Source organism: Rhea pennata, chromosome 18 (assembly GCF_028389875.1).
Source record: "Rhea pennata isolate bPtePen1 chromosome 18, bPtePen1.pri, whole genome shotgun sequence".
Classification (NCBI taxonomy): domain Eukaryota; kingdom Metazoa; phylum Chordata; class Aves; order Rheiformes; family Rheidae; genus Rhea; species Rhea pennata.
The window spans coordinates 12,173,732-12,244,018 of NC_084680.1; the positions used below are offsets into that span (position 1 = coordinate 12,173,732).

At 41.0% G+C, this 70,287-nt stretch overlaps 2 protein-coding genes across 3 annotated transcripts; both read left to right on the forward strand.

Moving 5' to 3' along the window:
• Positions 1 to 3,952: 3,952 nt before the first annotated feature.
• UBAC1 (UBA domain containing 1) lies at positions 3,953 to 28,383 on the forward strand. Of its 2 annotated transcripts, none has more exons than XM_062590892.1 (10): positions 3,953 to 4,186; positions 10,528 to 10,648; positions 12,906 to 12,979; positions 14,281 to 14,388; positions 15,629 to 15,746; positions 16,473 to 16,581; positions 17,736 to 17,967; positions 18,885 to 18,971; positions 19,898 to 20,036; positions 22,426 to 28,383. In XM_062590892.1, exons 1-10 carry the CDS (start codon positions 4,049 to 4,051, stop codon positions 22,539 to 22,541), a joined length of 1,242 nt encoding a protein of 413 aa, XP_062446876.1. In that variant the 5' UTR covers positions 3,953 to 4,048; the 3' UTR covers positions 22,542 to 28,383. The 2 variants fall into 2 exon arrangements, with proteins under 2 accessions (XP_062446876.1, XP_062446877.1); XM_062590893.1 differs by having other exon boundaries at positions 15,644 to 15,746.
• Positions 28,384 to 35,476: 7,093 nt separating this feature from the next.
• Positions 35,477 to 62,794, forward strand: CAMSAP1 (calmodulin regulated spectrin associated protein 1). The gene is made up of 17 exons (XM_062590941.1): positions 35,477 to 35,642; positions 43,653 to 43,915; positions 44,106 to 44,267; positions 44,872 to 44,952; positions 49,556 to 49,697; positions 51,092 to 51,231; positions 51,383 to 51,479; positions 51,891 to 52,068; positions 52,735 to 52,829; positions 53,978 to 54,062; positions 54,443 to 56,876; positions 58,336 to 58,472; positions 58,561 to 58,769; positions 58,852 to 58,954; positions 59,300 to 59,415; positions 60,148 to 60,266; positions 60,687 to 62,794. Exons 1-17 carry the CDS (start codon positions 35,480 to 35,482, stop codon positions 60,987 to 60,989), a joined length of 4,827 nt encoding a protein of 1,608 aa, XP_062446925.1. The 5' UTR covers positions 35,477 to 35,479; the 3' UTR covers positions 60,990 to 62,794.
• Positions 62,795 to 70,287: the final 7,493 nt, after the last annotated feature.

Below are 70,287 nucleotides of genomic sequence, written 5' to 3' on the forward strand. Positions count from 1 at the left end.
GTGCCCAGGCAAAGGCGGGGGGGGGTTAATCTTCCCTCCCTTTCACTCCTCCCACGCTCAGACAGTTTAAGAGATTAGGGGCTTGTTGGAAGGTCCCTGGTGGAGCCTCCCCTCAGCTGGAGGGTCCTTGCTCCTCCAGCGCTAGGTGGGCTGGAAGGAGCTTCTTGAAGGACTTGCAATCGAAGATCCCAGGCCCAGGAGAGGGCAGAGCCACGTGCCGAGGAGTCTTTGGACGCGTGACCTCCCTAGAGGCCCACAGTCTTGGGACGCGTGACCCCAGCTTGCAGGGGTGAGAGCAGCCCCCAAACCGCTCTCATCGGCACCAGGCGTTCGAAGGAGAGCGGAGGAACCACTGCCTGCTCCCCACTGTCCCCTCCTTGCTTCCTCTGCCCCCGCCTACGACCCAGCAAGGCTCGCAGCTGCGAAGGGGCTCCCGACTGAGCCTCGTGCCCCCTCCCGCCCGGCCTGCCCTCCCTGCTGTAAATGCAGAGCAGCCCTCAGGCCAGCGCCTGCAATCATCAAATCGATGGTGGTTTTGCAGCCAAACTTATTCGGGGGGACTTGTATCGCTCTCTACTCCAGGAGAGTCCTGCTGCTAGATGCAATCACATAAAATAATTCAACTGGAGGCATAAAACACTAGAAGCTATTTCTAGGAGAAAAAGAGATGCTGATTTCCACCTTTTCTCACACACTGGGCTCTGGGCATAATGTATCCGTCATAAAAAACGAGTAACGCATTGTGCACTGATTTGGTTTAGGACAATATTAACATAATAAACATGCATTGTTTATTTATTCTGCTATAGTGCAAGTAAAGCAGGTAATGCCCCACGTTTAAATGGGGTATTTTTAAATGCTCACATTTCCGTAGCTGTTATGATGCATTAGCCATCAGTAGTCAAATTGCCTTGTATTTGCAGTTTTATGGGTACATTTTATCAAGCACATAGGAGCAGCACTGAAAGCACAAAATAAAGTATTCCACTTGTGTTGGGCAAGTACTGTTTAGATGCAAGATGTGGCTGGCCAGGAGAAATCTCTCTTTTTTTTTTTTTTCTGCAGCAGTTCCAGATTCATCTCCAAATATTGCTTCTACTCACAGTAAGGACTGCCAAGAGCCCACTTTATGGCTACGTACCATCCATGCATCGTCCGCGCACTAAGAGCTCACATCGGAATTTAGCCTGCCTTGGAAATCACCTGAGTGTTTCTTCGCTGTTTTAAAATATCTCCTAACAAAATGTTTTTGTTATTCGTCTCCACCGAGACGGCGGCTGCCGGGGTCACAGAGCGTTGCCTTCCCGAGTCGGCACGCAGGCTTTTGGCCCCTCCGTAAAGCAGTAAAAGCCCCATGGAACAACTAACGCCAGTGATAAGAATAAAAATGAGGCTGACGGCTGCTTTGGGGAGCTTGGGCTCTTCCAGGCAATCGCAGCGGATCTCGCAAGGACTGCAGGGCAGCCGTGCGCGGGGGTGAGCAGCCAGAGCTCGGCGTCACCGGGAAAGCCACCGCCTGGGACGCGGTGCCCCCGGGCAGCTGCGGGACTGCCCTAATCCGCTGGCAAAGGCCGGCCGCAGGGGCTGCTTCAGCCCCGCCGCGAGGGCACCGTCCTGGCGAGGGGCCATCCCGGGGCACCGTGCCGGCAAGGTCCTTGCCTCCAGCGCGCAAGGGCCACTGCCCGGCTCTCCCAGCACGCATGTGTGGTGGCAGGAGCTTCACGGAGGGGACATTTGCTCCGTCTCGTGGTCCCCCCGTGTGGCGGCCAGGGCTGTGGCACGCCTGCAAGGTTTGCAGGAGGGGACGAGCTGCCTTCCCGCCTGGGAAGCCACGAGTGAGGATCTCCAGGTGGACTGTCAGGAGCTGCCTGCTTTGCGGGGTCTAAGCCAGCATAAAGACACTCAGAGCAGCCAACCTGGATCAGGGCTTGAGGAGCACGTACTTCTTGTGGTGACCGACGCTAAATCGGCTTTTTTTTTTTTTTTTTTTTGATCAAATTTTAATTCTCTAGAGCTCTCAGTTCCTTTTCACATAACACTGTATTGCCACTAATGTCTCTGGGCCTTCTAATTTTGCCTGGATTTATTTCTCCCAGAGAGCTTTATCTGCCTTTCAACCAACTCCAGACTGAGTGTGTAACATGAATATTACAGCACTCACTCTCAGAGATGAAATGATGACACATTCCTCATATTTCCCAGCCAAGTGCAGCCCTGTTTAATACATACATAAATAAACAGCAGCTATATCTGCAATGCCCGTTTTTCGCTTCAAGACCCTTTAACAGTACGTTGAACACAAAAAAATCATAGACTCTCAGGCTGCAGGCAATAATCTGGGAAGACGAAACAAGTCAATATATATATTGACTCAATATATACTGAATGTGTACAAAGCCTGTGATCAGCACTTTATTATCAATTAGTCTTGAACATGAGCATGTATTCCCAGGGAAATGACCTGCCAACATTCTTCTGCGCCCATGGACTTGGGGAAGGGACCAGAGTACAGCAACGAACGGGGCACGGACAGGCTCCAGCGCAGGTGTTCATCATCTGCCTGGAAGCAGAAGACCCTCTTCAATGGCAGCAGGAGTGGACGCAGTCGTGTACGGTCCCAAATGCAGTTTTTGGTTTCTCCATGCACCCCGGGAGCGCCACCCCACCGGAATGGGACTCCTGATGGTGCGGGGAGCAGAGGCAGGAAGGGGAACGGGGGCCAGGAGGCCAGCGAGCCCGGGGAGATGCCAGTTTACTGATGGGAACGGGGAACAAGGCAGCGGCGGCTCTGCCCCTTGCCCTGCCGCAGCCCGAGGGGCTGCACAGCTCTGCGAGTGGCGGAGCAACGACTCTGCTCACGGAGGCTCCTTGAGCAAGGGCAGAGGCGAGGCCTTCCTGCAGCCGGGGCACACAGCGCCGGGCTGCGGCGGGCGCTAACGGGGGCCCGTGTTTTGGCAGGCGCTAATGGGGACCCATGTTGTGGCGGGCGCTAACAGGGATCGTGTTGTGGGGGCGTTGACGCGGGCCCCTGTTGTGGCGGGCGCTAATGGGGACCCGTGTTGTGGCGGGCGCTGACATGGAGCCCTGCTGTGGCGGGCGCTGACGGGGGCCCGTGATGCGGCGGGCGCTAACGGGGACCCATGTTGTGGCGGGCGCTGACATGGAGCCCTGCTGTGGCGGGCGCTAACGGGGGCCCGTGATGCGGCGGGCCCGCCCGGGCAGGCCTCTCCGCACGGCAGCGGCGGGAGCTGCGGGCCGCTCCGCCGCCACGAACGCGGTTCGCTGTCTCCCTCTGAAGGCCGACGGGAGAACTTCGCCCCCAGCCCCTGTCCCGCCGCGCCGGGCCGCCAGGGCGGGCGGCGGCCCCGGGCACGCAGCCGCGCCGGGCCCCTCCGCGCCCCCGGCCCCCGCCGGGCCCGCCCGCCCCCGCCGAGCCGGGCCCCTCCGCGCCCCCGGCCCCCGCCGAGCCGGGCCCCGCCGAGCCGGGCCCGCCCGCGCTGCGTCTCCCGGCGTGCACCGCGGCACGGGGACTACAGCTCCCAGCGTGCTCTGGGGCGGCGGGGCAGCCCGCCCGCCCCACCACGCTCTGGCCGAGATTGATTTGATCCGATCTGATCTGATCTGTAAGGATTACTCCGCACCGGGCCCCCCGGCAGGAATAAATAAATAAACATCAGAAAAAAAAAAAAAAGTTCGTCTCTCTGAAGGCCCCGCCCCCGAGGCCTCTGCGGCCTTCACTTCCGGCGCAGCCCTGCAGGCGGAAAACCACCGCTCCCGGCGTGCCGCGCGGCGCCGCGCCCTTCCGCTTCCGGCCGCCGCGGAGCGCCGCGTCCGCCCCGCTGCCGAGGCGGTGACCGGAGCCGCGGCGGCGCCGGGCCGAGCGCCGCGGGCGGGCGGGCGGGCGGGCGGCGTCGGGGGCGCCCAGCGCGCTCCCCCTCTCCCAGCGGGGCCCGGCCGGGCTCCCCGCCGGCTCCCCGGGGGTCACCTTCATGGGCGGGCGGTAGCGCGGGGCCTGCGAGGCGCCGCGGCGGCGGCGGGGCCCGGGGCCATGTTCGTGCAGGAGGAGAAGATCTTCGCGGGGAAGGTGCTGAGGCTCCACGTGTGCACTGTGGAGGGCGCCGAGTGGCTGGAGGAGGTCTCGGAGGACACCACGGTGGAGAAGCTCAAGGAGCGGTGCCTCAAGCACGTAAGGAGCCGCGGCCCCGCCGGCCCTTGCCTCCCCCGCAGGGCGCCGCCACCCCCGGGGCGCGCAGGGGACGGGGCCTGTGCCTTGGATAACCTGAAACCCCAGCTCGCTGTGGTGCCCGTGTTCCCGGGCTGGGGGAGAAGGTCGGAGTCCTGGGGAGGGGCAAGCAAGCACTGTTTTGTGAAGAAAACAGGCTTTTCTAAAGCTTCATAAATATGCTTTTTTTTAAAAAAAAAAGTGAAAATAAACATATGTTCATGTGTTCCAGCGCCTAGTTTGCCGTATCTGCCACTCTTTCTCTCCCCCTCTCCCTGATTGTGTGAAACTCTTCCATGTAGAAAGTGAATACCCATTTCGAAAGCTGTGTGTGTTGGCAAAAGATGAATTTCCATGGAAATTACCTTGCTACCTTTAGTTAGAGAATTTGGCAAACATTTGACAGTAGCGGAGCCAGTTCCTGCCTGTGTCTTAAGCACTTAATGTGCTGGCAACTGTATATTGCAGGAGATCAGTGGAACTAGCTTCTACTGTTTTCCCAGCAGAGACTAGAGTGTATTTTGTTTCTAGTTTATGTTTTAAGAACAAACAATGAAAGTAATAACTATCGTGGAGAACTTCCCTTTTTGAGAAAAACTCCTAGTATGCCCTCACCCTGTGTTGGCACAGGTAACTAGTGTGGGTTTCAGTGGGGAGTTAGACAGTTCTGATACTCCCCCAGTGTTCTAAGGATTACGGTTTTAATGGACATGTTCAAAGAGTAAATTACTGATCATTGTCTGAAAGAGAAAATATGTAAAAATACACAGCTGCTTTCTGTAGAAGTTGAACTGGAAAACAGAGGGGTTTTGTTTTCACTTATTCAGTTACTTGCTTGTGTGTTTGTGGGTGTTAAACGCTGAAACCAATGGTTACAAAACCATTGGATTGAGTTTTGAAGATATGCTGTAACTGTGATTTATTTTAAAGCGAGATGTGATTGATAACAACAGTGTTGTAAGATAGTGGTCCCTGACCAGGGCTTCTAAAGACTGTCATTCTGAGACCAACGAAATATGGTCTAACAGCTCAGGTCAAAAGCTGCTGAAATTCTTGCTGAGAGACTTAGTGGAACTCATTTAACTTTCAGATGAGGGAGCCCAGGACCTCTGTTCCCACCTCTGCAAAGAACTGCATGTAATCAAAGGGGTTTCATCTCCAAAGTGTTGCAGAGATGTTAAGAAATGTTGTTGCTCTTAATAAAACAGTTTCAATATGAGAACATGCCTGTAATATGTGATCAGTTAAGCACAGCTTGGCGAAACTTCGGTTGTGCTAAGCTATTTAGATTGCTTTGTTCGCTGAAGAGCAGGTGGTAAAGTAAGGATGGACGGCAGCCCGGGTGCCCTCTGCAGTGTGCCCTGTAGTTGTTTGTTTTTTAACTAGAACCTCTTGAAACCACAGGTCACAGCACACATTGCTCTGTCTTGATCCATAGTCTTCATAGGTGCTTTTTGATTTAGAGATAAGAATAGCTACATTTGGGTTTGTTTTATGTGAGGGAGATGTGACCTTTTTTGAGGCAAAATGAGGAGGCCTTGCTGAAGAGAATGGGTGAAGGGCATTCTGTGTTGTTAGCATTCTTGGAAGAGCTCTAATGCTGCTCTCTGGTCTGCCTTCAGTACAGCTGAGTGATCAAGCAGAAGAGAGTGGTGCAAAGACTGCCAAAATAGGGTGGAGTAATGATTGCGTGCATATGTGCAGTGCTGAAAGACCTTTAATTCTCAGGAAGCTTAATTGAATTGACACTTGTGTGCAATGTGAGCCAGGGCAGAAGACAATTGATAACTAGGTGGTGATGTTTGATTTCATCTCTATGGCTTTATGCTAATGACATGGATTTGCATAACCATTATGGATAATATATCGTTTTATGGAGGGGAAAATAACCAACGGAAAAATCATGACTGGTGATCATGGGTATGTTGCAATAAATCTTGATAATGCCTTGAGATAATTTATGCAGCCACCTATCATGCTGATGCTGACTAATATAATCCCTGAAGTTGTTGAAATTGTTCCTTCAGGAGGCAAAGGAAGATGACGTTCATTAGGGTGTCCAATTTCGATTTGGAAGTTCTCTGAAGAGTCATTTCTGATGTCTTTCCCCCCCCCTAAATTTAATTTTTTTTCCTCACAAATCAAGCAAAAAGCTTCCCCGAGTTTTATCTGTTGACCTGTAACAATTCAGTGATGATTACACGCTGTTAAACTGCTACCTTCAGTAATGTTATGTATCTAGTCTGTGGAAAAAATAGCTGTTAATTTGTTATTTCTTTTTCCTAGTTATTTTTAAACTCAGATTTTACTATTAAACTGTTCTTTTAGAACAGTCACTTGTCTCTATGCAAAACTCCATCAGCTCAGCAGGGTTTTCTCCTCCTGCCCAACTGGCAGAATTGGGCCCCAAGATCTCAGGATGTTTCTTTAAAAAGAAACTGCTCACCTGGGAGCCAGAATTGGAAAAAATCAGTTAACTGTAGAAACCAAAGCATAACTTGTGTACTTTCATGATCCCTAAGTCTTTTGCCTTAGACTGACATTTCAAATATAGCACTGCATTGGCTGAAGGTGCTGTAGAAAGTCCTGATTCTATTACTTTAATTACAAGAGGTTGTTGCTTCTTGCTGAGAGTCAACGATATTTCAGAAATACTGATGTAAATTGTAGTTACACATTTAAGATGGACTGAAGTGGGCTGTGTGTGCGTAAGTTGCCCAACACTGTCAAGCAGATTACAGGTAGGAGCTTTCAATGTTTATGTGTATCTGGTCCCCTCTTTCTTAAGTTGCAGCAGTGATACTCACCTGGATTTTAAGGTGGAGGAAGCAGTATCTGTAGAACAGAGGTACAAGGTGCAGCATACAAGGATAAGGTAGGTTCATGCCCCTAGATTTATTTTGTATACTTTGCAAGAGATGAAGGTGGTTTAGCCACCCAAGCTTAGTACTAGGGAGTGTCAGCACTACTTGAAAAAATCTTTCTGTTAATGAAAGAAAACAAAAAAAAATCCATTTTCATGTTTAAAAACAAGCAGTCAGCTTTGCGGTTTATCAAGATTCCAAGTTCTGCAAATAGCATTTAGCATCAGCAGAGTTTGCAAGTTCAGTAGTTGCTCAGGCATCTGTGAACAAAAGCTTGCTGTAAACTCTATTGTTAAAAAGAAACATATATTTATGCTGGAAGCAAAACTATAAAACATACAGCAGATTTCCTCCTTACCCTTTGGACAGAGATGCAAGAGCTTCTCTTCTAGTGTATGCTCTTTCTCTGCTTGCATGTATGTCAATGCTAGTTGACTGCTGGGCTGCAGGTGCACCCTGGTTCTTCAGCTTCCCCTCACTTGTGTGATAGGTTCTCTTCACAGTATAGGGAATTCCTCTCCTCCCCTCTCTCACCAGTCTGCCTGTGGTTACCAGTACTCTTCCTTTCTGTGGGCTGGGAGGTGTTTTCAGTCACTCTGTAAACTTTTAATTGTGTGCCATTTGCATGAAGCAAGATTCCACAGTGAGATCTGATTGTTGCTGATGGTCTGTTGAGAGCTAGTAGAGGCATTGCCTGGTAGGTGGACTTTCTATTTCTCGGGCATGTTAAAATATACCAAGTATTTCACTAAGTGTTCCCTTGAAGCGCTGTCTGTGTTTACCTTAGTTCTATGCAGTTGTCAGAGTGGTAAGAGGAGGAGGAGGTAAGGTGTCCGCAGGACTTTTTCCCACAGTAAAGCTGTTTTAAAGAAAATCTGAAAAGTGATGCCTTGAATCCGTGGGTTACTAAGGATGAATGAGTGCAATTTTTAGTATTTCACTTTTGCTTTCATCTTATTATGATCATATGCATGCAGAACTTGATATGCGTTAAGGAAAAAATAATAGGTAAAAGATTAGAAGCAGTCCTTCACTCCTCCTGCCCCCTCCAGAAGCAGGATAGTGGTGACACTGGCAAGTGCTCAAAGAATAATTATTTGCAACAGGTTCCCTTTCCTTTTGGGTCTGACTCTAGAGATCTGTAAAATTAATATTGAGCTTTTTCAGAGATGAGGTGTTCCACTGATGTACTCTAACGCGTTTTGGATAATTTACTGGATCAATTATAGGAACTGCTCCCAATTGCTTCTAGACTTTAATGCATTCTTTGGCTTTTGTTCAGCAGTTAATATACTGAAGGATTAGTAAGAAATTATACAGAGCAGGAGTGAAACACTCTCATTTCAGTCCTATTGAGGCAACAGAACTGTGCAGAAGTTCAGATGAGGAACTGAAGATACATGATGAAAACAGGTGTTACATTTGAAAAAGGAGCAAGTACTTGGGTTCTCCAGCAGTTGCAGTCAAGACATTAAAAAGTGATGATGGACTTTAAAAGGATTTCTTTGAAGGAGGCTGATAATACATATTAACAGGCTTAAATGCTACATCTAAGGGAAGCAAATAGGAAATACTTTACTGGTTTCAGTGGGGTTTCTGGAAATAGCTCTGTTTCCCAAAAGGTAAATGCACTCTTCTACAGACATGGTGAAAAATGGCTCAATAGAAATGTGTATTGAAAGAAATATCATTGGGGGGGGTTGTGGGCAGAGCAGGTGAGGTCAGTATTAAATGTCTAATTCTGCTGTAATAAGCTGTTAAGATTATAAGAACATCATCATCAATTTATGGTTTTGGTAGTTTATTTTTAATTCTGCCTTTCTGGAATTATAACGATTATGTTTTCTTTTTTCCCCTTAAACAAATTAGAAGCCTCTAGATGCATGGATGTAATGTTCTTGTAGTCTGTGAGCCATTCTTGTATGAAGATGAGTCAGTTCCAGCTTGGGGTGTGTGCTTTTTAATTTTGTGCTGCTGTACTAGAAATACCAGGAGGTTTAAACTCTGACCCTTTTCTAAAAAGACAAACACCATGGGATTCATGCTTATTTATATCTGTTGGGATAAATAGCATTGGATTTTAACTAGCATGGGCTTCCAACTTCTAGTGTTTCAGAAGCCTCAATGAAAAGGATGGTCATGTGCGTTGCTGGTGGGATAGCACTGGTCCGTCAGTCTCAGTGACATTCTCTCAGTTTATGGCGGCAGAACTGAGCCGCAGTCAACTGAAATATCTGGAACTTGGAAACAGTTCTCTATGTTCTAATCAGGCTTTGTATCAAGAAAAACCCTCCTTTGTGTCTCAATACGTAAATACACGAGTGCTCCTTGGTGCGTTTATAAACAAACAATTGATAACGTTATATTGTAAGCCTTCAGGATTCAAAGCTGGTTTCACAGTGAATTAATTGACATGCAATTCTTAGAATTTTAAGATCTTGAACAACACAATCAGCTATGAAAAAAACTAATATGCACTCTCTCTATTTGAGAAGAGTTGTGAATATAACTCTTCTAGCACTTTCAGCAAAAACCAAGGTTAAGACTCTGGCAGCCAAATCTGTTAATTCCATTAAGCAACTTGAAACAAGATGCAGAAACTGCTGCTTTCTTCTGAGTTAGGGTCGAGCATACCACAGTCACAGCTGGTGGTCATTTGTTTAGTCTAATAGTACGTGTGTATAAAAATTACCAGATTAAGCAGGGAGTTCCTCCTCTATTTTGACCCTTGGTTACAAAGGAGAAATGGTGGTGGTGTTACACCTTTTCCTTCTGTAGGAACACTGAATGTTCTTTGTAGATTTTTTTTCTTAGTTTATGATACTAATTGTTACCTCCAGACTTCTCAGAAAGAGTGAGTGACCTTAGCAATCTATTGCAAAATTGGATTAGCTGTGTGTCTTTGAGCATACTTGCTTTGCTTCAAGTTACACTTAATTCTAAGTTTTTTGGACCTACACTCAGGCCTAAAGTGATTTGGAGACAAGCTTTAAATAAGTAAAATTTTTACTTCAAGGGCACCAACCTGTCTGAGTGGATTTATACTGGATTTCAAAAGTATATCTCTATTGCACTTAATTCAGAGTACTTGGTTATCTTCTTGCTAGCTATTAATTTCAAAACATTAATGAAGGAGGGCTAGAATTCTTTTTTTTTTTTTTTTTTTTGTTGATTCTTTTGCCCAGGCAGGAAGCAAGGAGAAACTTATTTCACTACCATGGTTGGAGCATCTTTACAGCACAATTCAAGCCTTGGTTTCTTTAATAAAATGCATTCTATGTTCTGGGCTCGGGCATATTTCACCATTATTTAAGCTGTTAAGATTCTCCACATACAAACTGTGCCATCATTTAGTAGTTTCTGAAGTGCAAAGAGCAGTGATTCACGCAGTAAGCTTATTAGTGCTGTCTTCCGATCTTCTGTATTTGTTATCTTCTGCAGTGTGTACCTGGGAGCTTGGAGGATCCAAAAACTGTGACACATCATAAGTTGATACATGCTACTTCTGAGAAGGTGCTGACTGACACAAAAACAGTGTTAGAAGAGAACATTCAAGATAGAGGTAAGATTCTCTTCCCTCCTGCTCCCTCTTTTTTTTATCCTATCAGCCTGGAAATGTGAAACTATTTTACTATTTGGTCAGTTCCAAGCTGTGACCTTTTAGTATCTAGTCTCGGCTTTGACATGAGGAAGCTAATAAGATGGCAAAAAGGGAAGAGGAAAGACCGTTTCTCTAGGGGGAAAAAAAACACAATGAGCAGTTTGCTTTCTGTAGCTGTTCTTTCTAAGAGTTGAAAATAAATTAGGTGTGTTCATTAAGTTAAGTTAAACAAATGATTTTTTTTAACCACCTTCTTAAAGCAATTCTTTTAAAACCTTCTCCAGTCATACTATCACGAGTGTTTAATAGACAGCATTTATCCTTCAAAAGATCTGAAAAGTATAACCATGGTTAGGAATATTAAGAAAGAAAAAAACACTTTTTTTGAAGGAGTTTCTTGAGGTCTGCCAGTTAAATGGAGCTTTCTGAAGTTAAACGTTGCTTGCTGAAGTTCTTTGAGCATCTGCAGTTTAGATATCATTCTGTGCTCTGCAACTGTGAGTCAAAATTAATCAATTACAGTGTTGTTGACTCCAGTAGAATGAGGCATGTATTTACTCGTATAATCCTTTATGAACTTAATGTGATGCAAAAGAGAATCTGAAAAAGTTGTTGGGTTGGCTGGATTGAGTTCTTACTGAACAGAACTAATGATTACTTTTGGAGATGAAGGGCAGTAGTGCAGAAGGCAAGCGTGGGAAGCTGGACTGCTGTAGACCAAAACGCTGACTGAACCAGCAACACTACTCTTGCTGAAATTTGTTTTTTTTTGTTTTGTTCTTTGTTTTGCTTTTTTCTGGAGTGCTGCTGCCTTGAACACAAGCAATTTGGTCCCTTTTCCTTTGAAGGCAGTGTCACCTATTGTCTTCAAAGTTGAACAGGAATTTGGAACTCATGCCTTGGGCAAAGACAAAGAGCAGCCTTTTTTTGAATAGCAGTTTATTATTTCCTGGTAAGGCACCAATTGCAGGTTACCAAACACTGTTAACTGTTCAGTCATAGCAAGTTGTTGTGCAAAGGCTTCTTTGCTTCTCCTACAACATACTCAAGTACCCTGCTGCTGTCAGGGAGGTGAAATAGCAGCCAACAGCTGACTGCCACCAAGCTGCCCAGTTAAACAGTTTTAACTGACTCCCTTGCTGCTTTGTGGGGCAGCCAAAAGTCAGTGTATTTGCATTCTGGTCAGCTGGACGAGTGAGGGTTAACAGCCTTCACCAGCTGTTGCTTTTGGCTGTTATATTCCTGGGCCTGACTACAGGCCTAGGAAACTTGTTGCGCAAAGCATAATTTGTTTCCTTTTTACTTGCTTAATGTGACTGACTAAAAAGCTGCATGTCAAGCTGTATCTGGCTGAAGGATGCAAATGTTGCACAGGCCTGTTCTGGGCCCTAAGCAGTGTGTCTGCATCTCTGCACCCTTAAGATACCTCTGGTGATAAGTGAGGTGCTGGAAAAAAATGCCTTGTAGAGGGAAAGTATTAGCCTTAAAAGATTGGATCAAGTGTGTGGCATATGATCTGGGATATCTGAAACTGAAGACAGCACTGCCCCTTGAGATTTGCCCCTGTGGTGCCATAGATGCACCGTACTGTAGACAGTGAACTGCTCTACTGCCATTTGTATGCAAAGGTGAGCTTCAGGCTGGTACTAGGAGCTGTTACTGAAGCTTTGAATTTGACTCACTATAGTTGAAGACCCCAAGCAGAAGAGGAAAAAAAAACAACAAAAAAAAACCTATACACAGCCTTTCTCCACTTTCTTCCTCAGTGGAAGCTCAGGAAGCGCCACTGTATTCATACTGTAATGGGCCAATTACTATGTAGTATGGCCACACAAGACATCTGGAGCCTGTATTACTCTAAGGTGTTGTGTGAGGAGAAGAAACCAGTAATGGTGAAAGTGTAACTAATGATGGATCGCATTCTGAACTCTCTTATCATAATAAAATTACATGACTACATCTGTTTTAACTGATGTCAGCCTCTGACTTTTAAGTGTCTAGTCATTTGCCATGTGTTCGTGCAGCATGTTCACCATAGTGCTGTGGCACTACAAACACTAAACGGGAATGTTTAAATCTCTACTGGCTTTTAGTGCGAAAAGTCTGATGTTTTAGTGGAATTAAACAAAACTTGTCTCTAGGAAAAAAGTGAAGCTGTAAGGTATCTTACAGGAACTTTTTTACTTTCTACCATATTTCAGTATCTTTTTCTTTTTAGATGTCTTGCTCTTAATAAAGAAGCGTGCACCACCTCCGCTACCCAAAATGACAGATGTGTCAGCAGAGGAGAAAGTGAGTTTGAAAGAGTTCTTGACTATCCCTTTTTGATTAACAGCCTTGTTAATGAGCTGCAGAAGCACTCCTGGGGTATACTCTTTTAGTTTGTAGAGGCAAATGCACCCAGCTAAATACTACAGAAACTATTTCATCTTTCTTTCAAACTTCTAAAGGAAACTAATTTACGTTTTTAACTTTGAGAGAACATTTGCTTTAGAATAAAACATGTGATACACTTTGGAAGTAGTAGAGATTTGATCTCTGAATAAATGTCTAGTAACTGTATAAACATACTTCAGCAAGTGCATTGCTGTGTTTGTTTCCAAAGCCCTATAAAAATCTGTTGATTTGCTGTCAGGCTGACGTCTGTCTTTACCTCTGTGTAGCTTTTCACCCTCTAACCAGGTATCTAGAGCCGAAGCATTGGCACTCAACTATTCTCCAACATAGTTATTTTTTCTCAGAATGTTTATTAAACTCCTACTTATTGAGGGTCAGTGATACCCAGGAGGACACCTGCGAATGAGTGGTACTGCAGTTGATGTTATCACATAAATGCTTTGAGCTATGCTTGTGCTTGATGTTATGAATTCTTAGGTCTCTACTTCCTCCTTGCACAGCTTTGTTTTTTCTTGCTTCCTGTAGGTATTGGTGTGTGTCTACGTATGTCTTCCTGTAGGTATTAGTGTATGTCTCTATCTCTTAATATGGTTTTGCTGTGCAGAATGTTGCCGTAAGACCATAGACTTCCCAGTAAAGACTGGGAAAAACTTCTGGTTTGTTCCTTGCAATGGTTTGTCCCAGACAGTAAGCATACACTGAAAATCCAAGGCACAGTGTATCTCTGCATGATACGTGCAAGCAATAAAGCTCCTGTAGTACTGAGCAGTTAGCTGTTAACCTGTTCACACTATCAGTACATCTTGACAAAGCATGAGCTTGAAGAAGGTATGTTCTGAGCAGGATGTTTGGGTCTGGGAGTTGAGGCCTCTGAGTTCTCTCCAAGTCTGTCAGACTTAGCTGTGTTTGACACATCACTTTCCCTCTTGCTGGAATTACCCCTCATGTTTAACTAAGAAAAATAGATACCAGGGCTCATAGTGGGGCAATGCAATAAGTGCAGTTTTGCTCTATAATCATGAAATGTTATTAGTGCTATTAATCTGTTGTATTGGTAGACTACTATTTCTTAGTTGTAAGTTACAGAGCATTGCTTGATGCCTTGGTGAAGGGTATAAAGTTCCCGTCAGCTATGCTGTGTTCTTTGTTCTGTGGATAATGGGTTATGAAACCTAATCACATCTCCTATCCTTTAGAGGAAACAGGAACAGAAAGCTCCTGATAAGGATGCTATTCTCAAAGCAACTGCAAATCTGCCTTCTCGCAATGTGGATCGCACTGTGGCCCATCACAACATGAGGGATGTAAGTATTAGACTTGTTTTATAACTTGTGCACTAACACCCAAGTAGGCTTTTTTCTTACAAAAGCTTTTCTCTGCTCTGTGAACGCGATTAGTTTTTTTTTTCCCTGTAATAGAAATTCAGGTATAAAAATATGTATTAAACTCTATTGTATGACGTGTATCTTAAACTATTCAATGATCAGGAGGAAAAAAAATAACCCTCCAAACGCCTCTGTACTGAATTATGGTTTTAAATGCTATTTGTGCATGGGAGAGCCTTAGTAACCATTTTCAAGATCTGGCAAATGTGAAGTTAGTTAAAAATAACATGAAAAACTACTTTTAATGTATTAGCCCTGCATTCTCTTGCGTATGAGTACTCATGTTCAAGCAGGCAGTGTTTTTTGTTGTTGTTTTTAACTATAGAATACTTAAGTGGTCAGTTGCTGTTGTAATTAAGAAAAGTTTTCTGTTCAATCTTAAATAGCTCAAGTATTTACAATCTCTTTTTCCTATTCCATGGCTTTGAAAAGAGAAATTATTTTTAAACTTTGACTTCAGTAGTCGAATGCTGACGAAGTGTGTGCAGCTGATGTGTCTTCAGCAGTGTGTGGACCACTATCCCTTGTGTAATACTAGGGTATGAAGCAGCAAACGTGCCTACATATTGCATAGTGTCAAAATGTCCTGATAACCTAAGCAGCACGATTGGCATTTAAGCTATTTAATGGTTATCATTACCCTCTGTATGGAATTTTTAAAAATAAATGCCGAAGTCAAAAGAATGTTTGATGCTTTAGTTCAGAAAATAGCCTTGATTTAGGTTACTCAGATTTAAGTTACTAGAAAGCAAAGGGTTGTAACGAAGAAAGCTCATTTCACAGAGGCAAAGGTCTCCAGTTGCTAAAGGAAGTAAATAGTCACGGTAGCTCTGTACCAGTGCTATCTTCTGACAACACTTTTTGCAAGGTGAGAGTCATGTTTCTGTGGAGCAATGAGTTTTGCTGGATGTTATACCTCTTGAGATGGTGCTGGGCAGGGGACTATGGAAGAATTAAAAGGATCTTTCTGCCTGGTACATTTTGCTACTCAGAGCACTTCACAGGAAACAGCCAGTGCCTGAGAGTCTAAGCAACAAAAGAAATGAAGCCCTACTAAAACAGCTCTTCTACGGGGGGCTAGATAATAACAGAGGTACTAACAGTCGACATACTAAGATCTAATCACATCTAGTAACTTTCTATCTAAATGTTTTGACAGTTTCCTTTCTTGCAGTTCCAGACAGAGCTCCGGAAGATCTTAGTTTCTCTCATAGAAGTTGCACAGAAATTGCTAGCACTGAACCCAGATGCAGTTGAGCTGTTTAAGAAGGCAAATGGTATGAACATATCTTTATGGTTACTAGTTCTGTCCCAGGAACTTGCTTGCTTCCACAGCAGAAGAAAAGCTTGCAAAGTCAAGTCTAGCCCTTAAAGAAATACCAGCGCTGTAATAATGAAATACCAGAGCTGAATCTTTGAGGCAGAGATTTCATCTTGTGGTATAGGTTGTATAAAACTTGAACTTGTAAAGTTGCTTTGGGATGGATGAAAAGTTCCATTTAAAACTTAAAATTGTTAATATTTAAACAATTGGAAAACTACATGACTTGCATTTTAGGGGGAGGGTCATCATCTGAATCATCTAAAATGCTCAAGGAGATAGTTAAATGAGGAAAAATTGTAGCTGTTTTTGCGCTCTGTGGGAAATGTTTGCCCTTCAGCTGGTAGGACCTGATCTCACTTATTTTTCTAGATAACTAATAAATATGTAAGAGGTTCACAGAAGGTCTGTTCACTGATGTGGACATTCCATGGTAATGCAGGAGTTTGCTGTTTGAGATTGTGAATGCACACAGATAAAGTTTTTGTCCTGGAAGAATCTATTGAAGCCAGATTAAGCCGAGTGCAGCAAATTAAATGATGAGTAGCAAATTTGGGCAGAAACAAAAGCAGAGATTGAAGAGGAGAATGGGGTTTGAACTTAACATGTCCCTTTCCATGGAGGAAGGGATTTATTTTAGCTTGAACTCAATTTGAGCATTGTTCCTTTTGTGTATATATAGCCATGCTGGATGAGGATGAGGAAGACAGAGTGGATGAGATAGCTCTGCGACAGCTTACAGAAATGGGGTTTCCAGAGAGCAGAGCTGTCAAAGCCCTTCGATTAAATCAGTAAGTGGACTCAGCATGCTGGCTGTAAATTATTTGGTATGATTAAAACATTTTTTTCCCTCAAATCTCCTTATGTGGGTCACCTAAAATTAGTCTGGAGAAAGCACTAGCACAAAAAACAGTGCTGCCTCAGGCAACACACACGTGCAGGTGGTATGGGGAAGAGGAAACAGTGCTCTGTCTGTTCTGGAAGAATAGTTGGTCTGTCGTTTGCAAGGCTGTCAGGCTGGCAGTGCTCCTAAACGTTAAACTAACACCTCCTTGTGCTTTAAAATTCAGATTTTACAAAGGAAAAAAGCAAGAATAGCCCATTCAGAGTGGCCTTTGAGCTGTAGAAAAATACTTCATGTGGATCTTGTTTAAAAAAAAAAAAAAAAAAAAAAAAAAAAAAAAAACACATTGGGAGAATATTATAAAGTCCAGATAGTAACTGTAGGAAAACAATAACAGAGACCTCAAGAGGTCATGTAGTCCTCCTTTTGCCCTGAGAAGAATCAGCTGTGCTATATCTCTCTTGAGAGGAGTTTGTTAGGCTGTTCTTAAATTGCTAATGATAGAGAATTCATGATGTATTCCAGTCACTCTTTTCCAATATCTCTGTCTTCATGCTTAAAATTTTGCTTTCTCCCCTGATGGTCACCATCCCTCATCCTGAGGCCAAATAGGCAAGAGCTTTCACCTTTCTGTGAACTGTAATTACTGTGTGGTCAGATGAGTATATCTGAGATAGTTCTGTCCATAAGGAGCAACAGAGCAGCTTATGGCTGAAATGTAGTTCCATGCAAGTCTGAAACATGCTTTGCCATTTTCTCAGTGGCTGCAAATGGTCAGCGATTGTCTGTTGTGAAATAAAGCTGATGGCTTGGAGAAAAAAGTGACTTTCAGAAATGCCTTTTAAAACCTGACTTAAAGTTGTCCAAATTGGATTTTGCTGCTCTGTCTTACTTCATGGCTTCAGAGAAGATTGTAGTGTCTCAAATATGTGAAGAATGGAGGTGTTCTGAGATCTGCTCCAAGACTGTATTTATAAATTTTCAGATACTAGTTAATAAGCAAATCAGGATACAATTGGAACGTACACAAAAAAATGTGTGTGGAACAGTCCTGTCCTTCTGAAGTGTTCCTCATTCCTGTGTTTTTCATTTGCATTTCAGTATGTCGGTGACACAAGCCATGGAATGGTTGATAGAACATGCAGATGACCCTACAGTGGATGCTCCACTTCCTGGTCAGACTCCATCAGAAGCCACAGCTGAAGCTGGTGCATCCTCTGCTGAAGCAACTGCAGGTCCTAGTTCAGAAGCTGATGGGGAAGAGGCCAAAGATGAGCTGACAGAAATATTCAAGAAGATCCGGAGGAAAAGAGAGTTTCGTCCAGACCCACGAGTATGTGTGGTGTATCTCGCTATTTATGTAGTTATTAAGATTGAAAGGGGCTATATGGGCACCATGGAATCCAAATAAATGTTTAGTTAAGGAATGTAAAGGGACACTTCTGTACATGTATGTTGTACTGACCGGGCAGTATTTTAGTGGAAGTCTTTAGGGACTGCTTAAATTCAGATTGCTGAAAGGGATATTACCCAACTAATGTATTGCTGTCTCACATATCAGTGTCTAAATTACTGGTGCTGTTACTTTTATACCTGAAATCAACTATGGCAAAGGAAAAGAGCTGCTGGACTCCTGGTATTGCCTTTCAACTTCCTTCAGAGAAGAGAGTTGAAGGGCAGGAGTAGGTCTTTTGGTATAGAAAAGGACAGAATAGCAAAATTGTATTTAGGGGACATGGAAGAGTATCATCAGCAGATTAAGTGTCTTTTGGCAAATGCTAAAGTTAGCCTTTCTTCAGAATGAACTGAAAGATTTGAAATTAAAATTCGTGATGTCATCACAGTAAATTCACCAGGAGGTGCTCTTTTAGAATTCAACACTTCTCTTACAGCTAGAGGTTTCTTGTGATTTCAGCTGGAATCTGCAAACAATGTATTGATTGACCTAAGTACAATTTCCAATAATTGAACATTCTCATAATGATATCCAGGTACCTGTGCCTAAATACATAATGCTTACTAGCAATATATAGTAAACCCAGGAAGTAAAATTAAATCTAGTGAGTAGAACTACAAATACACATGGAATGTGTATCTCAGTGAGACAAGAGCAAAGTTTTGACATGAGAAGCTCTAAAATGAGGTGGAGACAGCTGTGTTGACCCCACAAAAAGCTCCTGCGTGGAAGGTAAAAGGATGTGATTATTTCCGTGTATTAAATGTTGTACTTACTAAGCTAATCTGATGTAGGCTGTTATTGCCCTGATGGAGATGGGTTTTGATGAAAAAGAAGTGGTAGATGCACTGAGAGTAAACAACAACCAGCAAAATGCAGCTGTGAGTACACTGTGATTTCCGTTCCTTATTGCTATAATAATTTTCTTCTTAGCCAATTCTTTTTATCATTAATTGACTTTGGATGTACCGTAAAGCCCAAATGTTACTGAAATGGAAATAAACACGTTCTCAGTCTCTATCAGATTAAATGCAGAACTGGAATGAAGAGAATTTTAAGTTTTTTTTAAAAGAACTCAGCATGCATGAGGTTTAAGCTGATCTGGTTGATAGAGTGTATGTGGCTTTTTTAAAAAGATTTTGAGAAGCTCCCTCACCAGGGACTGCAACTAACAAAATTATCCTATCATGTGGAAGTGAGAGATATAGCCCATAATTAACTGATTAAAGGATAGGAACGCATGGTGAGGCAAGATATTCAAGCCATGCCATGCATGAATTAACATCTTGCAACAATGTATTCCACAGCTTAGGGAGGCCAAGATTTGAAAAATTTCAAGGATTGACTAGTCCCTTTTAGTGATTATGTGAAGCAGAATGATACAGACACTGCTAACTGAGTGAAGGAAGGTTCTTAAACATCCAGTGCTGGCTGCTATCAGAGAAGGGATATTGGGCTGGGTGGTTCTTCAGGTTGATGTACTGTAACCAGGCTGATGTAGTGCCTGCTCTAGGAAACTCATGTATAGGATGACACACATCCTCCCTCATCTTTGAAACATCCAAAGCTAGTGACATTTTTTTACCATACCAGGCAATACTGCTCTGCCAGTTGAAGTAAAGATTGATTTCTGTTGGAGCAAAACCTGAATGAATAGTAATAGTGTGAAAAGAAATACATTGCTCAATCTTGAACTGTACATGAGAGAAAAAAATATCTTGAATGTCAGTTTGTCACAAGTTTTGACAGGTTTTCATTGTAGTAAAACCAGTCGTGAATTTGTTGTGCCTGGTGATTTTTTTTTCAGTGTGAATGGCTGCTGGGAGACAGAAAGCCTTCTCCAGAGGACTTAGATAAGGGAATTGACACCAATAGCCCTCTCTTCCAAGCCATCTTAGAAAACCCCGTGGTACAGTTAGGGCTAACAAACCCTAAAACTCTACTAGGTAAGTACTGTTTGGTGTCCTGATAAACAGTCTCTACTTTTGCTTGCAAATAACAATACAGGCTGAATGTTCACAGCACGTTCGGTGGAGTAGGCACAGCTCTATACCATTTGCCTCCCTTTCAGCTGTATTATTTGTCTGCTTCATCTTGCAAGCCAGAAACCCAGAAGAGAATTTGGGGCTGTCCCAGAAATGACACTAGTCTTTTGGCTAGTGGATTCCATGTGCTGAACTCAAACTTTAATAGCTGCTGGCTGCAGTGCTTTTCTGACTCTAGGAGGCCTTTTGGATTCCCTTCCTCCAGGGCCGGGGAGGGAGAAGAATATCTGTCTGGAACCTTAGTTGTTTCAATGAAAAAACAATGATGGCAATGTACAGTTTATTATATGTTGAGGCTGGGTCACTGAAATGGAAAATAATTTGTGCAAGTTACCAAACAAAACTTAGCTAAGGTTTTGCCTTGCCAAAGTTGAGATAACATATGTGAACACATTTTCCCCTTGGAGTTCAGCTCCATGGCAAAATTTGTGCCTTCTTGGTCAGAAAGACTGTGGGCTTGGCAAGCAGTGATCTAATGAGCATGACAGTGAAATGTAAATCTCTGAGTTGATTGTTCTTATAGTGGAGGACAATGCAGAAGAATGACCTTGCCTCTGTGTTGTACCCAGAAACTTTGCATTTAATCATTGGCTTGAAACTTTATTTGAAGACTTGCTCTTAAATAAAGGGTGTGTGCACAGCTCTTTAAAGTTTTTCTTTTTTTTTAATACCTGCTTTAAATGTAATTAAGAGCTTGCAAGACTCTAAATAATTCAAGAGCAGAATATTATCACCTTGTTTTCTGAACAAATGGTCTCTTTGTTTCTGAGAGGGTTCCACACTGCAGCTCAGAATATAAATAGAAAAGGAAATGCTGTTATATGCACTTGTAAAGCTTCGGTGAGCATGAGAATGTATTCCTAATGATACATCTGCAAATTGCTGATGTCACAGATCTTAATAATGAATGTCTGCATTTAATTAGACACTTTAAAACTAAAGATTTGTCAACTTTAACTCTTGAGTTTGTGTAAAGAAATATGGTTAAAGTGGTAAAAGTTGACACTTGTACTTTATTTTGGGCTTTGCCAGAGGCATGCTGCATGACCTTGAGCAAAGTATTAATGGTGAGCCTTTCAGAGGTGTTAGGTACTTCCAGCTCCCCCTAATGTCACTTGGAGCCATGTATGCTAACCCTCCTGGAAAATCAAGATGCTGACCTTGGTGCCAGTCTGCCAGATGCTTATAACATTTGGTGACTTCTGAATACGTCATATCTGAACTGCTTTTTGTCCCTTTCCATAATGATTGAATGCTCTCAATTTTTGGTAGTCTAGCTCAGTTGTCACAAAGCTTATAAATTATTGACTGGCTCATTCTTCTGCCATATTTGCAACTTGGCTTTTGCAGTAGCTATCTGGCTCTGATCAATTTCTTGATCCTTCAAAATAAGGAACAGAATGAAAAATAGCATAATGTCGGCTATGTATAGAAAGAAGGAACTGCCCTTGAGTATTTTAAGCTGTCATTGTTCAAAAATGGAGGAAATTGTTCTGCAGACTTCCACTTCGGTCTGTGTCGAGGCAGGTGGAATTTGCTGCCTCCAAATGCCAGGAAGGAGAAGGCACATGCTGTTGAAGGGGAAGGCACTGCTTTCTTTCTGGCTCTTGAGACCTCTTTGGCTAAGATAGGGCCAGAATGTTAGTTTGGGACTTGAGCGGCAAAGGTGGGCATTCATAAACTGATGGATAGAACTGCACTACTGCAGCCAGTCTTAGAAAAAAGCAGGGAAATCCTTTTCAATCCGCTTTGACTATAATATAGTGGGGCTTACCCTATCTCTTAAGTATCTGTGATCAGAAGTAACTATCTCCAAGTCCAGTCACTAAGGAACAACTGAGACTCAAGCTCTGGTGGCTACACAGCGCCTGCATTTCCCTACGGATATGTCCAGTTACCATTCGGTGGAGGCTGAGATTGATCTGCAATGGAAAGGAAAAATTCTGTGTGTATCTGTTTGCTAAGACTTTCTCTTCAAACCTCTGTCCTTGAGGTTTTGAGATGGATTGTAATCCAGACTGAGCATTTAATCAGACTCTGCCTGCATTAAATTTAATGCTGAGGAATGTCAGACTATAGCCATCTGTAGAAATTTAGAAGCAAAAGTAAGTTATGCTGAATTCCCCCTACTTCTGAGGGATTCTTGCCCGCTACCTTGGATAAGAAGTGGTGCCAAAGCAAAGAATAGCTCTGCAGCAATTTTTAAGTTTTCTGTTGTTTAAACATACCAAACCTTGAAGCATGTGCTAAATAAAGAACTAAGTGTTTTATGATTTCCATCTCTTGGCAGCCTTTGAGGATATGCTTGAAAACCCCTTGAACAGCACTCAGTGGATGAATGATCCAGAAACTGGGCCTGTCATGCTACAGATCTCTCGAATCTTCCAGACCCTGAACCGCACGTAGATGGGAATGCTGGTCCACTGTGCCACTTTCTACTGTCCTTTGCTTCACCTTTCCAATAGGAGGAAGCACGGATTGCTGAGGGTGGGAGTGGAGAAAAAGCGTTCTGTCCAAATGGGTATCTCACATGAGAGCATATGTAGTTATGGCCAACCCGAAGTTAATTGCCTTGTGGATTTAGTGTTAGTGAAAGAGGTTTGAAGACTTATTTTTGTTTTCAAGTGTTAGGTTGAAAATAAAATATATCCAAATATAGGAAAAGGTTTTGTGAAAACAATTAAGAATCTGATTGGCGAGAAATATGATGATACTACTCATGTTTTAAGCTCCTTAGTAAAAAGGCCTGTGACAGTAGTTTACTAGCCAGTTTCATTAGCATCTGGCTAGCGTTTACAAGAGGTCACTGACCACTAGCATAGGATATTAATCATCTCCATACAGTATTAACTTATGGATATATCAAATTATAAAATGCTTTTTAAAATTGATTCTTAGGAAATGTTTTTAAAAGTCCAAATATTGGGAGAGCAAGCACATTTCTATCCAAAATTCTGTCTTGCATTATAATTTAAACAATAATTCATAGATGGAATTCCTTTAATAAATAGCATTACTTTTTCCTATTTATTTTCTGTGTTAGTGTTGTTCCAGTCCTACAGGGTTTAGACTTGTAGGTGATTCTCTGTTGGCTACATTAAAGATGCAGTATCTCTTTCATGACAGAACTTGCAGCACCAGCACTGGGATTCTCAAGTGCTGTAATTCATAAGCTTATATTCTGCCATATCCTAGTGCAAGGAGGATATATTCACACTGTTTTTTTTCCATTTTGATGTGTGTGATTTTGGAAAAGGAGACTTACATTGTTGAGTTTATTTTTCAGACTCTGTTTACAAAAAGATACTGATTTGCATGAGTTTTCATTGAATGGTAATCTGCAAATAAGCAGAAATGCTTATGTTTTTATCTTGCTTAAGGTATTTAAAAGCACGCTTGAAATTACTATCTTTGAGATGGAAGCATTTTTTCTCACCACTTTTTTTTAACCCTGGAGATATCAAGAATGTCGGGCTATGTTGTTGCTAGTTTTATCAGAAGACTGACTTGAGATTTCAGACAGAAATTGAGAGCCTCTAACAAAAGAAGTTGCTAGTGAATATCTAGATTTTGTTATAATTGGGCTGTGGAGATGCTTTTTAATAGTCTAAAATGTTTTTTCTTTGCAACTTAGTGCCACATGATTTACATCTGTCATAATCTGTCAAGTCTTGTAATCCACAGCCTTTTTCCAGAAAGGCAGGCTATGCAAGCCCTACTTCTCCAAAATAAAGAGCAGCCAGAGAGAGGTCCTGTTCTTAAATATCACAAAGGTATCTGTCAGAGGGCTGTCCTGAATAGCTCTGCACTGTGGTTTTAAGTGTGTTTTATGCATTGTTGGGTTTTGTGTGTATGTTTTGGGTTTTTTGTTTGTTTTTAAAAGAAAAATGCAGTAAAATATAACCTGAAACCCTGCAACAAGTTTTGGCCTGAACTTGGCATCTGATCAATGCTATTATGCAGCCGAGGCACTGAAGTTGCCAATTTCACATAATTAATATATGAAGGGTGGGGAAATCAAAACAGCATGAGATTTTATCTTGGCTTACTATCCCAGTGTTTTTTATTTTTGGCTTTTGTAATTTCATATTAAGCTTGCACTGCATGAGTGTTAAAATATTTACTTTTACATCTGAAAATTCAGAGTTTTATAGAGATTTATCTTCTCAAATTGGACAGTAACACTCCGTTTTGGGACTCTTGTTAAAAACAGATCAACAGCATGACATGAAATTGTAACTTTTTTTTGTACAGCTGTAAAAGCCAGGAGCCTGATCCTGCAGCCCTGTGAATTTGATGCAGCTACTCTTGAGTAGTTGTGACTAAAGGTTGTGGCATTATAAAAAGGTTTTTTTCTCATTCCCTGCAGTTTTTGGTGGGTAATACTGCCAGAGAACATTTTTACTACTTAAAATTCTAAGTGTCTTTCCCTGCTCAGTCAGGATTCTGTTAGTGATTCTTTCTGGAAGATTAGAAGCTGGGAAAGAAAAACTACTCGGTAACGTTTTTTGGCTTTTGTGTAAACAAGTACAAGTTCAGACTTACTGAACAGATACCTGGGAAACAGTCATGGCCTTTTAATATGAGCCTTTACATTCTTTGGAGACTGTTTCCATGCTTCTGTTATTTCAGTGATACATGATTGGACTCTGGAGTGACTGTAGAGAGCTTCTAGACAGACCAGACAAGGATCATCTCTCAATTTTAAATTAATCTAAAAAATTGGTCTCTGGTTTGCTCAAGGCAGAATCTAGTTGTGATATGGTAAGAACAAGCAACCCACTTTGCCTGTTGCTACTGACAGAGAAGAATGTGGATGATTAACTTGAACCAGCTGCCTGATTTTTAGATGGCTGAAGTTGAGTGGATTCCCAATATACAGAGTCTAACCAGCTTCAGAGGAGCAGAGTGTGGCTCACTCTTGAGGATGAAAGTTCTCTCTGCATTAACCCCACAGCACTGGGATTGATCAGTGTGTGATACTGCCAGTGCCTGTTACTAAACTGTGCATCATCTTCAGTGTTGGTTTGATCAGGGTGATACCTTATCAGAGCTGCCTTCCTTAGTATGCCAGAGCAGAATCAGTGCCAGTGATTTTGGGTTTTTTAACAGAATAAAAGCATCAGGAAAGCATAATCATGTAACAGATGAAGGTAAGAATGCCCAGCCTTACCAACATAACCTAATGCTGCAACTGCAGTTAGAAACCTTATGGATTAAAGGCATACTGCATCTTTAAAACACTTGAAAGCTTGAGAATATGGTTATTTCTGGCTCTCCTTCCACAGCGCAACACTTACACAGCTTAAGTGTTAGTGTGGTTTTTTTCCTGATTTGCCAAAACATTTTGTTTCTTGGTATGGTTTTAGCAAAGTCTTGCTTGTCTGAGAACATAATTTGCCAGTAGCTTAAATAGGCCGGAACCTATGAGGTATGACATTTCCAGCAAGGCCCAGGAGTTGATTTAAAACAAACAAGCAAAAACTATCCTTAAGGTTAATCTAACATTCAAGAAATCGATAACACAATAGTGTTGTCTTTTGGATATGAATTTGCGCTAGACTATGGAGCTGGGTGTATTGCTACATCATGATGGTTAATGTGTGTGTTTGGGGACAGGGATTAAGTCCATTTGTGCTTGAAAAAGTATTGATCATCTTTTCTCCCTCCCTCCCTTCCCTCTTCCGTTTCCGCACCTCCCCACCTCCTCCCCCCCCCCCCCCAAAAGAAAGGAAACAGGAAAAAAAATCACTGTTACTGAGTTAGCCTGTGCAGATACAGGTCTCCAGGCACAAAGAGTGTGTAGCGAGACCACTGCCTGGGGACAAAGTGTCTTGTTCTGTGGCTGAAGGGTGGAGGACTGGTGGTTCTGGTCTTTAAACCAGTGACAGATCCCTAAGTTTTGTGAGGAAGAACTACTTGCAGGAGTAAGGATTTGCAGGTTCATGTCCTGTGCTTGTATCTGTTCAACTTATAACTAGCAAAGATATGTCCCGTTTGGGTATCTCCTAACAAGGGCAAGAGAATATTTGTAAGACCCATGAAATCAAGGAAAAGCACGGAAATGAGTGGTAGGTGACTCATCCAATGCAGTATCTGTTTCTTACTGTTATTCTAACTCTATGCCCCATCAGTTCATACAGACAATCTTCTACCTTTTGATATTACATGACTGTTGAAAGCTAGCTAGCTATTTATTTAAATATATATAACTTATAATTTTTGTCATCAAAGCTTTGATATTTTTAATAGAAATGTACTATATGGAAGTTTGTTCTCAGGGCTTCATATTTATACTCTCTTTATAAGGGGGATGTATTTAAAGGGATGTATTTGGAAAAAATGCTGTTGGCCACTTTGCAGCTTGGACCTTGATTGGTCTTGACCTGTGAGACTGAGCTAGCATAATTCTCCTGATAAGCATCTAGTGTTAGATGCAGTCCAAAGAATCTGCCATTCTTTTCTCTCCCTGTGAGTAGTGGTGTGAGTCTTCCTTTAAGATTGCCGTATTGTTACATCAAAATGGTCACACAAGATTGCCCAGCCACTTCACAGTTTGCTGATCTTTACACCATGTCAAGGACACTTCTGTTCTCCAAGCAGCTGGAAAATTAACTTGCGCTGTTCCTAGTACAGTCATTAATAAAATCCTACTGTTCTGGGAAGGTGCGAGGTTCATTCCTTCCAGAGCTCTTAAACCTCCAGCTAATTGCATCTTCTTGGCTGCTTGCAGCCTGTCTTGGGTATGTCCCAGAAGCTTGACCCCCATTTACTCTCCTCATTCTCACAGAACCAAACTTGTCTTTGGGGAATTGATCTTCATATCCAAGAAATACTTAAGCGATTATTGAAATCCTTTTTATTTGGAACAGTCTTTTTTTTTGGGGGGGGAGGGAGGGCTGAGGATCTTTAATACATTTTGAAAGTTGTTTAAATAAGCATTGCACCAAATGAATGTATTATAACACTGTCAGCAAATGTTGCCTGTAGAACAGGTACAGAGGTTCACAGTGATCTCAGTTTCAGTGGCAGCTTTCCAAGAGTCGTGCGCGTGGGATAGTTTCTCATCCAAAGTAAAAAGCTCTGTTTTTCTGCTTTTAATAAATGGCAATTTTATTAACTGGTAGAGTAGCAGCATTTGCAGCCGGGTATTTCCATCCAGTTTTAAGTCCTTATGCTTTGAGGTGTAAGCAAACTACTAACTGAATGCTCCTCTCTGGGCCGATGATTCTTCTGAAGCGGTTGTGTTGGCTGTTGTCGGAGCTAGGACAGTCGGTTGGCTCGGCCAGAGTAGCACTCCCTGTGCTCCTGCGGAGGCAAAGCAAGCTGCGTGTAGCAAGTCCACGTGAACGTGGTGTCGTGGCTGTTGTTGTTACCTGCATCCTGATAACCAGGTATAACAAAAGATTTGTGAAGGACCTCTTGCCGGAGACTTAAAGATCTTCAGTGCAGAGCCTGTTTGCAGCATGTGAATTTCAATAAGCATAAATGCATTTAAGTTCTTACTGAATTTAGATATAGTTTTATATCATGTTTTGGGGAGAGGAAAGCAATTGGATCATGTTTTAAACTAAGCCCCACAAAACCAAGTGTCTCTTGTTGCAACAGGTAACAGAGGCAGTTAGTGTTTTTTAATTTGCATATTTTATCATAGTTTAATGAGCTGTACAAGAATGTGATTTGCCATCCAGCACTTACCACACAGCCACACCAGTAAAATTATATTGCAAGGTACTGACTTAACATTTTTCATTTCACCTGTGTATAAAACAATTAGGTACAGCGTACGGTAACTTTTATATGGAACTGACACTGATGTGTGGCATGCAGAACTGTTTCTAGGATGTAATGTTACTTTTATGAAGCTTAGCTAGGGCAGACACTGAGCCTGTGGAATTCAGAGTTCATTCTAGACACACTGGCGTGGGTCACTGGCCTCTCCTGAGCTGGGGAAAACCAGCAGGCTTTGCTGCAAAATCAAGAAATTGCTGCTATTCTGTTACCCTTCTAAGCAGTCAAAGTGGTGTCTACTGAAGTGTATTCCTAGAAGTCAGCAGGGTTGTTGGCAAAGCCAGCCCTGTTCAAACCGAAACCCATTGCCTGCCTGGAGCACGTGGCGAGGTCATACCTGTGAGCGAGACTAGAATGAACACTGAGTCTTTAAACCTGCTCACTCACACTAAAGACACTGATGTTGTGTGTTGTAAATTTATAATATATCTTAAAAATAAAGTTTTTTGATTTATTACAGGCTGTTCTGAAACATCATTTTGAAGAGTAGTGAAGGTTATGAATTCACTGTGCAGTGTTGCTTGTGTCTGCAGAGTGCTACAGTTGTTTCTCAGAAAATAAGATATTTTAATAGCTGATCAGCAACCCTATAACACAATTCGAGCAAAAAATCCTGGTTTGGTACCCATTTCTGCACCTAGAAGGTATTTCTTCACTTCCCAGGAACAGTTGCTTTGCTAAGATTCATTCTTAAGGGTTACGTGAAGTGTGTTTGATTCTCCTGTGATGGACCGATGCCACGTAACGGGGATTTATCTTGCCTGATAAACTGGAAGCCTCTTCCCGCTCAGCAAGGGAGTCCACACGACGGCTAGGAGCTCGAGCGCTCAGCAGCTGTCCGGGGCGGGATGCAGCCGCGCGCGTGCGGCTAAGCCGCAGTGCCCTCTCCCGTGGGCAGCGCCTGCGGTGCTCCTGGCTCTTCGGCCATAGGCGTGCGCAAATGCATGCGGTTATTTCTCTGAAGAAAGGGGGGTGGGGGGTGTTACCCAAATTTTTACCCAATGTACAGGGCAAGGAAGAGCACCTGCAAAGAGTCTGTTAGCATAGCGCACGTTGCAGCCGCTTGTGAAGAGTCCGGAGACGCTTTCATTACATCCTGTGGGAGAGAGGAATAAACTGAGACCTCTAAACGCTTCTCAGTGCTGGTTTTCAAATGTGTTCTAGGCTGCAGGCATCTTCTTGTCCCCAGTGGCCCCTAATTTAGATTTCCTTAAATACACAGATTAACAGCAGGCTGCAGGGCAGTTCAGAGGTCCATCTTTGCAGTAATTTAGATTTTAAAAAACCAAACAAACTACAGGCAGTTTGTGGTATATCATTTAGATAATAGTACTTCTGAACCCAAACTGGTACAGCAGGTCTGGGCAGAAATCCACACCTTAAAAATTAAAAAGGAGCTGGTATCTGACTGACAAAATGCGTTGTGATTGCCCTAGCGTTTGCGGGCTCTCCGGAGGCGAGAAGCGCGCCTTCGGCGTGGAGCGGGGCTGCTAACGTTGCCCTGCTGCGAGGACGGCGAGGAGGTCAGCTGCCACCCGGGCCCTTCCATCAAAGCCCCGGTCTGAACTGCGAGGGGTGGGAGAGGTAAGTACAGGTTGAACTTGGCTGGGCAAATTTGGCTTGTTAGTAATTTCCTGCCAACGCGACTGGCATGGCAGGAGAGCGGTGTCCTTTCCTCGGTGCGTGGTTTGCCATAGCTTCTCCCCGCGAGCTGCCTCGTGCCCAGGGTTTCTTCCTCCGTGCGCTCACTCTTCTACCCGGAATTGAGGGTTACCAGTAGCCACCTGCCACCACTACCCAGGAAAAGGAGAAGAATAGCGTGAAATTACCCGGCCGGCTGCTCTGACGTAGCTGCCTGGACTCGGTTCCAGCCCAAACAGACGGCGGCGGCAGATGCTGCCCCGGGAGCTCCTGCAGCCCGGCGGCCTCCTCCGCTCAGATCCTGGCTGCAGTCCCCTCTGCCGAGGCTGCGACCGCCCGGTAATTTGTTCTGCATTTGATCTCGCTGCCTTGCAGATAGCGATCCTGTGGTACGAGAGTCGGACGGGGCAGCGAAGAACGGGCCGAAAGTAGCAGCTCTGGCAGCTGGGACCGACACTTTGCTCTAGCAAAAGTGCATTTTAGGGCAGAATTAACGGTGTTAATTCTCTTCTCTCTCGCTACTCAGAAGCCTGAACTTGAAAATTTAAATGCGAGAACCTGGCTGCAGCTCTGACGGACTGGGAAGTGGCTTGCAACCAGGGAAGTCTCTGGTGTAGATGGGCGAGAGGGCAGCGGCGCGGGGCAGAGGGCCAGCGAGCGCGACCTGAGAAGAGATCCGTGCCCGAGCCCTCGCCTACCGCGTGGCTCCAGGAATCCTGCACGGACACCCGGTAACTCGAGACGGGCTGCGCCGCGCTGGACCGAAATAAACCGGGCGAGGTGACCGGCGCTCTCAGAGCCTAACGCGGAGCTGGGGCCGAGCGCGCCCGCAGCCCCCCCGGCGCCTTGGGGCGCGGGTCCCGCTCCGAGGCCCTTCCGCCCCCCGCTCCGGGGAGCGCGCTCGCTCCCGAGCGGCTCCCCTGCGGGGGGATCGCGCCCCGAGTAGCCCGGCGGGGAGAGGGGTTACCCCTGCCCGTATTTATAGCGCAGCGTGCTAGAAATACAAGCCTTGGGCGCGCTGGTGGCAGCAGAGGGGGACGTGCAGAGCCCCCGTGAAGGCGGTTGTGACATTAAAGCAACTCGGGATTTCCCGACTTCCAGCTCACGTCGCTGCCGCGCCGCCGGCCCCCGTGCCGCCGGCCCGGATCCCGCCGAGCGGGCGCTCCCGAGGCTCCGGTGCTGCCGGCTGGCGCCGCCCGCCCGTGCCCGGCAATCCCTGCGCCGCGGAGCTCGAAACATTTCGGTTCCTCGGGCTGGTTTGTGCGGTAGCATGTCTCTGGCTGCAGATTAAGAGCGTTGGAGGGCGGCGCGTGCAGCTGGCCGGGGGCCGGAGGCAATTTATTACCTGTTTTGGCACCTCCATAGAGGAATAATATTCTGCTCTCGCTTCCTAAAGGTTGGGTACATAATGAGCTGTCGTAGGAAACTATTTGGTACAAGGGAGAAAAAAACACTTTAAAACTATTAGTGAAAACAGCTGAACCTGCTTCTTTCCTCCTTGCGTATTCACGTTCTGCTATCCTGGCATCATTCATCCCCGCGATGCTCTAAATGTCTTTTTGACCCCATCTCTTTTTCTAGCGAGGAAGAAATCGTACTGAATTTCCAGCAAGGCGTACTTTGTTTTTTAGCGCTGTAGCATGTGCTTGAGCATGCTAAGCCCCGGGGGTGCACGAGGGGCCGTGCGGCAGGTACACCTCGCTGCCTTTGGTGTAGGCTGCGGTCGCGGCACCAGCTCGCAGCCCCGCGCGGTGACCGCTAGAAGCCCCCAGGCACTAAGTTGGTTCCAGCGGCGGGTATTAAGCGCTCAGCGCTGGGGCAGACAGGGCACCCACACAAGCGATTTGCACGAGTCCTCAGCCTTTGTGACCGTCATGAAAACCTGCAAGGATGATAACGGGAAAAAAACCACTTTTATTGGTTCCTTTGCCCCGCTTCTCGCTCCGCTCGGGGGCGTGCAGGCCAGCGCTCCCGCAGCGGCACTAACAGGGGCCGCAGCAGCTTCTCCTTGTTTGCTCGGCAGCCTGAAGCAACCTGCTCCGGGCGCTGCTTATTCTCTGGCGCTCGGGTATGATAAAGCTCGTGTGATTGCGGGCAGGTCTGGAGGCCTTGTCGGAGGGAAGATATGCCTCTTCTGCCAATAACAGCACTTTTCCCCAGGGAAGGGAAGAAAGGGAGTCAAACATGGGAAATTATTAGCCTTTGGAAAGTGTGGTGGGTCCTAACAGAGAAAAGCAAACCAAGCAGAAATCAGGCCGCCTGCGATGCACACAAGCTCCCCCGTGCGCCGCCGCTCCCAGGCACAGCCCCCTGCTCCGCTGGGTTTGCTGCTTTCAGCACTCAGAGCGTTACCTGCCCGCAGCGGCGCTGCACATACGTGCCTTTTCCCTGACCCGAGGGGCGAATGCTGCAGGAGAAGCCTGGTGCCGGACCAGCCTGTCTAACACCACTGCAGGAAGGTGCTCGTTAATGCCACTGATGGGTCACCTCTTGCTTTCTCTGCACACCCTCGAGAATACCTGCCCCTACACCACGCATCACGTACGGTACACCCTTTATAATACCAGTGGATATTTTATTACAGTGTAAATTTAGATCCAATGTCCGTGGGATGACAAGGGACTGATGTTCTCTTTCTACATATAGACTCTCACACTGATAAATAAAACGTTGTGGAAGAAACTGGAAATCTCAGGCACTCTTCCAGCAAGGTAGAAAACAAGCGTCTGAGTTTACTTTTGCAACGTGTAATAGGTGTTGTGTTTGCCTGTGGTAATTTCTCAAAGGCATTATATCCTGGTAAGTAATGTCAGAGCTCTGCTGGAAGAGAAGTTCTGCTGTATTTGTCACTTCGTATGTACTCCCACTCTGAATGGTTAAGGAATCCAGGAGAATAGTATGAAAATTATGTCATATAATAAAGCAGTGTATTAATGTTTTCCAGAAAAAGAGCCTTAAAGCATGTTTTACAGTGGAATACAGGAAAGAGACAACTGGTACATAAATTAAACATGAATTTACTGCTACTGAATATGGGAGAGTCATTAATTTTCTCATGGGAAGAGCAAACACGTTTAGTAATTCACTGATGACCCTCCCATTTTAAATGCAGGCATTTTATCTCCAGGATGATTTTGAGGATGCTAACGTTAGCTGGTGCCAAGTCCTTGACGAGCCACTTCATCATCAGCTACGAAGTTTTCCTGAGCATGAATCCTAGCTTCCACTTAGGGACATGCAAATTTGTGAAGTCACGCAGTTCCCGGGCACTCCCAGGAGGCAGAAGTCACAGCACAGCTCTGAGCAGGCCTGGAGGAGAGGGATGCATGAATGCAAATCTGGAGGACAGCGTTGTAAAAAAGCAAAGGGCAGATCAAGAGGTAACACTAAGCTCAGGGGATGTTCGCGTTAAGTATCTCTCACAGTTTACCATAAAGTGCTGGTCATGTCTAACCAATGGACATAAAACAGATCTGCTTTCCAAAGTTTTGCAGTAACTTGTAAAAGGATTGCGTTCTCCTTACCACTAGACTCTTCCTTGTGTTCATTTTCCTGAGCCAAATTTTCCACTGTTTTATTCAGAGAGTTTTCGGGGTCTGGGTAATACTGACTTTACTTCTCAGGGGTAATCTGCCGGCCTCCTAAAACACATTTTGTTTCTCCCTAAGTGATTCGGACAGGTTTAGCAATTAAATCCATTCTTTGTCTACAGCAAAAACATACTCGAGGCAAAGCTGGGATGATTTCCTGGCAGCACGCACCTTCCGCTGCAGACAGGCCGCCGCACCAGACGTCGCAGGGCCCCTCTGTTCCTGCAGCATGTTTCGCACCCAGACCACGGGGCAAACAGAAACATTCTTCTGGCCTTTAAGGGGATTTGGATTGGGCTTTTAATACTTAATCTAAAACCTAAAGCAGCTTGTTATAATAATATTACAAAACTACAGTCTGTAAAGACCGTAGTGAAAACCGAACTCTTCCAACAGAGATTATAAAACAACTAGGAAGTTCCTTGCAAAGGACATCTGTTTTCCTTGCATATGATCTCATGTACAGAGGAGTGATAGAGCTGGAATAACCTTTGATCATCAGATCATATTTCTTGATGACGTGAAATAAAATGCCCTTCGCTCACACTTTGAAAAACCATAGGGAAATAAATGTCGAATCTCAAGACATAACCAAATCCATCTTTCATGATTCTGAAACATGTATAAAATCTACCAGCTGCATGCAACGAGAGATAATTTATGAGAAACGCAACAAAGAAAATCAGGTGGACTGAGGCCTGTCTGCCATCGCGGCTGCGCCGCGGAGCGAGCCAGGACCAGCTTTTGTGCGTCCGGCTCCGCGTTCCTGCAGCCGCGGCCGCGCCGCGCCGCTCGCGCAGGGCATTGCCGCGCTCTTCCGTCTCCTGTTAGTAGTCCAAGCTTTTATTAATGCTCAGCCTGCCCTGACTTTGAGAGTCAAGCTGCACTCTGCAAAGAAAAAGAGATCAACCTAAGATTTTGCTTGTCAGACAGGTCTTACTTTTGGCCATGGTTTGTTGGGAAAATAGGTAGAGCAGGTGACGAAATTCGCTGTCTGCTAGGAAACGTGCAAGGTGCGCAAGGCAGCTGCCTTGGGCATCTCTCGATCGCGAGTGTTTCTCAGCTCATCGAGTCTTGGGCGGGAATAACGCAAAACCAATAAATATTCTTAAAAGAACGACCGCATGAAACATGCTCCTGATTTTTCACACAGGGACGGTTGCAATGTCATCTCAAAGGCCACGTTGCAGGGCCTTTGGGCGAGGGTTGAGGGGGGAACCAGGCCTCGCTCACGGAGCGGGGGGCGCGTCCCGGCTGCCCGAGGGGCCCGGCGAGGCCCGGCCCGTGACGGGACCCGCCGCGGGGCCTCCACACACGCCGCGCTGCCCGCGCCCGTCCCCTAGGCAACGGTTGCCCTTAGCGACGGCCGGAGGCGGCCGGGCCGGCGGCCGCGCGCCTGCGCACTGCGGCGCCTGCCTTCTCCCGCCGAGCGCGCGCGCGCGCGCGCGGCCGGTTGGGAGGGCGGGCGGGCGGGGGTGCGCGCATGCGCGGGCACGAGCGCAGGCAGCCCCGGCCCGGCGGCGGCGGCGGCGGCTGCTCCCTCCCTCGCTGCCCGCGAGCGGCGCGGCGGGACCGGGCTGCTTTGCCCCCCTCCCCTGCCCCCTCCCCGCCGCCCTCCCCCGCCGGCGGGCGGGCGGGCGGGCGGCGCCGGCGATGCGGCGGCCGTAGCGCGGCAAGGTGAGGCGGCGGGGCCTGTAGGCCGCGGCGGGGCGGGCTGCGCCCCTCTCCCTCCGCCCCCGCCGCGGGGTGGGGGCGGGGATGCGGGGCCGGGGGGGGGGGGGGGGGAGGGAGGGCGGCGGCGCGGGAGAGCCGCCCCCCCCCATACAGCCCCCTCCCCACCTCCTCCTCCCCCTCCTCCCGCGGGCGCGGGGCGGCGGCGCCATGGGGGTGCGTGCGCGGAGCTTGTGCTGCTGCTCGCGGGCGCGGCGCGCCGCCGCCGCCGAGCCGCAGGTGCGGGGGCCGCGGGCGGGGGGGGGGGGCCGCGCCGCGCCGCGCCGCGCCGCGCCGCCGCCGCCGCCTTTCGTTCCCCCCGCGGCCGCGCAGGTGATGGGCCGTGCTCCCCTCGTGCCTCAGCCGTTTCTTCACGCAAACCTGAGTCTTGCCCTCCCTCCGCCCCAAAAGAAACCCCCCAAAAGACCCCCCCCCCCAAATAACCCCAGAGATGCCCCCTCCAGGCTCGGCGGCCTTTGGTTGCCGAGCGCGCCGTAAATGGCCGCGTGAATCGTTCCCGTGAAAGCGCCCTGCGCCCCCGCCCGCTGCCCCCCGCGCCGCCGCGGGCGCGATGGCACGGGTGAAGTCCGCCGTCTTTTGTTGTTGTTTCAGATGGTGGATGCTGATGCCTGCGCGGGTGGAGAGAGCACCAGAAGAAAAATGGATGCCCTGGCGGATAGCGCGGTCGAGATTGTCCCTTTGGAGCTCTATGATTCAGCCAGAGCAAAAATAGCTGCTAATCTACAATGGATCTGTGCTAAAGCCTACGGAATAGGTAAGATCGCTTTTATCGGGAAGGCATTCTTGCTTCTGTTCCTTCTTGCACTGCTGCTCCTGCTGTCCCAGAGTAGTTAAATTGGGCTTAAATGGCCTTTGTTTTAAATATCAATAGTACGCCAGTCTGTTCTCTTGTAGTATTGTGTCTTTCCTGGTACCTTCAGCAGGAATAATGAAGCTACATAAACTGCTGTGTGTCAGCAGGCCTTTTGGTGACCGCCCACAGATAGTTATTCTGAGGAATGTATATCTCCAAATGTCTAAATCTTCATTTTAGCTGAGCAGACTTTCCTACACAGAACTGTATGCCATCACTTGCAGGCCTCGAGTCCCTCCAGACTGCTAAGGCTTTAACATGCTTCCTTGTCTGGTCATCTCGGCCAGCTGATGCTGGGACCTGACACTCTTTGTATGCTGAGGGAGTTTTTGTTTTGGTCACATTATGGTATTTGTTTGAAAATGAACTAAAAATTAATCCATTTATTGTCAGCAAAATTCGTCTATTTAATTAAAAGAAACCCCACCCCATTGATTGAAAAGGTAAGATATCCATGTTCTGTGATGGAAAACAGCAAGTTCGGAGGAACAGAAGAGTTTCTTTCCTTTATGTTGTCAGAAACCGTTATAGTCAAACATGGAAAAATAAAGATTTTGTGGATAATATTTATAAAATATTTTCCTAGCATCCATTGAGATCGGCTTTTTCATTTTGAACTAGATCTACCTGTTTGTTCTGAATTATTATTACCAGATACCCCTTGAGTTTTAAGTAGCTTCATTATGTAGAAATGGGACAGAGTACTTGTTTTTGTTTATCCAGAACAAAACATAATAAAAACATGTACAAAATCTTGTTTTGGAAAATGAGATAGCCCTATTAATCTAGTCTAATTTGCCAAACTCATAATATGCTTAGTGGATTAACACTAGCTTACTTTGTGACAAGGCTGAAGAAAAGCAGTCCATTCCTACAGCTAAATAATACAGAGAAAATATTTCAACAAGGGTAATATTTTTCTGTTAATAACTTCCATCTCTTTCAATGTCCTCATCACCTTCATGATTGTGCAGAAAACAAAAAAAAATATGGTTTTATAATGTTTAATATTTGTGAAGCTCTTTCACTACAAGCCATAAAAGACAAAAATCTTTTATCAGATGAAGCTTAAAAAAAAAGTGGGAATTCTGGGAGATTATTAATATAATGTTGATGACTTAAAAGAATTAAACAGACATTTCCTCATGTAAATATTTTTCAATTGCTGGAATTGTTTATAATGTTTACCAAAGACTTCTTAGTGATCAGAGATAAAGCATATATTCCAGACATGGTGACACTATTTATATTTTGACTTTGTTTCAAAAGAGAGCTCATTCTAAATTGGGTTTGACTAGCATGGATCATAACCACAGAGAAAGCTTAAAGGCCTCATGTTTCTTTGATGGTATCATCTGGAGGTCTGTTATGAGCTCAGGGATGTATCTGTGTGTCTTGGACCAGGATTGATTAACAAATTTGAGGGGATCTCAAAATCTTTCCTAATTTATTTTAGTCTACAGTAGTGAAAGTAACGAGATCTACAGTGTAGAAAAGGGTATAGCTGCATTTGCCAGTATTTTGCGCTTGTATTTAGGCTCATTGAGATCACATGCTTCAGGAGTTAAATGCCAGGAACAGTAGGAAGAATTTATTTTTGCTAGGGCTTGTGGTGTTGCCATTCTTTGTTAGCTCCATTGAGTAGGGTCTTTTGAGCATAATGTATCTTTGTAGGACCATGGACCATGGAAATTTGGTTTGACTTTTGAAACGGCTCCTTCAGCCATTGTCACATAGTAACCATTACTTCTGGGATAGCATTTCAGAATACTTAGAAACATATAAGCCTTTTTAATTCATAGGCAGATGTATTAAAAAGGTTTCCTCAGTGATGATTACTTTGAATAATATTTGAACTTTATATGTTACTTGTTGTCTCTCAGGTGTTTGTGTGTGTGTGTGCTTTTTTTTTTTTTTTAAGCTATTGATATTCAGTAAGTCTTGGACAGCCACAAGGCAATGGAGAGGTTTTTTTGTAGTTTTGGTTTTTGGAAGTTTTATTCTTTTATTTTAGACTTCTTAGATGTGGAGAATTTTGTGAAGAAATGCTTCTCTGTTTATAATATCAAAACACTATCTTATGTTCTGAAGTAGTTCTTATCTGTAGGCTTTTCATAACTGTCTTCAAGTGGCTACTAAAGAGTGTTTTTCTAAAATGTTAAATTTGGAATTAACATATAACTTGACATAATTTTCTTCCCCAGTCTTGCAAATGTTAGAGCACATTGTGGATTTCATTTTTCTCTGAGTAAGGCTAAACTCATACTTAAGTTTGGGAATGGCTAAGAACAGAAATTTGATTCTAGTATAGACTGTTACTTACAGCCACTTTCCACTGTTGGTTTTACCTGAAACTGTGATTTCTAGTTTATGTTACAGGATATTTGAATTCACTATATCTAAGCTTTCTGTGCTTATGAAAAATGCTACTTTCTTCTCTTTTTTTTTCTCAAAGACAAATTATATTGAAGGCATGCAAGAGAGAGAATTTGAAGTCCTAGCTCTGTTTTATTTGATGAGGCATTCTGTCTTTTGTCTGTTCTGCTCATCATAAAGAGAGAATTTTGGTAGCCAGGCAAGCTACCTTCTCTCTTGGGCATAAATACTGCTAATGAGGCACTCTTCTTTTTTGCTTGGGAATTGAGCCGTATGGGTTGTTTCTGACAGCCTGGTGGCTGCCTGGTAATCACAGATGGAATCCAGAGGGAGGTTTTACAACTGTTTGTTTAAATTCCAGAACACAGAGAAATGATGTTTTGAAGGAAGGTGTTTCCCCTGTTTGGAGTCTTCCCCCTCCCTCTCCCCAAACACATCTTGGAGTACTTGCATCTCTGTGAAGGTCTATGTACAAACATCTAGAAACCTTCTGTACACCTGAAAGATACAAAGTCTGTTTGGTTGAGACAGTAATTCAAGGGAATGGAATTTAATTAGAACAAAATTATTTTTATCAGTGAACTTTGCATGCAGTTCAAATGTGCATTTTAAACAATAAGGAATTCTAATAGCAATTTGGAAATAAAATCCTTCACAGTTAGTGGCTTAGAAGCAAAGATGCCTTTGACTTTTTGTGGGACTTTAGTTCACAAGATACTTAAATCCCTTTGAAAAACTCATTCTGACCTTTCAGAAGTAAGTGTAGGAGGTTTAGATAAGCTTGGCAAGCCATCTGTGAGAGATGCTGCTTTTTCACAGTCATTAGAATAAACCAGATTTGCAAATAATAATAGGACCACACACTGGAAAAAGCTGAGCAGAGTGAAATGGGCCTGACCTTTCTCTTGTGCTGTTTCCCTCAGGCTCTGAACAGCAGCAGTGAGAACTGACAACATTGGTCAGTTTTCATTTATTACAACTTGGGAAAATGTGCAATGACAATTGAAAACTTTGTTTTCTCAGCAGATTTAGTACAGCATTAATTATGTGTTGGAATTATGCTTTCCGTTGTCATGGTTATAGAATTAAAATTTAGATATCAAAGGAGTATATGGAAGTTTTTCTGTGTTCCAGCTTGCTGTCAGCCAGTGTGTTGTTTAGATCTTTTTCCGTAACATATGTTGCTGCTTCTTTAAACAGTTTCTAAAATTCAAACTGGTGAAAATGAGCTTGGTGGTTTTTACCTACTTATTAGGGCTAGGAGCTTTATATGGATTCCAGACTTAGCTTGATATTAACCTGAGACCTTTGGTAAAATACCAGCAAGAAGGCTAAGCATTAATGTAATGCACAGCAGAGGAAATTCAACTAGTGACTTTTTTGTTTTTGAAGTACGTAGGTAACGTTTACCTGTTAAATAAGGTTTACAGTATAGTATAGCTCCCCACAGCTAGCAGTCATTGGTATGGTCCATGTGAAAATATTTCTTGGGCTAAATTGACTGGGTAGGTAGACTTCTAGGTTCCCTATTTCTGTTTTGTCAACTCTTTTCTCCGGTCTGTATTAAAAAATGCTTTTAAGAAAGCTGTTGTATTTTGCAAGTATTCTAGTAGTTAAGCATTTGAGGTTTTTAATAACCTCTGTTTCAAAAGCCCTGAATCTTACTTATTTAAAGACTTTAAAAGATTGGCCTTTTTCTTTGAAAAGAGCATTGACATTCAGTACTGAGGCAAACTAAAATCATATGACATGTTTGGAGTTAGTCTAAATTTAAAAACTGCAAGAAAAAGTTGATACTTGTTTATCCGTGCCATATAATTGAAGATTAAACTAGCATTATGTAAATTCTGATAGCATTCAATTGCTCTGTATCTGACAATGTGTTTCTGATATTTTGCGATGTGGGAATCTTGACATTTGTAAACGGGTTTTGGTGAATGAGCAGACCTGTGTCCTGCAGGTATTTGTTTCATGTGGCATTATAATACAGATAATAATTAGCAGAGGTGTAAAGGTAAATATGGATTTCAGATATTGAGGATAATACACTGTGAGATCACTCTGAGGTGGCTGACCAGAAAGAATGTGTTATCCCAAGTTTGAAGTAATTACGTTTTATACAGGGTAGCAACAAAATATTGTAGAGCACTTCTCAGCTTATACTTACACACTTCTATAACATCTTTTTGCATTACAGTTTTTCCTGCTATTTGTTGCCTTTTTTGTTTATTTGTGCCTGCTGTATGGAGGGTATAATGATGTCCATAAGAAAAGAAAGAAGCAAATTTGAATTCTGTGGTAAAGCTAATATTATTACTGTTCTTGAGCATTGGTGTCGTCTTTAAATCTTAAAATTTCAAAAGGCCTTTAGCTGGGACATCATGTTGGTTAAAACATTGTGCCTTTCTGTAGGAGATAGGTACTGGTATCCAAATTTAGCTGACAGACATAAAATATAAAAATATAAAAAATAAAACTGGGGCAAGTGTTTATGATTAGATAAATTGCAAGTAGTAGAAAATTAATATTTAGGAATAACTTGTTATCATAATATTAAAATACAATTTCACATCTCTGTTGTAGTCTAGATACAGGACTACAATGCATTCAATTCTTTGAAACAAGAATGAGCTATTAGAGCAGGAGATTAGTCTGGATACTAGAAGTTATTTTCTTCTCCTCTATTCCTTTAATCCTGATCTAATCTGTTCAGTCTGTAAGCAATTATTTGGAGACCAGAAACATGAAATTAGAAGGTTCTTCAACATAGAAGAAAACGATTTCAGATCTCTTGACTGGAAGTTCCAACTAGAAAACAGTAGCCAAACTGTGATGTGTTTGAGGATATTTGTTTGTTTTTTAGTGAGAATCTTGAATATATTTATTTCTGTGTCAGCAAATCTCATTGCTAAGAAATAGATTGACTATTTTATTGCTGGGAAAGACTTTTATAAAAAAATCTTTAAAATACTGCTATTTTTAAACAAGAATTAGTTTGGGGACACCTTACTGTCTGTGTTGTGTGTTGCACAGTTTTTATAATCTGTGAAACACCCTGGTCTGATAGATAGTGTATCTTCTGGGTGTGTTAGTGTTGAAGAGAATGGTTCTGTAGCAACTTGAAAATAGGGATGTGTAGTATTGTGTCATCATTTAAAAGATGGTAAACAGGTTCTTTTTTCCAACTTTAAGTGTTTTTTTTCCTGTTTTGGTCATTTTCTGTGATGTTGAAAGGTATTTATCAATTCAAGGTCTGGAAGGGGAGTGGTGGGTTACCCCTAAGGACCATCTTTTTGCTTGGCAGCAGGCTTGTGATTGAAATCAGAATATCATGATGATTGACATCTTCTTTTATGACTTTTTAAAAGCCTTTTTGGATTTGGCAAATACATATTTTAGCTTTTATGGTAATATTTCCTGTCTCAATTTTCTTTTAAATATTTTGGATTTTTGAATCCATAGACTTGTCTGATTTAACATAGCATCAAACTAAGATTGAGTTAGTTCCAGAAAGGAAGTCGATCTGTATGTTTGTAAGTTCAAATGTCCAAATATATCTCTATTACTTCTTGTGGATTTACGTGTTCTGGAGATTCTGCGCTGCTATGTCCAAGACTGATAATGTGAAAGCTTGGTCAAGAATCAAAGAAAATGACTATACGTTTGCTCTTGTTTTCATCTAATCAATAAGATAACTAAATGCTGCAGTAGAAAAAGTTAAATATAATTTATTTGAGTAATAGCAAACATAGAATTATGCTACCACTGTTAAAACACCAACATGTTTTTTTTCGGTGGTGTTACAATGGTGGTAGCATACGGCCGTATTGGTGGGGTTTTTTGCTGTTGTTACAATCTATAAAATAGTCATAGTCAACCTTGAGTAGAAGGGAACTGGAGAAAAACTTAAGTGAGCTACTTGCTTATACAATAACCTGCATAAATAGGTAAACAGCTGTGATGTTAGAGGAAATTCATTTTTTTTGGTGTGTTTTTGGGTTTGGAGGGGGTTTCTTTTTTGGTTGTTTTGCCAGTCTCAGACAGTCACCTTGGTTACCCTGTGCAGTGGTGTTCTGTGGAATTAATGGAAGGCACAAGTTTATAGCAGAAATATTATATAAAAGCAATGCTTCGGATTTCAGACATTTTGAATATGCATACTTTTGTTTTTTTAAAAAACCTTTAAAATTGCAATAATGTTAATGCTCCTACAAGCAATGTACTTCATTACAGAGGTTTTATGAGTATCAGCTAACATACTATTATTTCCTCCTATTTGAAAAGCAGTGTGTCTTAAGCAGTGTTTAAGAGGTAGGTGCTTGTAGTGAAGCTAAAAAGTTGAATAATGTGGATCGCTTTACCTTTTGATTTTGGTTCCTTTCTCACTCGTTGGAAATGGAAGCTGTTGGTCTCTTCTTCAAACTGGCAATCAATGTTATATTGAATTACAGCTCAGCAGCCATTGACTGTAGGCCCATTTGAATACTATTAAGAATAAAAATATCTAAATTATTATCTGTTTCACTTAAAATGGGCAATTATGTTACTGAATACTTTTTATGTAGTGCCAGTGGTGTTTCATTGTGTCTTGTCCCACTGTCTTTGGTATATACTCCATGTAACACAGTATTAAATGTCACATAAAAGAAGAATAACAGTCTTTAATTAAAAAAAAAAAAAACTTGAAAAAGCTTTCCATTTTGAGATAAAGAATGAATATTAAAAAGACATGTTCAGCCAAGACTGAATGTTAACATGAATGTTCCAAATAACATTCTGAATTTGTGAGCAAATGCATTCTAAACTAATTGGGCAGGAAAGGGAAGAAAGACCCGAGGACTTTGGTTGTAAATGTGATTTAGGAATGCAACAGAGTAAGTAGCAGTTTAACTTTTTGCTGTTTCATAAGTTTTCAAGCATTTAGCTTTGTAAATAACTTTTTAGGGTTTTTTCTAAGGCATACGTTTGCATTTTTTTTAACTTCTTTGGAATAGTTCATTAAATTTTACAGATATATTACTGCAGATATTCTTAAATAATTCCAGATATTTTTTGCAGATCATTTAATACCTTGGATTGCATAGTTGCATGATAAATATGTGGTTGTGTATCAGATGTCTCTGTGCAACTTTTCTTTAGCAATTCTGATATTGTTTAAAGTAATATATTTTAGTATACTATTTTTATGCAACTTAAAAAAGTTGGTCTTTTTGTCTGTGTTGAAGTGCTTCCTTGAATTGGGGCCTTAGTAACTTGAGAAAGCTAACTGGTAACTTACAGGTTTCTTAAGTGTGTGTAGGGAGGGAGCTAATTAAGTATACTTCTTCTATTTAATAGAAATGTAAACACAAAGACCTATCAAAACCCATTTGCAATATGAAACTGCATTTTTTTTGTATTCAATATCTTTTGCTTTGAATGTTCACTTCCACTGTTTTGCTCTTTCATAGGCTATCTTTAAATTCAAGTGTATTTTTTTCTTGTTTATAATTGATGCCCCTTATTGATGCCACTTGTTGAAACTCTTTGTTTCAGATAATGTCCCAGAAGAGCTGAAGGACCCATTTTACATAGATCAGTATGAGCAAGAACATATTAAACCACCTGTCATCAAGCTGTTGCTGTCCAGTGAGCTGTACTGTCGTGTCTGTAGCCTCATTCTGAAAGGGGATCAGGTGGCTGCTCTGCAGGGACACCAGTCAGTGATCCAGGCTCTGTCTCGAAAAGGGATTTACGTCATGGAGAGTGATGATACACCTGTGTCTGAATCTGATCTGGGCTGTGCACCAATCAAAATGGTTAGCTTAATTAAATCTGCGTAATGATCTTTTTTTTATTTAACACTATTTAAAATAGTTATTGGAATGAAGAGCTTTCAATTTCTGGGTCACTAACCTCTGAAATTTTTCATTGTAAATACAGCTGGAATATTTAAGTTTTTTTCTTAAAGAATATTATTTTGCAGTAGTCTTTGCTTTCCTCTTTTAGAGTTCTCATATGGCAATGATTGATGCTCTTATGATGGCCTATACTGTAGAAATGATCAGCATTGAAAAGGTGGTTGCTAGCGTCAAGCGTTTCTCTACGTTCAGTGCCTCGAAAGAACTACCCTATGATTTGGAGGATGCAATGGTTTTCTGGATTAACAAGGTAAAATTTACTTTGAAAAAAGTGTGCCTGTTTCTTATCATCACTTTTCAAATCTGTTGTTTCAAATGTTGTTTCTAGAACTTAGATAACCAGAAGAACACAGTTTTTATCTAATAATGAGATATGCGTTGGGAGATAAGCTAAATTCATTCATCGTTTTACATTTTTTATGGAAATATGCCTGTCTTTGGAGAATCATAAACAAATGCTTAATTGCACTTGTATTGATATCAAACCTTTTTCTTCTTCTTTTTTTTTTCTTTTTTTTTTAAACTTAATCTTTGCCACAGCCTTAGAGGGAAAACTGTTATTATTAAAGCCACTAGTACTAAGACAGTTAATCTTGAAAACTAATGTGCCTGTACCTCTTACTTGGGTCTAAGTCTTGTGATTCAGCAAGACCCATTTGAAATCAGAAGCAGTTTTTGTGATAAACTTTTTCCATTTAAAGCAAAATGCATGCAAGATTCTTTTTTTTTCTGTAACACATTATTGTGTAACTTTTACATTTTTAGAATTGATTGAGTATTAAAAAAAAAGCCACAACTTGTAGAAATACATATTCAGATGTATTTTAATATATCTTTATGCTATGCCCTTTTAGGTGAACCTTAAAATGAGAGAGATAACAGAGAGAGAGATAAAATTAAAACAGCAATTAATGGAAAGTCCAGGACACCAAAAGGTAAAATATTTTTTTTTTTATTTTGGAAGATTGATAACAGATTTAAGTAAAAACCTTTCAGTGTTTTCTCTGTCAGATTATAGTGGAACATCCAAGTCTTGAAACTTCTGAGGTTTTGTGCATGCAATTCCTGTATGTATCATCAGTGCCCTTATTTACCTTTAGTCCCAGTGGTATCTTTCAACTTCCCTTTTAAGTTTCAATTAGACTAAAACAACTGTTCAACCTTTGAATGTTACGATCTGGGTAAACATCACTCAACTTTCATAGCACAAAATATATAACATATTTTGAAAACTTTTGGGCATATTCATTTTGCATGAGTTAATTATCTAATATAAATTCAGAGCTTAGTCAAATTCTATCTAGTAAGCATATTCTTGGCATTCAAATGTTACGTGTGTGTGTGTGCAATTTTTTCCCCCCTTTTCCCTTGAAACTATGTCATAATGCACTAATATTGCAAAAATATAGTACACTTTCATTTCTGGAGAATGGAAGATAGATTTTTCTCAAACGTAATGCATATTGGCTGTCTGTGCTCTCGATATATGATTTAATGAAGCCTAAAAAACCCTGTGATGCTGATTCCTCAAACTGGCATTGCTACGCAAAGGGGATAAAATTGTAACATATAAACTAGATACAATTGTTTTACTTCATATTGAGGGCAAAGATTTTTTTTTTTACATGCCTTTTATGTAAAAGAATATCCTTGAATGATAAGGGATTTAAGAGCTGTGTAATTTACCAGTTGATGCGTGATCTGAAAGATCCTATTTGACTCTCTGCTAAAGACTATTGGATCTCACTTTAATATTTTAAATTAAACTTCTAGGCTAAGATCACTCTAAAATATGAAAGTGTTTATTGCTGAAGTGCATTTAAGTATTGCTGCTTATAACTTGCATTGCTGATGTTCCTTTCCTATTCCTACGTTCCTTTCCTTGCTTCCTGAGCAGTCTCCTTCCAAATGGTATTGGAAATTAGTACCTGTAAGTGAACTACTTTTACGCCAATTGTCATCCACAAAACCATGGCTTTTAAAATTTCTTCGAAGTGTTTGCTTCCATTATGATGCTTCTTAGACAATCATTTTGAAAACTCTCTTTTAGTTTTTTGGTTCGTCAGGCTTAGTTTTCATAACATTATTTTTGCATACTGTACAGCATATAGCATAATCACTTTACAGCATTTTAAAATTGTTTCCACAGTACAGAGTAAGGGATGTGGAGTGGCAGCGAAAATCCTCAGAAAATTAACAATGGTTGAAATTATTGCTTGTTGCAAGGAGGCAATTGATTGCAGCACTAAGGTGATATAAAAACTGGTCAGATTAAATGGTTGCCTAATCTTTGAATCTATAGTTAAGGTATTCTAGATGTTAACAATAGTTTGTTAAATAATGCATGTGCATGGATATATATACCACAGTGTAGCTCTAACTTTTATAGAAAAGAACAAAAATGAAAATAGTAACTTCTCTGTTTATTCAACTATGTAAGTATTCAAGTATAAATAAAAAGCAAGCTTTGGGCCTTTCCCCCTAGTTTTTACTGGGTTTATAAATCAAAACCAGAACACCATTGTTTGGTGAGATGGGGTTAGAAGATGCAGCAAACCATTTTGGACCTGTTATTACAAGTATTGGAATTACATGGTAAATTAATGAAACTGAAGAGGAAAGACAGAATTAACATTTTAGATATCAAAAAAGGATTCAGTTTATTTTTGATAAAATGAAGTGTGAAAATAGGTGTAATTTTGTGTGTATGGAATTGATTTTCTGTTATAAAAGCCTGCTTACTCTTGGCTGAGCTTTCAGGTTTTATTTGAACTTGTGGAGAGTTTCTGTTGTTGCAGTGTTTTCCTTGGCTGTGATATCCTTTCTCCTCTACTTGCTGGGTTTGGTGTTTTTCATTTTCCGTCTGGGAGGATGAGCGCTGTTGCCTCGGTTGTAAATTCAGAGGGGCAGCGCCTTTGGGAAGGGCGGGAGTGACCTGGCAGTCGCCTGTCCCCACAGTCTCTCTGCCTTTCCTCAGAGAGCTCACTCGCACGCTTCTGGCCGTATCTCTTATTTGTTTGAACCAAATGTGTGAACTGCTTAAAAACACTAAGTTTCTGAAATAAAGGAAGTTAGAGTGGGGACCTGCAGGCTGATAAAATAAGTGATAGAGCCCTGTCTTCTAGCCTTGTGTAATGACTTGAGACAGGGTGTAAAGAAGCGCTTATCACTTACCTTCTACGTGTGCTTAAAGATGGCAGCTGTATTTGGGTCCTACGTGGGGGAGTGTTTCTAAGAAGCTGAAGTAGTTTATATTTTAAAGAGGCATCTGAAGGAGAGTAGAAGAAACAGATACAGGAATGCAGTTGACTTGCATGACGTCGTTGAGCAAGTTTGTGGTAAAGGAAGAAGTACAACAGAAATCATTTCACTGCTAGTCCAGCACCGCTTATATTGACTAACATAGGCTTTGTGGACTCCGTGCTGTTTTTCACATTCTCCCTTGTTTTGTGTTTCTTTTGTGATTTGGAAGCTCTCAGAGGCACTTGTCTTCACTGAAGATGAAGTCTTTTTTCTTTTTAGTGCATACAGTTAACTTCATTTTGAGTTCAGTAGCACCCATTTGTGCACTTTAATGTAAACAAATAGGTTATTTATTTTAAAAGAACAAACAAACTAAAGCTTAGAATATAAGAAAGAATTGAGAATTTTCAGTATAAATGAATGGTTAAGAGAATAAAAGTTGGGGAAAATACAGAGTTAAATGGAGAAGTCTGTAAAAATATCTTCAATGATAGATGTGTGTTTTTTACCAAAGTTAAAAGAAACAGGGAGGTTTTATGTATTTGATTTCCCAGTATTGACTGTGATTGGTTTAAATTCCATTTAAACCTGCTGCAAAGGAAATATTTGTATTTACTTTAAATTCAGTAGCAAATAAAATTTAAAAAGAATTTTTTGATTTTATATTTAATGTGTTTAATTTGACTAAGTGGGTAAATCATGAACCTTTTAAGCTAACCAGATCACCTTAGTGTACGTACTTATTTTATCAGCCTTGATGACCACGTTTCCAGTGCATAATGGATGTTGCTAATGCATTTGATTTGTTTCATGTCTGAATAATCACCATCATATATCTCACTATTTCTTTTTGCGTAAGCCTGATCTGATGCATGCCATATCGCACTGCATGCTGGAACCAGTGGAATATGCTCGTGTGGTACAGTATGATTCACATTCCATTACGTATTTGTGGACTGCTCCAGGCTGGGGAAAAATAAATTTACAACTGGTAAAAGGAAAGAAAAAATAGCATTAGCATGTAGATATAGCTTTTAGAACTAGTTGCCTTTGCCAGGAGAACTTAGCATAGTTTGTATTTGTGCACAATAAACAAATAAATAAAACAAATTCTTCTTACTCTGATTGTAAGTAACCTTCATTCTTTTGAAAAGAATTTTTCTCAGCCTGTGCCATCCTAAATTGACACAGATGAGTGTGTGTGTATGTGTGTGCGTGCGCTTGTGTGTAGAGTCAGATTTCCTAGGTTGTCTTGGAAAGTGTATGATACCATTGGTAAAATCTGTCGTTCTTTTTAATGGATAAATTTGTTCCCTGATTATGTCCATTAGGCAAACACATCAGACAAGATGAGTATGAGATGTTAAGTGATATTTATGCACTTAATGTGTAAAACAAATCTTTTCCAACACTAAAAAATATTTCTACTAGGCTCCAAAGTGTGTTTTCTTTTGTTGATAGGTCATTGTTGTTGGAATTTAGATACAGCCTACTGATGTAATGTGCAGATTCTTAATAAATATCAAGACTAAAACTTCTCCTGCCAAAACTGCAAGGAGCGATGCCAAGTTGGTTTTATTCTTTAGAGGATTGGCTTCAACTACTCATCAGTCACTCTCCAAATTGTTTGAGGGGTATGGGGTAGTTTGCAAAAGAGTTTGGTGATCATTTATAGTGAAATCAAGGAGGGCTTTGCCATTGGTTTACATAGCCTACTTGCTTCTGTTGCTGACCATTTTCTGGAAAAAGCCATGTTTTTTTTTTTTTTTTCTTGCTACACGACATTATATGACTGGCAAGCCAGCATGCGATATTAATGTTCTGAATCTCTCTAAGAGAACTTTGCTCTCTGTGGACCTGACAGCGAGTCTGGATGTAGATGACACATGAGAAAGTGCTAGCCCATCGTAATTGCTTTTTGCTGGACGTCTTTTTGCAAGCTTTAAATGTTTTGTAAATATTTAGACAATTTTTTTCTCTTAGTTTGGATCTGCTGCGTTCATACATCTATGTGGAAGGATTTTGACTTGCATTGCTTGTAGTAAGTTGAAATGTGTGGATGAAGACTGGAATTCAGCAGTGTGGATTGTGCTTAGATGTGAGGAAAATGATTAAAAAGGAAGTATGGTTTTCTTCTGAACTGGCTTCCATTAAGAGAAGCATATTGCCTTGTAAGTTACTTTCAAGTTGGATAAAGCAAAATGCGATAAAGAATCCACCGTAAAGAGTTTTTGGTGTTTAAGAAAAATTTCTTTGCTCCTTGGCATTGTATGAACTTTTGTTTTCTTTTGTTAGGTGCGTTACCGAAGAGACCATCTTTCAAGCAGGCAATTACCTTACTTCCCTTTGCTTGAAGATTTGATGAAGGATGGTAGTGATGGTGCTGCTCTTTTAGCTGTGATACACTATTATTGTCCAGAGCAAATGAAACTAGATGGTATGTAGAAGGTTTCCAAAAATAAAAAAAATTAAAAAAAAATGCTTGAATTGTAGAAGTTGAACTAGAAATACATGCTCAAATAAAAATGCAGTGCATTCAACAGGTCTATGACAAGTCAGGTCACATGAAATCAACATAAACTCAATGTATTTTAAAAGCAGACCATTCTTAATTTTTTTCACTTAGAGCAGATTCTTCTAAGTAAACTGTATTTTATAAACTCTGATAGTCTTTCTTTTTATAGATCTAGGTAATGCAGCTTTTTCTTTTAAAATAACTGAGCTTGATTTTAATAGTCCATGAAAAGGAATAGATTTCCACTACTGTTAGCTGATAATTCTAATGTTATTCTGCAGGAGTACTTTTTTTTTTTTTTTTTTTTTTTTTAACTAAAACAAAAATTCTCAGTCTTAAGCAATTGTCACTCTTCAGCATACCAAACATGAGTTCTGTTTTCCATAAAATATTTTTCCTAATAATTTAATGTGATTATTGCACTTAAATTCTGCAAGTCAACATTTTATGTTGATTTTAAAGTTCTCAAATATTTTGCACCTTGTAAAACTGCTGAATGATTTCAGAAGGAACTAACGCTGTGAGTTGTTTTTTTTAGCAGTGTTCTCCGCTTGATTTTCACAAATACAGTGTACTACATCATGTCAGGTAGTAGACAGACATACATATTTCTTTGAGAATAAATTCAGTAGATTTCTCCATTCTTAGGCCAAAGTATCAATTGTATTGTCATGTTCTTACTCTTCAATTGTAAATGTCTAATGATAAATTTATCATGTTGAAGCTTGTCACAACATTTAAAAAACTTCAGTAAAGTGTATTCAGTCCTTCTAAATTTGTTCCTGGAAAAAAAAAAGGAGATTTCTGTAGTTGTTCTGTAGCTTTGTAAGTAGGTATCATTACATAGCAAAGTATTTATGAGGTCTTACAATGGATAACTAAGGTATGTACTCATCTGGGATTCAGACATAGAAACTCTAAGTAGTCTATCTTCACAGGTTAGTTGGCATTGTATTGCTTTAGAATAGGAAAAGCCTTGTATTATTTGCAAATCAAGATGTCTGTTTTTAATTTTTCTTGTGTTTTGCCACTCTTACATGTTAATAGTAGGCTATTTACCTTGCCTGTCGCTGTAGTAGACAGAAGCCTATGTAGATTCTAAAATGTATACAGAATTGATACTGTTTTGTCTGTGTTTTTCTTCTTATCCCGCTGGTACTTAACAGGCAGAGAGATATCAGCACTAGCCAATAAATACTAAGTGGCTGGTATAAACAGTCTCTGAAGCTTTTACATGTAATGTTTCTGCTGGCTTTGGATGAAGGTTCAATTCATTGTGATAGTGTCATAATGTATTCATTTTTTCACCTTTCTAGATATTTGTTTGAAGGAGGTAACATCAATTGCAGACAGCCTCTATAATATTCAGCTTCTGAGAGAATTCTCAAATGAGTATCTAAACAAATGTTTTTACCTCACATTGGAGGACATGTTATATGCACCTTTGGTTTTAAAGGTAAGAAACATAATAGGGGAAGGGAGGGGTGGACTAGATGATCTCCAGAGGTCCCTTCCAACCTTACCGATTCTGTGAAGGATATATTTTTAAGTATAGGTAAATCATTAACAAGTGTTAATGTTATTTTTAATTTTATTATTATTTTTAGCCTAATGTCATGGTTTTCATTGCGGAACTCTTCTGGTGGTTTGAGAATGTCAAACCAGACTTTGTACAGCCGAGGGATATTCAGGAAATAAAAGATGGTAAGTTTTTCAATTTTTGATTAAATAAGTGCATTAAAGAAAAACCTTGCACTATAGTGAAACTGTTTCGTAGTGTTTCCTTTGGTGTTTTATTTCTACCCAAACTTCCTGCTCACCAGAGGTCTTTGAAAGTAGCAAAAATAGAAGGGAATTTAGTTCCAGATCCACTTATTGGTCGACCCCTAGGTTTTGGAGGGGGATAGGCAGGTAATTTCTTCTCTAACCCCAACCACTAAGTATTTACTTATGTTTCTTTAAGGTCACTCTAGGATAAATATTTTAAATAAAGACTATTCCTTCAGGCTTCATGTTATCTTTATTTCACTCTGATTTACTGCAATCTGAAAAACTGTTCTTGTTTCTTGTTTGAATGGTTAGCATAAGTTGCATTAATCTTATAAACATGTACAGTTAAAACAGTGTTGCAGCAGAAGAGCAGTCGTCCACCTGTTCCTATTTCCAATGCAACTAAACGAAGTTTCATGGCCAGCCCTGCTAGTACAAGCCCAGCAGACTTGCAGACTTCAGCTCAGACAGGCCCTGAAGCTTGCAATAGATACTACCTGCACCCTGAGGAATCTGACTATCTGTAAGTATTTTTTCGTATCATTAGGCTAATCTTTTATTTTATTCTTCAGTTGGGTAACCTAAGAATTTCTGGTGCTAAATTTTCTGATTTTGCTACAAATTAAGTGAATTTTGAGTTGTATGCGGTGGATCTCTAAAATATCCTTAGTTTTCAAGTTGGAGAAAGTACTCATCATTGTTATGTTTGGAATAAGCCAGTAATGGTTACAATGTAACTATTGCATTATAGAGAATTTGACTAGTTTGTTCCAGAGAAACCGTAAAACATGAAAACTGTTCAAGCATGTCATCTTTACTGGCTATATTCTATGAATGGTAGTAGGAAAACAAGCTTAAATGGGATCTACTGTACAAGACAAGGTTTCTTCAGCTGAGATTAACTGGAGTGCAACAAATAAGTTAACTCAGTCTTTGTCTCTAATGTATTTGTATTTTAAATCCTCTCAGTGTAAAAGCTTAAAACATTTTGAATTCAGATGATAGTTTATTTCTATAATGTTACATCAGAAAACTTCTATTTCTCTTCCTTTAAGAAACATCAGCATTAAAACTAATGATGTATTCTTGTGTTTTAAGGGAGGGCAGAGAAACTATTATCAGTGTAATTTCTTCTCTCAGTGTACAAAAACATTTCACGTACTAATGGATGTTTGCTTTTCTGAATTAGTGGCAAAGGAGGAAGCCCTGCCTTTAGCCCTTCCCATCCACTGCTCCCTTTGAGACAAAAGCAACAGAAGTCTTTACAGGGAGAAGACAGCCCTGGTAAGACAGCATTTGAAAATGGATTTCAGCAGGTGATGACCATCCATCCCAACACAAAAACAAATGAAAACTGTTTCTTTCTGAATAAAGAGAATTAAAAAAATGACCTTTTAGTAGTATGTATGCAGATACCCTTTGTGTATTGCTGTCTATGTTGATACTTTCTCACTTTTTAAAATGATTGAATTTTAAGCCTTGGAGAAGTATATTGAAAGTATTTTGAAAATGTAAATTAACTGTAAGCAGTCTTGATTTCCAACATAGCTACTTTCTGACAAGGACTCAGGTTGCATATTTATGCAGAAGATATGTTTACCTTGAGAAAATTATATAGCATGTTTATGAACAGCAGCCTGGGCACTTGTTGTAATCTGAGTGACTTTAATACTGATTACTCAAGGTAGCAGTATTTTGTTTATTTATGATCACTTGTGAAAGAAATGTAGGCTGCTTTCCAATGGTGAAAGTTGCAGGAGAACTTTCTGGATTTTTTTTTTTTTTTTGGAAGGGAATAAGTTGAATTCATAAACTTTAATCTAAAATTGCATCTAACTGTGGTCAGCTAAATCATAAATGTGTTTAGTTTCAGTAAATCATCTTCATCTGCATTAAAAGGATTTTAAAGATCTTTAAAGAAAGTTACTGAATTTTTTTCCACAAATGAGCTTATTTACCAGAATTTCAAGTGCAAGAAATTAAGACTAATAACTTCAATTCCATGAAAAGAAAGGGAAAAAGCCATTTATCACATGTGCATAGCAATGACAAAAGTCTTGGAAAACAGAATTATCATGCACAATGGCAAGCTTGCTTGAGTGTTTGGCATGTTTTGTGTAAATATTTTTTACTTATTGAAGGTATAAGTTTTATAGTTACATGAGGCGACTTAGAATTTATTTCCTTCTGTTAGCTGAAGTGCCAATCAAATCCGTTTCTCATTTGAAAACCCCTGAATCAGATATGTATGTGTGGCCAGGTTTTATCATACTTTCTTGTTTTTCTTTTTCTTTCTTTCATTTATTAATGTTTTAGCAAATCTGTTTTCTGCTGCCATCTCTTGGTGAAATAGGTTGTGTTTGCTATTAAATAAAGTTAAAATGCTAGTTTAAAGACCGTGTCTAAATTATCAGCCTTTTAAAATATTTCAGGTCATCGACATCGTTCCAATTCTCTGACTCGTGTTGATGGGCAGCCACGAGGTTCAGTTCTAGCATGGCCGGAAAAGAAACCCAGGTAACAGGTGCTTTGAAGTATTGAAATGCAGTTTAATGAATGGCTAATCAATACTGTGACAATGTTATTGTAGTAATGTAGTATCAGTTCCTTAGAACTGGACTGAGAATTGCCTGATTTTCTTTTCTTTAAAAAGAAAAGAGCTTTGTCAGAGATTAGATTTTAGGTTTGCAATTGAAAATGTCTTAAACTTGATTTTTTGGTAAGCATTTGAATATTTAAATATCTGGAGTTGCTTTTTACTATTACTGGTCACTTTTGATAAAGGTTACATTTTTAAAATGGAGCAAAAATTTTAGCTTTATGTATCATAGTCCTGAGTTCATTAAATACTAACTTCTTGTACATGAGCATCAGTAGACTGTTCTTATCTTTTCTAGGCCTCTGTCTCAGCCAACGCCATTTGCTCTTCATCATTCTGCAAGCAGTGATGTGGACCCTGGGTCTGGTGATAGCATTAGTCTGGCTAGATCAATCAGCAAAGACAGTCTTGCTTCTAACATTGTTAATGTGACTCCAAAAAACCAGCCCCATCCTACATCAATGAAAAGTAATGGGAAGAGCTTGCTAAACAATGTTGAAATTGAGGATGAAGATGAAGAGCTTATTGCAATAATCAGATCTGAAGAAAGGCCAAACCGTGGTGACCTTGAATTGCAGAATGCGTCAGCCAGAGTACCCAGCATAGTTGCAACTGCATGGTCTCCAAAAGCAAGCAGTGAGACTGTAGAAAGCAAACCAGACAGTTTTTACCTGGAACCTTTAATGCCTGCAGTTCTAAAACCAGCAAAGGAAAAACAGATAATCAATAAGGAGGATGAGTGTGGGGAGGGAAAGCAACGGAATTTTATAACAAAGAGATTTAATGAGGGACACTTGCCTTTGGTCCGCAAGAAAACAAATAGCTGTCATGGAGACCATGATCTCAATAGGACTTTTACTCCTATTTCTAGTTCTGATTTTGCTCCAGTTGCAGATCCTAGTACTGCAGATTCAGTAGCACTAGTGGAAGCAGAATTAGAAGCTTCCAGACCTTTGGCTAGTAGCAGTTTAGATCCTTCATCTCAGGAGCAATCCACTGGAGGATTTTTTCTTCATGCTGCTAAATCTGATGATGACATAGCAAGCAAAGTCAATTTAAGTTATGTGAAAAGTCTCAATTCGCATGTTGCAGATACTACATGGACTATGGTGAGACAGGACTCTGATTCAGATCTTTTAGACATAGATGATGTTGAACAGGACTTGGTAGTCATAGATGACCATCCGATAGTCGCTAAATACATAGGTGAGGAAGAATCTGCAAAGTTGCAAGAAGATATGAAGGTAAAAGAGCACGAAGATAAGGATGATGCTAGTGGACGTTCCAGTCCATGCTTGAGTACAATTTCTCAAGTTAGCAGTGTGTCAATGACTAGTGGGAGTGTCCGAATGACCAGTTTTGCAGAACGAAAGCTCCAAAGACTTAATAGCTATGAAACAAAGTCCAGCACAAGTAGTTCACAAAAGACCACACCAGATGGATCAGAAAGCTGCCCAGCCCCATTGACCACATGGAAACAAAAACGAGAGCAAAGCCCCAACAGACAAAATAGAGATAATGTTAATCTTTTAGCTTCTGAATTGGTGCAACTTCATATGCAGTTGGAAGAGAAGCGAAGAGCAATAGAAGCTCAGAAGAAGAAGATGGAAGCCTTATCAGCAAGGCAGAGACTAAAATTGGGTAAGGCAGCTTTCTTGCATGTTGTTAAAAAGGGTAAATCTCCTGATGTTCCGCAGCCACTGAAACCAGAACATTTTCCAAAAGAATATCCTCGGCACAATGGTGAAGACTTGGATGAAATTTCTTTGAGCTCCAAGTGTGAGGAGTTTGTGAAAGATGAGGAGAGAGAAGAAATGCTTAATGATTCTCAAGAAGTAACAAAAGTAAAAATGCAAGAAGGCATAGCTTTTGCTGAACAACTTAAACCAAAAGACTCTGCTGCTATACATGAATTAGAAAAAAGTAAGATTATTTCTGTTGCCCTTCTAGAAGATAATGTTGCTGAAGTCGATATTAATGAATGTGATCTTTCTATTGAAAAGCTGAATGAAACAATCAGTACACTTCAGCAGGCTATATTAAAGATTTCTCAGCAACAGGAACTACTTATGAAATCTCCAACAGTGCCATCACCAGGTACCAGAAGTAACTCTCAGGACCAAAAGGTAAAACCATCAATTCATTTTGTCGAGCCCCTATCTCCAACTGGAATGAATAGTTTTCGTAAACCACCTCGCTTTGGTCAAGGAAGAAGTCCTCGATCGGGAAGACCAGCAGATCTGAAAGTCACTAAAGACAGACAGCAAAATTCAGCGCGTATTAAAACCCCAACACCAAGTCTAGAAACTTTACCACATTTAAGACCATTTCCATCCAATAGCTTGTCAAAGACACCAACAGAAATGAGTTTGGAAAACAGTCCTGATCATGGAGTTGGCTCTCAAGAAAAATGTTTCTTTGATACTTATAGACTTCATGATGAGAGTAATCAACGGGCACTTGTTCTCTCAACCTCCAAAGATGCAAATATTATTTCTGAAATGAGCAAAGAAGTGAATAACAGCTTAAAAGAAACAGGATTAAATTGTTCTGATGGCTCAGGAAAAGAAAATGTCCCATTGGATGAGCCACTGAGAAGCAAAGCTAATCTTATTGAAGTAGATTTATCTGACTTAAAAGCTCCAGATGAAGGAGAACTTGAAAACCAGGATAGCTCTACAGACATAATAAGCGAAGGTGATCAGAAGTCTGGTGTGGGGTTTTTCTTCAAGGTAAATATGTTACCTTATTATTTGGCTATTACTACATATTTGTCCAGCATTAGAACTTGGTTTTTCATTTTGTTCTTGAAGCTTCTGGTGGAAACCAACACGTGGTTGCAATGTTGTTTTTTTAAAAACTGCCGCCGGAAAGAACTGTTGTGAAGAGAGTTGTTCAATTTAACTTAATTCCAAGAGGCTGGGATTTCATCCATTTAGTGCAGTTTTCTGTTAAATTCATGAAGATGTTAAATTCATGGGGATCCAGGATTAATCTTGCTTTTCTCCCCTTCTTCTCAGTAGTCTGTGTGTGTGCATGTGCGTGGATAAATTATGTATCTATGTAGATATGTGTGTGTGCATGCGCACACATATAGAGCACAAATGAATCATAGAATGTTGTGGGAAGAACTTACCCTTTTGAAATCCCAGCATTCTGTGAATCAGTATCAACTGAAAGAAAAGATGTTTCAGCAGAATACAGGCAGGTATGTAATAGATAGATGACTGCAGGACAGGTTTTCAAGCTTATTAGGGAGCCAAGAATCTAGACATTTTTGTTGTTCAGTTAGAACCAAACTGCTCTGATCTCAAGGAGCCTATCAGCCTAAAAGTTAAGGGCTTTGATGGAGAATTTAGACATGTTCCTGCAGATAGGAAGCTGGGTTTTAGAAACCACTGTTGGAAGGAATTACTGGTTCTCATGCAGCTTTAATTTTTGTCCTGTAATGGTGCTATGAGGGGCTCATGATGGAAATGGGTTATATTTAAGTAGTTTTTCTTATTCCACTCCTATCTCGGGCTTGGGGAAAGGCTTGTTAAACAGTTTTTTTTTTTTTTTTTTTTTAGTACTATGATATTTCCTAGGCTGTAGGTTTTGTTTGTTTGTGTCTAAATAATGTATCTACTCATTGTGTAAGTAGAGTTCAGAACTGATCTTGGAACAGCTAGTTACTCATTTGTGCTAATTATAGTAAATTCCTCAAATGTGCTACCATTATACTTTCCTAAACTTATATGTAAATGGTAAAAGTCCTAGAATATTGTCTCAACTTTAGTGAATTTGAGTTCTGGTTTATATAGTATGATTAATATTGATTGACTCAGAGGTCAGGATAGGGTTATTTATGCTGTCCATTCTAGCCCACATTGTAATTGTCTGTAGTCTGCATTGTTTTTTTAAAAGGTTTTGTGCTGATTATGCATACCAAAAATAAATCAGAGTAAGGCGAGACCTTTTTTCTCTCCTTCTGGACTTACAGAAACACTAAAAATGTCTCAAGGGGTGTGACAAGAAGTTTAATGCCATTCTCTGATTTATACTTGTTGATTCAAAAAAAAGTAAAAATTTCCAAAAATATTAGTTTTGGTTTTCCTAAAGTTCTCTTGAATCTTCTAGCAATCTTGTAATGTCCAATTTAATATGGTTTCTTTTATTTCTTAAAGCTCTATATGAATTTGAATTTTCCAGGATGAACAGAAGGCAGAAGATGAGCTGGCAAAAAAGCGCGCAGCGTTCCTTTTAAAACAGCAGCGCAAAGCTGAGGAGGCTCGGATTCGGAAACAGCAGTTGGAAGCTGAAGTGGAACAAAAAAGAGATGAAGCCCGGTATTAATATATTTGGAACTGGATACTTCTTTTTGTCTTGAAGATAAGAGAAATTATTATATTTTCAGTGTTTATATTTGCTTTTCAGTCGCAAAGCTGAGGAGGATCGAATACGGAAAGAAGAAGAGAAGGCTCGAAGAGAACTTATCAAGCAAGAATATTTAAGGAAGAAACAGCAGCAGATTTTGGAGGAGCAAGGTCTTGGAAAACCGAAATCAAAGCCCAAGAAACCCAGGCCAAAGTCTGTCCATCGTGAAGAATCTTACAGTGATTCAGGGACAAAATGTTCATCCACACGTAAGGATTTTGATTTGTTCTTGCTGAATTTGCAAAGCCACTTTAATGGGATGAGTTTCATACTATTTCTTTTGTTTTGTAGCTGATAATTTAAGCAGTGCTCAGTCTGGTTCTAGTCTGTCTTTGGCCTCAGCAGCAACAACAGAACCTGAAAGCGTACACTCTGGTGGCACACCGTCTCAGCGGTAAAGAGATATGGGGGGTGGGGAGGAAGTCTGTGTTATGAAATGGTATTGGAATTCAGTGTTGCTTGTTTCAATTATAAAGTTGCTGGTGTGGAAACATGATGGTAATTAGTGAATTCGTCTTCTGTTTTGTGTTCCTGTCAGTTTTGACAGTTTATGCAAACTTAATTCTTTTTGCTTTTTCACAAAATAGTAATAGAATTTGATGGGGTGGGGATAAAATAGGGGAGGAAGAGGGACTGTCATTTGTTCAGTCAGAACAAACAACTGGTGAATTATTTAAGATATGAGAAAGAAGTTGGTGTATCTTTTCTTTTTTTTTTTTTTTTTTTTTTTCCCCAACAGGGTTGAATCAATGGAGTCCTTACCAATACTGAGCAGAAATGCTAGCAGAAACATGGAACGAGACTGGGAGAATGCTTCAACAGCATCTTCTATTGCTTCAGTGGCAGAATACACAGGTGAATGTTTTCATTTTAATTTAGACTTTTTAAATGACAGATCATAAAATTTGTGGTATATTTGGTATAACGCAATCTTATTTTTCGAGAAATCTTTAAGCATATTTTACATTTAGGAGATACTAAACAGTTAATTATTGTTGGAGAAACTTTATTTTTTACACTTTTGGTGAATGAAAATTCTTCAGTGTTCCAGGATTAATACTTGGAGAATTTGAAATTAGCATTTGCTGTGATAGATTTGGCAAAGCTTTGTAGCCACTTGCTAATTTATGTTATAGGGAAAAAAAATGCTTAACTCTTCAGGTAGTTCAGTCTGTGAACTTTTTTTGATTAAAAGATGAATGCCATTTTGGAAACAGAAGAGAAAAAATTAAGTAGAAAAAAATGTTGAAAAAGAAGAGAGAATACAAGGTTTAATTCCAGATACTACCTTGTATGAGACTGAGTCTGTAATAGAGCCTGATTAAAAGCCTCTGTTTTCATAAAAGAATTTGTGCTTCTGTTTCAGTCTGATAGAGGAAAAACAATACTTCCGTTTTAAAGTAACTGGTAATTAATATGTTTTAAATCCGTAGATCTTCTCTACTAAAGTCCAAGTTGCCTCCAATAAGATGTACTAATCATTTTGGATTTACTGCAGTTTACAGTTTTACTGTAAATAAAAATTACAGTCTTGATTAATGTTTATAAATACAGGGCAAAAAATAATTATTTATTTATCTTCTCTAGGTCCAAAATTATTTAAAGAACCCAGCAGCAAATCAAACAAACCGATTATTCACAATGCTATATCTCATTGCTGTCTTGCTGGAAAAGTGAATGAACCACATAAGAACTCAATACTAGAGGTAATCACTAAAATATAAAATTATGAATGCACATGCCATAATGGTTTATCTGTAGTGTTGATTTCATAATCCCATTAATATGTTGTAGCAAATGCTGTTTCCTAGAACGTACATAAAAAATAAGGAATGTTGTCAGTAACACAACAAAGACCTATTGCCTTTAAAGATGAAAGTGAAAATATCTGCAATGGGACTCCTCTGCTTCTAGTGACTGTATGGATTTACAGAAAACATGACCTTATGTAAAGATCTCACCTCACAAGCTTATAAAAGGATTCAAAATAGTTACTGTTCAGTGTTTCAAAAACCTTTAAATGCTTGTTTAGCTATGTGAAAAAACCTAAAGCTTGGCATAATTTGAAAGTTTTCACTGTGGTCAAGCTGTATGTTTGTGCATTTACGTATTTATTTTTAATGCAGGAACTAGAGAAATGTGATGCCAACCACTACATCATTTTGTTCCGTGATGCTGGCTGCCAGTTTAGAGCACTTTATTGCTACTATCCTGACACTGAAGAAATCTACAAGCTGACTGGAACAGGCCCAAAGAGCATCACCAAGAAAATGATTGACAAGCTTTATAAATACAGTTCAGACAGAAAACAGTTTAACTTAATTCCAGCCAAAACCATGTCTGTCAGCGTGGATGCTCTTACTATTCATAATCACTTGTGGCAAGCCAAGCGACCTGCAGTGCCAAAGAAGACTCAGACTCGTAAATGACACTGAGTTCTTGGGGAGAAGATTGCTGAATGAGGTTGCATTGAAAGAAGAGATGTTTACCATTTTCCTCCAGTTTGGTATGAGATGTGCAGAACCATAAACATTTTTTAAGAAGCTTCTAAACAGAAACCGTGGATGCAAGTTAAGTATGAAGGAACAATGCCAGTGTTTTTTATGAACGATAGATCTGCTGTTACACCCAGTGCTAGCTACTGTGGTTTTCAACTGACGAGGGACTGTGCATGTAGCAAGATCTTTAACAAGTGGATTTCCTTTTACTTGAAGCTTTTCATCGGTACAAATGGGGAATCATTTATTTTTGTTTCCTCTCCGCCTCATTCCCTCCTTTTTTCTGATATTCTTAAAGTTGGCAAGCTCTGAACTCCAGTAAAAGGATTGAAGAGATCTTGGGTGAAGTGTTTTGGATTTTGTTTTGTTTTTTAAACAGTCTTTAGGGAAATCCTTTCAGACATTTTTGAGAAACTTTAATACATCAAATTGTTGTACTGTATCTACTGCCAACATTAAGTCCAGCTCTCAGATTTCTGAAAAAAGCCCCAACTTTTGCTGCTCAGAACAGAGTTTACTTGCAGTATCTGTTTATGATAAGCATTGCAAGGATTGCAAAAGTCAGTCTTTTTAAAAATTGTTTGCAGATTTAAAGATTTCTGGAATACAATCATGAAGAGGCATACAGGTGCTACTAGCTGGAATATGCCTGAGTGAAACTTGAGGCAAGCTGAATGGAGCACAGTTGTTATTGATTTCGGTTTCAGGTAGTGTCCTAAAAATTTGCTTTAATAAAGATGGATTCTTGTAGGTATAGAACATTTCCACTCTGAGCACGCTACTCCTGTATGATGGTGCACTTAAGGATCACAAATTTTAATGTTTTTATTACATCATGAAATGTAATTCTATTTCCTTTGTCCTGTCTTTATTCTGAATGAGCAGCATGCTCTAAAATGAAGAGTGTGTATGTTTTTTTATTTTGGGTGATATATTAATATATATATTGATTTGTTTTTCTCATTTAAAAGCAGTTTTTAAACAGACATTTGCATTTGTTTCAAAACCCCAAATAAGTCGAATGGCTTGGATTTCTTTTCATGTTGAAATATTAAATCTTGAGTTATGACCTTAAAATCTTTGTGTTTCAGCAGATTAAATTTTTGTCTGGGGCAACAGGGTATAATTGCAGTTCAGCTTCATTTTTTTAATATTCTCATTTCCCATTTTTGCCTGTGCTAGACTTCTGAGTAGGTTTCTCTAGCTACTACATAACTTAACCTGTTAATATGCTCCTGCTACATCTGGTTTTGACACTACTACGCAAGGGTTATGTAGGTTTCTAACTTTGGTTTGCACATGTTTACTTTTATTTGAAGTGTTACTTGAATATGTGTCTCTTAAGTGCAAAAGGCACTACACCAGTCGTAGAGATGAACTGAAGCTCTATACAATACAGTGTAATTATTAAACTTTAAGATAATGGAAGTTACAAAGAGTTATGTACATAAGGGGAAAATAGGGTATGTAATAAAGTGCTAACTAGATAGAGCAAAGTGAAGGTCTTCCATTGCGATCTCTCCATTTTTTCCCCTTCCAGTACTTCTTGACTAGGCTGCTGCAACTTTGTAAATTATGTTAGATAGTTTGCTGCTTGTAAATAATTAAAGGCTTTATGGTTTCTAAAGTGCTAAGTATTAAACACCGTCATGAGTGTAACTTTTCTGTTACCATGCTCTTCATGCTTGTGCTTTATTTCTCACTGTTTGATATTATAAACCATATTTATTTTATGAAAGCACTGAAATTTAATAAAAATCATTAACTGATTTCCTTTTTATTTCATGTGTACTTTTGTTCTGACACTTCATCCTGTCAAAGAACTAATATGCTTTAAAGATGTGCTATTCTATGTTTAGTTGTGCTCTTAGAAAACTTTGCCTGTAAATAGCTGTAATAACTTTATGGCAAGGGCTTAGTTCTCCTGACCTTCATTGAAATGTGCAAGAATTTGACCAAAATACTTCCAGAAAAGTTGGAAACAATTTAACAGCCTTTTTACCAATTTGTTTCATTCCAAGTCTCTTGAATGTTAATTGATAGGAATGATATAGTGATAGAATGTCTAAGAAAGTAAAAGCATGGATACAAAAGTCTCATAATTTGCCTTTAAGTAGAACTAGCAATGAATGTTAGTTAGGTCTGTCAGACTCCTGAATCTGTGACAGAATTAGTGACAGAATTTCAGAAGCACTAAAACAATTTCATTTGCTGGACTTTTCAGTATTAACTTGTTTGTGATTTGTGTAGACAAATCTAGAATTTAGAATTACACTTAGTGTTTAAACTTCATAATGAATCTATATTGATGCACAAAGTCATGGTTTTCATTCTCAAAACTATAGACTTTTCAGTATAGAAATAATACTCTGTCACTTTACAATAAATCTGTAATTAAAAGTTTAAATAGGTCTTCAGAAATAATAGGCCCTTAAAATCTGACTTTCATCCCCAGTGCTGTCCCCTCGTGTTTATTAAATAAATTCTTTTTAGGAAAGGAAAATATTCTTAACCTTGTTTTTCATACAAGGTAGTACTTGCTTTCAGATATTCCAAGCAAAAAAACATACTTCAATGATTTGCTTGGACTTTTTATGGATGATTTGTAGTTTTATTTCATACAGATTGAAATATTGCTCCCCATAGCAAAGACTAGACTAAATGAAGGCTTTGGCATATTCTCTTGGATCCCATTGCACTAGATCATGTCCCTATTTTTTCTGCTGCAATGTAACTTCATTTACTACTGGAGACAACAGGAGGCAACATCCATTTGGAGAGCAGGTGGGATCTGTAGGCAACATGTAGACCCAAGGGACAGTGGAAGGTCATAGAAGGAAGCAGAGAAATAAGGTGTTTTCTAAAAGATAGACTTCTCTGAAAAATTAATAGTCTTGAGAGTTCTACTTATCAAATAAATATTAATCCTAAATACCAGGGCAAGAAATATGGTCTATTAATTTTGCCTGGAAAAAGCAGGAAGAAAAGCTGTAAGATGCATGTAGGTAAGTGCAGACAGTGTTTTGTAGAAGAGAAAATAATTCATTTACCAAAAAAAAAAAAAAAAAAAAACCCGAAAGTACAATCTAGGACCAAAAATGTCAATGAGGTTTTAAATATGTTCTTTGCTCAGTGCCAGCTAGGATAAAATGTGGATGTAGAGCCATGACGGCATCTCTTTAGTGACACTATTTTTTTCATTTTAAGTTTATTAAATTCTTAACATATAGGATTTCTTAAAGTATAGGATTTCTAATTGTGTTTCTAGTGACAACACTCATGCTTCACTTTAAGTAACTGAAAATCAGTGCCTACAAAGGGTCTGTGATCTTTGCCAGGTGAGTGAAATGGGAGTGGTAAATATAACTAAGTATAGCTACAGTGCCACCTTCTACTGAGTATTATAGAAGGAAAATAAAGAGCGTAATAGGTGTCTGAAAACAAGTGAATTTTCACTCAGTCTGCTGAAGCTGTGTCTAAGCAGAACGATCTGTAAGCCTTTGTAACAGTCCCTGAAGTTCTTACTGCAGCTTTCTCGCTGCGTCCAATCTTAGCTAGGTAATTTGTATTTCCCATACACAGAAAAGCATGAAATTGGATCTGTCTTTTGATCTTTTGATTTCTTACTAGTTTCTTAATGAATACAAGAATGTGCATCTTTAAAGTGCTTAATGCAATTTCTTTTTTTTTTTTTTTTTTGCAAACTTTCATACATGAGTGTATTGTGTATTTGCACATGTCCTTTCACATTTGTAGTTAATGTGTCGCTGAACGTCCCATTTGCATTGTGCTGTCTGGTAGAATAAGAGTTCAAACAAGAACAGCCCGAGTTACTTTGTTGGAGAGTGTTAATACAGTAACAGAGTATGCTAGGGTGTTAGAGCCGCGGAGTGTACCAGAAAATCAGTGGCTTTTCTTCCCGTCACACTAGAGAGTTAGAGTGTGGAAACTGGTGAACTTTGAGGAATTCTCAGTTACTCTGTAGTAAAGTAAGAGTAATAGGAATGAGTTCCAGAACTTGAATTTTCCGGTCATTCTGTTTTTCCGTAAGTTCTTCAAACGCATTATTAGTAGCAGTGTCAAAATATTTGCAACTCTCTTTTCTTTTTTTAGTACAGCAGCAAGCAATCCACTCCAACTATTGCCCGTGGGTTTACTGACCAATGTACTTTCGGACAACAGGATCACATTTGGCTTTCTATTTTCTTTCCCCTCTGCCCCCACCCCCAGCAGTCTTACATTAGTACCGCCAGTCTTTCACTTCATGGTGGTGTATTAAGCGATTATCCGTGCTATCTTATTAAATAGCTGTCGGTTATTTAGGATTTCAAACTGAATTTGTGTTAAGCAGTTCAGTGAGGTGCAGGTGCTTGCGTTCATGGTGTGACTGAAGATGGCGATGGTGGGGGTAAGTTGCTGCAAAGTCGTGTGTCTGCAACCGATTTTGTGGTCAAGATAACAACACTGGATTCCGATACTTCAGATGAGGGTGTTCTTTCCTGGGACACTCACTGGCACACCACTTTAGAAAGTGACCTGCAAAGAACATTTCTGAAAGATTGATTTTTGTACTCATTTTTACTGTTACGTTATATATGAAGAACTAGAGAAATCTGTTAAGTATTTTGTGGGGGAGGTGTTTTGTGTGTGCTTCTGACAAGTGAAAACTTTTATATAATATTCATGAGGACAGTTTGAAATAATTTGATATTTGTGTGGTTGACTTGAGTATATTTTTCAGATGTCTGAAAATACATCTTTCGATACATTAAAGCCAAAAAAAATGAATTCTTGTTCTTGCTTACATTGATCAGATGTTATATCATTTGAGATATATATATATATATATACACACACACACATATATATATATATATATATACACACATATATATGTAAGGACTGAGCATTAAAAATGGGAGGAAAAAATTGAATTCATCTTACCTCTAATTTTTTTGTTACGTGTTTATGATGACATACTTAAATCTTCTACAAATAACAAGTCTGATCATGGCTTTTGTTTCTTAGTCTTGTAGCAGCCAAGGACTGTTGACATGATCTGTCCTGGGAGATTCTTCTCGGGTAAACATTTGCAGTCGCAGTGCAAAGGCAAATTTAATCCACCTTGTTGATGTGCTTCAGAAACTATGAAATGAAAATAATGAGTCTTGACTCTTCGGGGTTTTTTTGTTTTTTTTTTTTTTGTTTGTTTTTTGTTTTTTTGGTGGACAGCTACAACATGCATTGCTATATTGCTTTATTTCATGCAGTCTCTCAGGAAAAAGCTACTAGCTATTTTTTTCTGTTGGAACGCTATGTTCTAAATTACAGGACGAATTTTCACATCGTGAAGCGTAAGTACTTTGCACATGCTGCGTTTAAAATTTTGCAAATAATTTTAGGATCACTTCAAACAATGGGTTATGTATAATGTACTAGGTAGAAAATACTGGAACAGGTAAATATGTGCTAAAAAGAATTGCAAACACAACTTTGTTCAGTGGGCTAGTTCCGGCAGGATGGTAGTTTTTAAGAGCAGGAGAGTGATATGACCAAGTTCAGATTATGAAAATGAAATAATGCTTGTCCTCTTTTGTTTAACATTGACGGTTTGATTTCCAAAGTCCATAATACAAAGTTATCCAAAGAAAATTGCGCTGTTATAGCTGTGGATTTTCATATACAATAGATGGAATGTTCCTTCTGGAAGTCAAATTAACTGAAACTGTTAGCTAATTAAAAAACTGCTTTTTTTTCAGTTCATAAATTATTCCAAATGTTGTGATTAGTTATGCTTGTCCAACAAACTGTAGACAGAAAACTGTTCAATGTTTGGAATAAATTATGAATACATACTAGCATTTCAGTAATTCAGCTAATCAAATGCAGCGCACGTGGAAAAAGGGATAAGGTGCAGAAATAAAGACTCATTATAGAAATGAGAAATAAAAATTCAGTTTCCCTTCTAGTCTAGCCCCGTTTGTCATTACAGCGTTGTTCCTCTTCATACACTTAACGTTGCGGGGTAGGACCTGAGTGCGCCGTGTTAGATGTCTAAACATCCTTTAGCTAGTTAAATGGTAGATTTTTTTTTTTTCCTGGTGGTGCACTGCTTGTTTTTCCGGAGCTGCTGGGAGATGCTTCCTTCGCACCGGCTCAGAGCCCGGCCGCTCTGCGGGAACGTTTCCGAGGGCGGCTCCCGGCCGGGGCGCCTGGGCGGCCGCCGGTGCTCCCCGCTTCCGTGCGTTTCCTTGAGGCCTCGGTTTGCCGTTTCCTGCGGTGCTTTTCGAAACGCCCTTTGTCACCGCGGGGGTGGGATGTTTCCTGAGCCGCCCTGCTCTCCCCAGCCCGGCTTTTCAGCGGGACGCCGGCGTGCAGGACGAGCGCCGGCCGCAGCCCGTGGACCCTCGAGGCTCGGGGGGGAGTTCGGCCCGTCCGGGAGGGCGGCGAGCAGCAGCCTGGAGGACGATCCCCGCGCTCCGGCTTGAAGCAGCCGGCACTGCCCCGCTTCGCCCGACGAAGCCGACGCTTCGAAGCCGACGCTGCAGCCGCGGTGCTGCGCGCGCCTGCGCGTGGACGTGGACGCAGCAACGACACCTGGTAGTGCAATACTGCCCTGGAATTTCTGCACGCATATCACAATTTCCTCGATAACCCTATGCTTCTATTTTAGGCTTCTAGCGCCGAGTTTTCCGTTAGCTTGCGTTGTAGCTAATGAACCAAGTAACAAGAAATATTTGTGCAGAAACAGCTGTTATCTGTGGCTGTGCTTCCAGAATATGAAATCTTGTTCTTTTTATGGGTTTTTGTACAAGTGAGGGCTGATCATTGGTAGTGCTTGAAATTACCTCTGGACAGCTGTTATTTCTGTTTTATTCATTGTAATTTAGCAAATTCCTTTCAACTTGCCAGGGCAGCTCTCTGCGTACATTTATTTTGTTTAAAGATAATAGCTAAAAAGGAATTGTAACAGGCTTCCTGTCAGACTTCTCGACCAGGATGAGTTTACAATAAAAAGACTTGGTAGCTTTCAGATTTCTCACGCTCATACAAATTAATTCCACGGTGTCTATGTTTAAGGTATAGACCTGTGTCCTACTCTATGATTTCAAACAGATATATATTGTAGTTTTATGGTGTTTTCTTATATTGGCTAATAAAAATAACGTCAGTAAGCTCGGCTCCGCCGGCTGCCCTTGCCTTCCGCCCCGCGGGGGCCCGTCTGCTCTGGCGCCGGAGGGCCCCGTCCGGGTGCCGACGGAGGCGGTTCCCGCGCGGTCCCGGGCTGCTCGCTGGCAGCCCCGCGCCGCCGGGATGCGCACGGCCGCAGCCGCCCTGTTGCAGCAGGACGCTCCGGCAGTCTTCGAAGGATGCTGAGAAGCAGAGAGCGCCCGGAGCGCCTTGTCTGTCCGTCCGTCCGTCCGTCCTCTGCCTGTGCTCTTTCTGCGTTTGCCGGCCTGCAGGAGCGGGCGGTAGAGCCCGGCTGCTGGGGAAGCCTGAAGCCCGCTGCCTTTCTGAAGGCTTTGCTAGCATACAGATTCCCGTGTTAAATTTCCTGATCTAATTAAATATTCCTCACCATCCCACCAAAAGATATAAAAAATCTAGTCTTGAGCCAACAACTTTAGGAAATTAAAATTAATTAAATGGCTCTTTAAAGCCAGGGTTGGAGCTGTGTTCTAACGCAGCAGCAATTTCGAGGTACCCTCTCTACAGCCAGGCACACGGAGTTCTGCAAGTTCTCAGTTTACAGAAAAAGTTGTCACGTACCGCAGCTTTGGAAGATGTGACTTGGAAAACGGTGCTGTAACTCTAAGGATCTCGGCCTTCTAAAACACTATTTTGCCATGAATTTAAATAAAATTTTGCTCTGATTAAACAAAAGAAAAAGAGCAATCTCCGTTGTTGCTGCATGCAGCTCTTTTTTATTTTAACTTGTCTTTACATAAATGTGAAGCATCTTCACAATTATTGTACAAAAACATCTCCAGTTGGCTGTCTACAGTGCATCCCAGGAGAACGCTTCGCAAAATTAGGTCTTTCGGGTGGCACGATGCGATTCTTCTATCTGCTGTTGCTAATAAAAGTCCATGCACGAGCTGACCTTGAGAGCTGGCATGCCCCTCAGGGGAAATAAAAATGCCCTGTCCTATACATAGGGAAGTGAAGAGGGGATTAGCAGGAAACGAATATCACGTTTCTCTATTTCTTTTTACCTTAGCGCATGATGCGTGGATTTAGTCCGTATTTGAAGTGTGAAACAGCAGGTGACATACAACATGCAGTGGAGTCGTTTGCTAGAAAAGCTGTAAATATTTGCAACCGTCTCTTGCTGCTTCCTGCGTCGCCCCAGGGTCGCTGATGTCTGTGCGTTAAAGCGCGGATAGCTCCCGCCCGGAGGCATCCTCCCCCGAGTTTATCGTTTAGTAATTAGCCAACTCCTTGGAGCAGTAGCAGTTTGTTCCCCCACCCAGACACTGTAGGACAGCAGCTGAGCTTTTTGGTCTACCAGGACAGCGCCTTTTGCCTTGCACTAGTGAGGGAAAAGCCTGCTCCCTGCGACAGCAGCTGAACTTTTCCTTAAAAAAAAAAAACAAACAAAAAAAAAAACCAAAAAAACCACGGCCGAAGATAACAGGGTAAGCGGCATCATGCAGCGTAGCAGCTGGCCCTTAGCCCCGTTTGTCCTTGCTTTCCAAACACGCAGCCAGCGGAAAAGACCCAGTGCCTCATGAACCCCTGCGAGGGCTCCGGTTTGTGGTGCTTGAGCTGGTCCTTGCACCAAGCACGTCCTTGTGCCGCAAGGAGCAGACGGGAACGCGGCCCGGAGGCGCCTACGTAAAGACCCCAGCCCCGTCCTGAATACCCGAGCCACTGGGCTTGCTGCCAAAAATACCCGAGAGCCACTGGGCTTGCTGCCGAAGCCCAAATTAAGCGTGACGATTAGCATCTGAGTTTTTTTTTTTTTTTTTTTTTTTAATTTTGCTTTTGTGGCTCATGTCTTAGTCACCGAGCTGAAGCAAAACCCATCAGCGGGCGCCCGCAGCGCCGCAGCATGTCGGGCCAGTGGGACTGGCTGGTCTCAGCCCCTCTGAGCCAGCCCTTTCCCAAGAGCCCCACCGCACCCCAAGCATCACTGGTTTCAGGACCGTTATAAAAAATAAAATATTTTTGTTTTGTCTTTTTACATTAGTATTGGAACCGAGTCTGAAGAATTAGAAAAATTAAA

Bases quoted from the DNA above. Each gene is read 5' to 3' on its own strand.
- UBAC1 (XM_062590892.1), top strand. From the start codon at position 4,049: ATGTTCGTGCAGGAGGAGAAGATCTTCGCGGGGAAGGTGCTGAGGCTC. The intron at 10,649-12,905 runs GTAAGATTCTCT...TTTTCTTTTTAG, and splicing joins AGAGAACATTCAAGATAGAG to ATGTCTTGCTCTTAATAAAG. The intron at 15,747-16,472 runs GTATGAACATAT...GTGTATATATAG, and splicing joins GCTGTTTAAGAAGGCAAATG to CCATGCTGGATGAGGATGAG.
- CAMSAP1 (XM_062590941.1), top strand. From the start codon at position 35,480: ATGGTGGATGCTGATGCCTGCGCGGGTGGAGAGAGCACCAGAAGAAAA. The intron at 51,232-51,382 runs GTAAGAAACATA...TATTATTTTTAG, and splicing joins ATGCACCTTTGGTTTTAAAG to CCTAATGTCATGGTTTTCAT. The intron at 58,955-59,299 runs GTAAAGAGATAT...TTTCCCCAACAG, and splicing joins GGTGGCACACCGTCTCAGCG to GGTTGAATCAATGGAGTCCT.